General features: G+C 32.7%; 1 protein-coding gene and 1 long non-coding RNA gene across 2 annotated transcripts; one reads left to right on the top strand and one right to left on the bottom strand.

Moving 5' to 3' along the window:
• Window positions 1-45,720: 45,720 nt before the first annotated feature.
• Window positions 45,721-68,827, bottom strand: LOC145270683 (uncharacterized). The gene is made up of 2 exons (XR_013865511.1): window positions 68,579-68,827; window positions 45,721-47,697 (listed from the first exon to the last, which is right to left on the bottom strand). It is a non-coding gene; the product is annotated as an uncharacterized LOC145270683 (long non-coding RNA).
• LOC145270988 (uncharacterized) lies at window positions 51,833-52,726 on the top strand. Its single transcript, XM_080126524.1, has 2 exons — window positions 51,833-52,164; window positions 52,301-52,726. The coding sequence occupies exons 1-2, from the start codon at window positions 51,848-51,850 to the stop codon at window positions 52,668-52,670; spliced, it is 687 nt and encodes a 228-aa protein (XP_079982650.1). The 5' UTR covers window positions 51,833-51,847; the 3' UTR covers window positions 52,671-52,726.
• Window positions 68,828-72,089: the final 3,262 nt, after the last annotated feature.

Below are 72,089 nucleotides of genomic sequence, written 5' to 3'. Positions count from 1 at the left end.
ATGAGATTTATTTACCTTAATCTTAATGAGATTTATTTACCTTAATCTTAATGAGATTTATTTACCTTAATCTTAATGCGATTTATTTAACTTAATCTTAATGAGACTTATTTACCTTAATCTTAATGAGATTTATTTACCTTAATCGTAATGAGGTCTATTTACCTTAATCTTAATATTTATTTACCTTAATCTTAATGAGATTTATTAAACTTAATCTTAACGAGATTTATTTACCTTAATCTTAATGATATTTATTTACCTTAATCTTAATGAGGTTTATTTACCTTAATCTTAATGAGGTTTATTTACCTTAATCTTAATGAGGTTTATTTACCTTAATCTTAATGAGGTTTATTTACCTTAATCTTAATGAGGTTTATTTACCTTAATCTTTATGAGATTTATTTACCTTAATCTTAATGAGATTTATTTACCTTAATCGTAATGAGGTCTATTTACCTTAATCTTAATATTTATTTACCTTAATCTTAATGAGATTTATTAAACTTAATCTTAACGAGATTTATTTACCTTAATCTTAATGATATTTATTTACCTTAATCTTAATGAGGTTTATTTACCTTAATCTTAATGAGGTTTATTTACCTTAATCTTAATGAGGTTTATTTACCTTAATCTTAATGATATTTATTTACCTTAATCTTAATGAGGTTTATTTACCTTAATCTTTATGAGATTTATTTACCTTAATCTTAATGAGATTTATTTACCTTAATCTTAATGAGGTTTATTCACCTTAATCTTAATGAGATTTATTTACCTTAATCTTAATGAGATTTATTTACCTTTCTCTTAATGAGATTTATTTACCTTAATCTTAATGAGGTTTATTTACCTTAATCTTAATGAGATTTATTTACCTTAATCTTAATGAGATTTATTTAACTTAATCTTAATGAGATTTATCTACCTTAATCTTAATGAGGTTTATTTAACTTAATCTTTATGAGATTTATTTACCTTAATCTTAATAAGATTTATTTAACTTAATCTTTATGAGATTTATTTACCTTAATCTTAATGAGATTTATTTAACTTAATCTTAATGAGATTTATTTACCTTAATCTTAATGAGGTTTATTTACCTTAATCTTAATGAGGTTTATTTACCTTAATCTTTATGAGATTTATTTACCTTAATCTTAATGAGATTTATTTACCTTAATCTTTATGAGATTTATTTACCTTAATCTTAATGAGATTTATTTACCTTAACCCTGCTAGAAAATTAGTTTGATCTTGAACTAGGCAATTTGTATGAAGACTATTTCCTCTTCTTTAAATTTTAGAACAATAGACGTCTACATTTGCATATGCATTGAGTATGGTTGCAACATATTCGTCAAGTGTTTATATAGTAAGAAAACCGTATGAATTGCCTATTGTTTTGAGAAACGAATTGCTGGAAGATGATGCATTATAACGAGATAACTGAACAGTGAATTGAGGAATACTAAAATGCAAAACAAAAATCGGTTATATATATATATATTTAATTATATTTTACTATAATATATATATATATATATATATATATATATATATATATATATATGTGTATGTGTGTGTGTGTGTGTGTGTGCGTGTGTGCACATATATATACTAGCTAATAGCCTGGCATTGTCCGGTCATACAATACGCTTAAACATGATATTTTAATTTATGCAGATTGTGTATAAATTATTTTAGAATCAATTCTCGATTGATTATTATATATAACGAGGAACAATTTGCCCGGCCGAGTAATTCACAAAAAATAAATTAATTAATAAAAATAATACTTTGTGATCCCACATAGATTTAGTCCCTTAGGTCCGACTGGAAGATGATGATGCATTATAACAAGATAACTGAACAGTGAATTGAGGAATACAATTAGATCAACGATAACACTAATCAGACAGGAACAGTTTTGACAATTCGGTCTTTTGTGTCCCATCAATATTTTATCTATGAAGACGATTTCCTTTTCACATAATAAAAATACATTATGAAGTGTGCATTAGATTAGGAAATTTGCTGATGACACCATGCTCTATAACAGGCATGAGGGGAACAGAAATGAACACATATCTAGAGAAATGGCAAAACACTAGAGGATGACCTCCAATCTGTAGCAGAATGGGGACAAAAATGGATGGTCACATTCAATGATGCCAAGACTAAGCTTGTTTCCTTCAATAACTACAAGAAACCTTTTCAACCACCAACAGCTATGACTAAAGATAAATTACCTGAAAGTACTTCCTTCAAACTCCTTGGACTAACGTTCACAGCGAAGATGAGTTGGAACAAATACATTGAGAGCATTGCCAAGACTGCTGTGAAGAAGGTGGGCTCTCTCTACTATGCTAGAAAGCTACTTATGCCTGAAAGTATCTTGTATTTCTACAAGGCCCCCATCCGCACATGTATGGAGTACTGTTGTCACATTTGGGCTGATGCATCTACTAGACTCTCGCTCATTGAAACGGTTCAAAAGAGAGTCGGCAATTTGAGAGCTCCTGTCATCAAAGTTTCAACCTCTGTCCCCTTGACATAATGTTGCATCCCTCTGCCTGTTCGACAAGTATTTTTATGGTGAATGATCTGACAAACTACAAGCCCTTGTACCCCCTCAACATAAACACTCCTGACAAACCTGACAAGCAGCAAAATCTCACCCCTACACAGTAGAGATCCCTAGATGTAAGAAAGCCTTCTACTCTAATAGAACTACTCCAGAACTGTCAGACTTTGGAATTCCCTTCCGAATTCCTGCTTTTCCAACTGTATTGACATGTAAAAGTTTAAGTTTAATGTGAACAGACATCTCGCTGCTCAACTCCTTACATTGTATCCCTGCAACTAATGTCTCTAATAGTAGCCCCCTACATTAAAGTGGCACTGTGCCTTTTTTGGGGGGTGAAAATGGAATAAAATAATAAAAAATAACCCAAAACATATGAGATATGAAAGGACTTTAAAAGAATACAATATTGAAGGATGTGAAATAATCGTGAAAAATACACCAAGTCAAAATGATTGTATATAAAACAAGATTGCTAGTTCTTGATATATGATAAAGATTGTACTGAGAACATGTTTGTGGAGAGGGAACACGGTGTGACAAAAGGTCATTCCAAGAAGTTATTCAAACATTAATCAAGACTCAACAAGAGGAAATACTCTTTCCTGTGCCGAGTGATTGACACGTGGAATGCGTTATCTGAATGAATTATAAAAAGTGTTTCAACCATAGCTTTTGGTGGTTGAGAAGGTTTTTTCTAAATATTAAACGAGAGGAGCTTAGTCTTAATTACAAGAAACTTTCTCAGCCACCAATAACTATGGCTAAAGATACATTACCTGAAAGTACTTCGTTCAAACTCCTCAGCGACGTTCACAGGGAACCTGAGTTGGAACAGAAACATTGAAAGCATTGATAATAGAAGACTAAACTCCTTATCAATATATATTCCTGCATGCTAAGCTTTTTATGATTTTATTATATTGTAACTTTCTAGCATGGTAGAGAGAGCCCACCTTCTCTGCAGCAGCTTTGGCAATGCTTTCAATGTTTCTGTTCCAACTCAGGTTCCTTGTGAACGTCCAGCTGAGAAGTTTGAACGAAGTACTTTCAGGTAATGTGTCTTTAGCCATAGTTATTGGTGGTTGAGAAAGTTTCTTGTAATTATTAAAGGAAATAAGTTTAATGATAAATGAGATGAATTGAAATACAGAATCAACATGAATGAAAGATAATTTACCACATTTAATTGCATTACAGGAAGTTAACCCAAAATATATGAGATATAAAAGAACTTTAAAAGAAGACAATACTCTTTCCTGTGTCGAGTTATCGACATGTGGAATACGCTACCTGAATCAGTTATAAAAAGCTAAACAATACTTGAGTTTTAAAAAAGGGTCGGATAAATTCTGAAAAAGCAATGATCAGAAATATAATTATAAGGAACACGTTCACCCACACCTCAACATCGTCAAGTGTCAAAGTAAAGATGACAGTGATGAAGGTGTTGAGCTGAAGTCACAAGCTAACGTCATCTGTAAGCATTTGATTCTTATGTTAGAATTAGAAAAAAATTGGCTGATATAAAACAGACATCTAGGAAATCCCGATAATCATTCAAAAATCGATAATTAAACAAACATACTGGTAGAAAACCAAATAAATATCACGCTGACAATTTTTGCAAAGTTTTTTATGAATGAATTATAAAAAGCTAAACAATACTTGAGTTTTAAAAAAAGGTAAAAAAAAAGATAAATTCTGAAAAAGCAATGATTAGAAATTCACCCACACATCAACATTGTCAAGTGCCAAAGTAAAGATGATGGTGATGGAGGTGTTGAGCCAGAGTCACAGGCTAAGCCTCTTCTGGGATGTCATTTGTAAGCATCGGTAATGAGTCTTAGGTTAGAATTAGAAAAAATTGGCTGTTATAAAACAATCATCTAGGAAATCCCGATAATCATTAAAAATTCGATAATTAAACAAAAATACTGGTAGAAAACTACTAAATAAATGTCACGATGACAATTTTTTGCAAAGCTTTTTATGCGCAACGATTTTTATGGTATCTTTGTTTTATTAAATTGTTAATTGAAGTACACAATAGTTAACAACACAAAGGTCGCACGTCAGCTCAACCCTTTCAACCCAGTCGACAATGGACGTGAACCCGTCAAACTCGGGTATGAGCTTTAAGTCGAATTTCGACTCGGTCATAGTCCTAGAGGCCAAATAGCCGAAATAGCTTGTAGAAAAAATGTGTAAGGAAAATCCTTTAAAATTACTGCGCCCTCTGTAGATGTATAAGGAAAATCCTTTAAAAGTACTGTGCCCTCTGTAGATGTATAATGTTGCAGCAACGTAAAGCAATTCAATAACCAGTAAACACCGGTTCTGCATGGAATCACACTAGCAAGGTACCTAGACGGACGCGAACGGTTACTCAGAACGGACCCAACAATCGGTTACTCAGAACGGTCCCACACGGCACTAGAAGCAACAGCAACACGATTCCCGACCAAGTCAATCATCGCTCTCCCAACGTCTTTCAATCACCCGCTTTTATGGCCGTTGCAGGCCGGCTAAATTTGCATATTGCGAGAATTCATGTGACTTTGCGAGATATCATCCTTTACAAAAGACAGCGGCCGCCATCTTGATCTTTCTTTCTCTATTTTCGGTCGGCGACGCCGTGCTGGCCCCGAGGTAAGTCTTTCCTTTTCATTCGTCTCTCTTACGCACGCACACAACACACAAACACGCGGGCGCTTGTCTCCTGAATGCACATTACAATCCCCATAAAAAACTAAGAAAGCAAAACCTGATATGATCCCCCCTCTCTTCTCCTTACAATTTACAGATATTACTGACTGCTAAATTTACAGATATTACTGACTGCTAAATTTACAGATATTATTGACTGCTAAATTTACAGATATTATTGACTGCTAAATTTACAGATATTATTGACTGCTAAATTTACAGATATTATTGACTGCTAACTGGTCATGAAGTGGGTGTTGATTTTATGTTAAATTTCCTCATCCTAAAAACTTTATTTTCAGTTTATTCTTTTTGTGGATATTTTAAAGCTGTTGAAATGTAGTAGCCAAAATAAAGTCAACTTAAAAAAATGAAGGGGTAAACTATATATATATAATTGCTGCATACTCCGAGGGAGAACCTGTTTTTTTTTCTAAAGAGCTACACGGTTGATCACTATTTATGACTCAAAAGTTCGTTTGCGTTTGAATGTTAAACTAATTATTATACAAGTAAAGTTATTTTGACTGTAACCAAAAAGGCAAGACGTGCATCTCTTGATATATTTCGCAAGATCTCTGGAAAACCCATCTTACTGGCATTGTTTTCGACATATGTCTGCTTTTTTGTCAATGCACCTAACCCAATGACCTTCTCATGAATGTCATATCATAGATAAACATGAGCTTAGATGTGTGTAATTTGTAGCAGATGTATTGCTCGACATTATCTAAAAAGTCTGGCAGTAAATATAGCAGATGATACGAAAATGCTTTTCTTCATAAGTTCTGTAAATCATATCTTGACATGCTTCATTAAGTTGAGTTAACATCAGGGAATACCGCAAGTCACTTTCTAAAGCGTCCTAGAAAGTTTGGTTCCTTTCAGATATGCGCCTTTTAATACAATTAAAAAGAGTTCTTTTTTTTTTTTTAGTTAAATCTTTCAGCATCTCTGCTGTTGATAAAAAATTATTTTACTAATGAGTTACCGTTTATCAAGTCCCGAGGTCCTGGATATGATCTTAAACTATATATATATAAAAAACTACGCTGGGTTAGATTGCAACGTTTTACAACTATTATTTCTATATTAAGCTTCTTCTAATTGGTGATGGCTATTATATATGTTCATTTTACGTAAATTTTTAAAGGAAAGTGATCCCCATTCGAAAATTTAAAATATTGCAGAAAACATAAAAAAAACAAAAAGATTCTCCAACGACAAAATAGGTAATATGGACAGAAAAAAGATCTGGCCAAAAATCGAAATGTCAGATTAAATAATTTCATTTTAGGAAATTTTTGGTGTTTGTTTAAGACAGAATCGATAGCAGTGTCAGAAATTTCGTGAAAATAGTGAATAATTCCACCCCATCTTTCCAAGCTTATAACTCCTCGAAAAATGTAATTCAAGCCCTAATTTTTTTTCAATTAAAGGAGCAAGGACCAAGGTTTTATTTAAAAAAACAAAAAACAATGCGTTTTTTTTTTTTAAGGTTTTAAACTTCGGACTTTACAGGTAAACTTCTAAAAAAGCGATGTTTTTTTTTGTTTTAAATTTGAATATATTATTTATTGACCTTTTCTCTTCAATTTGTGATATATAAAACTCCACGACATAAATTAATTATTTACTTTTTAATAGACATTTCAAAATGAGAGGCGTGAATTATTCGACCCCCTGTCTTTCCAAGCTTATAACTCCTCGAAAAATGTAATTCAAGCCCTAATTTTTTTTTCAATTAAAGGAGCAAGGACCAAGGTTTTTTTAAAAAAAAAAAAGACGGCAAAAATGAAACAATGTGTTCTTATAAAATAAGGTTTTAAACTTCGGACTTTACAGGTAAATTTCTAAAAAAGAGATTTTTTTTTTGTTTTAAATTTGAATATATTATTTATTGACCTTTTCTCTTCAATTTGTGACATATAAAACTCCACGACATAAATTAATTATTTACTTTTTAAGAGAAAGTTGAAAATGGGTGACACTTAGGGGGGGCGTGAATTTAAAAAAAAAACGTTTGTCTAAAATATTATATTCGGTTTATTGGAAAGAACATAAAATTTCACATTGACCCTGAAAATATCGTAAAAATAGAATCAATAGAAAAATTTTGATAGATTTTTAAAATTTAAAAATTGAAAAATATTGAGTTTAAAAATTGAAAAATATTGAGTTCGGAAAATTCATTACTGTTTTTTAAAAAAAAAATATTTCTATTACTTTTAAAACAACTGTAATAGTTTATTTTGGAAGTATAATCCATAAAGAAAATAAATAACCCACTTTTAACAGAGAAATTACGAGATTTTTATATTGTATTCGCAGTTTCGTGTTAGGGGTGTCAAAAATTCCTACAAAAATTCTGATACTGCTACAGAATCGATAGATTCATTTTAAAAAATATGTCGTTTTAAGCAAAAACATTATTACATTGTAATCTCGAAAATAGTAATATGTTTAAAAATTATGAAAATTCATCTAGTGGAAAGTTATTTATAGGTAAAAGAACCTTTTTCGGAAAATTGGGTAAAATTGCTTTTTTCTTAGATGTCAAAGAGTAGACAGTGAAGATTTAACACACTCGGAACGCAAAGTTTAGATTATACCAACATTTGTAGTCTATACAATAACAGTTGTTCAACTCAATGAGTTTTCGTAGTTTTTGAATAAATTTTTAGTGGATTGAAATAAAAATAAATGTTTTTAATGTTTAAAATTATTTTTTAAAAGTTATTGAATTAGAAAAAAAACAACTTACCTTTTATTCCAGGAATTCAATAGAAAAAAAAATGTGGATGAATTCGTTTTTTTTTTTTTTTTGTATTCAAAATATAAAATTTGTTTTGTTTGTTATGATTTCTTTAGTAAATTGATACAACTTTTGTTTTGTGTGTTCAATTCATTAAGAAATAAAATATATGAAAATATAAAAGAATCAAAATTAAAAGATGAAAAACACGATTTAAACGTGAAATTATTTCAAAAAAAAATCAACTGCCAAAGAACAATGAATTTAGGTTATCGTAAGACGGTGTAATTATTATTTTGTTCCTCGTGTAAAAATGTCCGTTCATTAGTAAAATGTGACGAATTTTATTTTTTATTTGTTTTTTATCAAGTTTAAATAATTTTTTTGTTAATAATTAATGCTTGTTTGAGTTTCTTTAGTAAATTTCGGCGTAACGGAAAAAGAACCGTCCTGGTGCAAATAAAAGCCGGTGTAAAGTAAAAATCTCAGAGCTGCCAAAAAATGTTCCGACATTTGACCACGACGAGTCCGGTTTGCATATTTTAGTTAAAAAAGAAAAAAATAAGAGAAAAGTTTTGGGTTTGTATTACTCTACACATAGATTCGAAAAAGTTGTCAAAAAAACAAATATATAACAAATAAATGTTATCAAAAGCAAGATAAGTTACTTTTCTACCAAACTGGATATATTTTTCGTGTTTTTATTCAATGTAACATGTTTATTCAGCTCGAAAAACATACAGTGTTTACCGATGTATTGGAAACTTCAAGATGGCGTCTGATTCTCTCTTTAACACGGTAAGTTTGGGAAAAAGTGTTATAAATAAAAAACCGGATAAAATACTGTTAAAAACTCGCTTAATATATGTTACCGTGACATAGGTTGACATATATTCGGCGGGGTTTTAATAGTATTGTGTATAGTTTTTTTTTTTTTATAGGATTATAATATAAAAACTCGTAATTTCTCTTTTAAAGGTGGGTTGTTTATTTTCTTTATTGATTATACTTCCAAAATAAACTATTAAAATTTTTTAAAAAAATAAAATTGTATAAAAAGTAACAGAAATATTTTTTTAAAAATAGTAATTAAATTAATTTAATTTTACGAGTTAAGTATTTTTCAATTTTAAAAATCTATCGAAAATTTTCTATTGATTCTATTTTTACGATATTTTCAGGGTCAGTGTGAAATTTTATGCTCTTTCCAATAAACTGAATATAATATTTTAGACAAACGTTTTTTTTTTAATTTACACCCCCCCCCCATTTTCAAATGTCTATTAAAAAGTAAATAATTAATTTATGTACCAAAGTTTTATATATCACAAATTGAAGATAAAAGATCAATAAATAGTATATTCAAATTTAAAACAAAAAAAGTAGTGTTTTTTAGAAATTTACCTGTAAAGCCCGAAGTTTAAAACCTTTTATATAAAAAAAGCACATTGTTTTTTTTTGTTTTGTTTTTTTAATGGACCCTTGTGTGGTAATTTTTACTTACCGGAACTCGATGTGGAGGGGTGAAGCAATGGAATTCTGTGTGGTAGTCGTTCAAGCAAAAGGTTTGGAAGTTCTTGGTCGACTGCTTTTATAATAGTGTTTGTTTTTTGTTTTTGTCCACTCACGTGGATCGGACTTAACATTTGCATAGAATCGACTAGTGGGTATAAAAACACTATCGGTGATATTGTTGGTTGGTCTTTTTGTTGTAGTCTAGCAGCCCGTTTCAAAGTTACAAAGACGACCTTTAGAGAGTTGAGTTCATGCTTTTTGGACACGCCCTAATAAAATAAATATTTCAACACAAGCTACTCAATAAACGAACAAACAACTTCGTAAAACTTCACAAGGAAAAGGTTTATTGAAGCAAGGGTAAGATGCCAAAACGATATATCTAGGATATAACTCGTCTGCCTTATGCCCGGTACTTATTCCCCAGTGGGAATCGTCAATACCGGTATAGGCACAGAGAGCGAGAGAGAGAGAGAGAGGGAGAGAGAGAGGGGGAGAGAGAGAGAGCGAGAGAGAGAGAGAGGGGAGAGAGAGAGAGAGCGAGAGAGAGAGGGGGGAGAGAGAGAGCGAGAGAGAGAGGGGAGAGGGAGAGAGAGAGAGCGAGAGAGAGAGAGGGAGAGGGGGAGAGAGAGCGAGAGAGAGAGGGGGGGAGAGAGAGCGAGAGAGAGAGAGGGAGAGGGAGAGAGAGAGCGAGAGAGAGAGAGGGAGAGGGAGAGAGAGAGCGAGAGAGAGAGAGGGAGAGAGAGAGAGAGAGAGAGGAAACAGGTCCGCTCTCTTTGACGTCTCGCTGGAAAAGGACTGAGTTTCTCTCGTCCGGGACGGAAGCAGTTATAGTTCCTTAAAGGGGTAAGGAAGATCCCTGCGCTATGCCTCTGAATGGTCAGTATGTGCCATATCGCACAGTCAGGGGAGGCACTGACGCACTAGAAAAGAGTTCTATTTGTTTCTGCTACATAACCCCCTGCTTAGGCTGAATACCAACAGAGAAAATGGTAGCAGACAATTAGCAAAAAGAATTAAATAAAAATGTCAATTTATTCACGTTATTTTTGTTTTTACGAAGAAAAACATGTTCTTTGTTTTCTGTAAAAAGTTTGGGAATATTTGTGTTATTTTTTCTTTTTTTTATAAAACGTTTTTTGTAGAAAGGAGACAAAGAAAAGTTTCTTTTTTAACAGAAATATACAGTTTTGCATAGTTTCTTTGGCCAATGTACCCGTCGGCCACTACGTGTAGTGGTCACATAACTGTTCTCACGTGGAGCATTTACCTCATGTGTATGATGATGCTGTATGTATGTTGGAGGAATGTGTCGTTCATGTATTAAAGCTTTCATTGAAGTGAAAACAAAACTAGCGACAACATCTTTACTTGCACATCCTGTACCCGATACTCAGTTTTCACTGGTCGTTGATGCATCAGGCACAACTGTCGGTGCAGTGTTGCAACAGCAGCACCAACAACATTTACAACCTCTTGCATACTTTTCACGACAACTGAAACCGGCAGAACAACATTACAGCACATTTGACCGGGAACTGCTGGCAATGTACCTCACAGTGATATCACGCCTCATATTTGACCAGAAAAATCTAGCTGTAATCAGCTTCACTGTGGCTTTGCATCCAGGGTGTGCACGGTTGTGTAACATGTCGAAAACAACTCTATGATGAGTCTTTGGAACAAATGGTCGAGGTGAATCTGTTGAGGTGTCGCAGATGATCTGTGTGTCCGAGGTAGGTACGCGCAGGTATGCAAAGTTGCAAGTCGCAAATTCAGGTGACGAGGGATCCAACGTGCCCAGACTAGGCTGGTTTAAGGCCATCTGTTGTAAATCGATATCCGATGGTGAGGACAGAGAATTAATCGGAAGGCAAGGCAAGGCGTCTGCCACTGCGTTCTGCTCACCCGAGATATGTCAGATATCGCTGGTAAATTGCGAAATAAAATCCAAGTGGTGTGTTTCGCAGGGAGAATATTTGTCCGGCTTAGAACGAAGTGCATATGTAAGCAGATGGTGATCAGTGTAGATAACAAATTGACAACCCTCGAGTGAATGTTGGAAGTGTTTTGAAGATATACCGTCTGGGCTGATAATGTGACCCAGGAAAACTAGTGACGAAACACGGAAAACGCATTTACCAGGGTTAATCCTCACCTGGTATTGCTCGAACAGTAGGCAGAGGTGAGTGACGTGTTCCTAAGTTTGCGCACTTGCCACAAGGATGTCGTCTATATAGTTATAGACGAAGTCCAAATCATGCACTACTTCGTCCATGAAGCGCTGAAAAGTACTAGCGACATTACGTAAATTGAAAGGCATAGGTACATATTCAAACGCTCCGAATGGAGTTGTTACTGCCGTCTTTGGTATGTCGGCCGGATTTGCTGGGATTTGATGGTAAGCCTTGACCAAATCTAGTTTGGAAAAGGTCTTACAACCATGGAACGAGGAAGCAAAATCCTGTATATGTGGGATTGGGTAATGATCAGGTACTGTCATGGCATTGAGTTGTCGGTAGTCCTCAATCTGACGTCAATCTCCGTCACATTTTGGAACCATATGCAAAGGGGAAGCCCATGAACTGGACGAGGGGCGTATTATTCCCAACTGTAGCATATGATTGAATTCAGCCTTCGCTGCTTAAAGTTTATCAGCAGGCAGGCTACGAGGGCATGAGAACACAGAAGCACCTGTGGTCTCGATGTGGTGTTTTGTGGTGTGCATGAGTTTGCTCACCACAAAATTTAATTTTGCTACACTCCAAATAGGAGTGTAGCAACTGGTGGTAAAGGATCATTTGAAACGGCAATGAAAAATACTGGGCTGATAGATGGAACATTTCGCATTATGCCAGGGATGGAAAGTTCCGTACTAGCATCTATCAGCCAGCGTCTGCACATGTCTACCATTAAATTAAAAAACCATGTAAAGTCTCTCCATCATTCCAAGTCCAGAGAATGTGAAATTTGATCATACGTGGGGATGGGGAGTGATTTATTGCTTGCAGTGTAATGGGTGAAACTGGCAGCTTCTCTGTGAGGAGTTTCAGGGGCCAAATGCTGCAAGCTGCTCCTGTATCAACCAAGCAACGCACTTGGGATAAGGAGTCAATGATAAAATAGGCACGGTTGTGGGTGGTCTGTGGAGAATGTGCTGTGCTCAGTTCTCCCGACAATCGTTTCCCTGGTTCAAATACGAACAGGGCATTTTACAGCGCCGACTATGATAAAAGCATAGTCCTGGTTTGCTAGAGTGACGGCGGTGATGTGGGGATGGCGAACGGCTCTTGTAGTGGCGTCGGGTTAGGGTGTGGCATGCTCATGTTCAGCTTACTCACCTCTCTGGTGGGGCGCTCGATAGCTGTAAGTATAGCCACCGATGTTGCCTCTTGTGTTCCCTTTCTATCCGCCGCAGGGCCCGCAGGTACTTCAGCCTGTTGCTGAGGGATCGCCGCGGCGGTAGGCCCTCTCACAAAATCCATTACTTTATCTGCCGACGCTGCTACTACATCGACGGAATGCTTCTCTACCATAAGCGCTAGTATTTCCTTTACTTGCACCGGCAGCCTTGAAAAGAAAAGCTGCTTAATTAGGGTACTGTCAGGGGAGGCACTGACGCACAAGAAAAGAGTTTCTTCTAATTAAGCCGATGATGAAGGTTTTCATATTGGATTTCTCTTTTTACTATTAGGTTCCATTTGACTAGGGACTTCTCTTTAGACTACTGCACTGTCCGGAAAAAAAAACAATTTTCATTATTTACGCATTTTTTGAAAACTTTCCAATCGGATTATATGCATTGTCACTCAAGCTGAAATATTATGCTTTGTTGAGTCATATGAAAACACATACGGGAGAGAAACCACATTCTTATGAAGTATGTGGTTCTTCTTTTGCATGGAAGTCAACTTTGTTGACTCATATGAAAACACATACGGGAGAAATTAAAAGACGTTTCAATTATACCAGTCATCATAGAAGCAACTGGGCTTATGAAAAAGAATGTTAAAAAGTACATAGCAAGCATACCCGGTGAACCAAGTGCAAGTGAAATACAAACGATTGCACTGAAAGGGACGGCTAGAATCCTGAAAAGATCTCTTGGTTGGACTCACTAAAATAGGAGTAAATGTCAGACATCTGGTTGGATGTCCCATCCCCTAGAAGAAAAAGTTTAAGAAAAATGAAAAAAAAAGGGGAGAAACCACATTCTTATGAAGTATGTGGTTCTTCTTTTGTCATGGAAGTCAACTTTGTTGACTCATATGAAAACACACGCGGGTTTGTTTTACGTCATATATTTTGTTTCCTTATAAAATTAATTCAAGGGGTCATATAACACACAAAACTAATAATACTATAGAAAGATCCATTGAAATTATCGAGTAGCAGCGCCTCAGTTCTTGACTATTAGCTACTTCACTCTGAAAGGAGGAGTTAATGCCTGGGATGATGAAACTCATAATATTTGAGCTGAAGTTATCTCATTTCCACAAGAGTTGCCTCTCTAACTCGCCAGAATGATGATAGCGCAAAGGTATGAAGAAACAGAAACAGAAACAGCTACTACACTTTAATCGTTTAATTTATGTCTTTGTTCGAATGTAATTTTGTGATTTAACTGAATTTGTCGTTTGTGCAATTCGTTGAGTTGTTTATGTGAAATATTAAATTTTGCATTTCTTTTTGTGACGATTATTTGAATTACTTTGGATGTTAACATTAGTTCGAAATAACAATGAAATGTTCAGTCTTAAACATAAACCCTGATTTTTATATCTTCATATAATTTAGTTTTGAATGATAATAAGTTTACCAAAGAAATCCAAACAAGCCTTAAACATTGGCAAAATAATCAAAACTTGATAGGAAAACAATTCGACACATTTAACAAATGAACGGACATTTTTACACGGGGAACAAAATAATGATTACACCGTTTTATGATGACACTTTAATTCATTGTTCTTTAAGAGTTGCTTTTCTTTTTAAATAATTTTCACGTTTAAATCGTGTTTTTCATCTTTTAATTTTGATTCTTTAATATTTTCATATATTTTATTTCTTAATGAATTGAACACACAAAACAAAAGTTGTTTCAATTTACTAAAGAAATCATAAAAAACAAAACTGATTTTCCGTTTTGAACACAAAAGAAGAAAAAAAACGAATTCACCCGATTTTTTAAATTTATTGAATTCCTGGTAAGTTTTTCTTTTACTTTTTAACAATTTAAAAATTCAATAACTTTAAAAATAATTTTAAACATTAAAACATTTATTTTTATTGAAATCTATTAAGATTTCTATTTCTATTAAGAAACTATGAAAAAATTACGAAAATAATCGAGTTACTGTAGTTTTCGTAAAAACAAAAACAAACAAAACGGGTTTGTATTACTGTACACATAGATTCGAAATAGTTGTCAAAAAAAAACAAAAAAACAAATATATAACAAATAAATGTTATCAAAGGCAAGATAAGTTACTTTTCTACCAAACTGGATATTATTTTCGTGTTTTTATTCAATGTAACATGTTTATTCAGCTCGAAAACCATACAGTGTTTGCCGATGTATTGGAACATTCAAGATGGCGTCTGATTCTCTCTTTAACACGGTAAGTTTGGGAAAAGGTGTTATAAATAAAAAAAAAAACGGATAAAATACTGTTAAAAACTCGCTCAATATATGTTACCGTGATATAGGTTGACATATATTCGGCGGGATTTTAATAGTATTTTGTATAGTTTTTTATTTATAACACCTTTACCCAAACTTACCGTGTTAAAGAGGATGTGAGACGCCATCTTGAATTTTCCAATACATCGGTAAACACTGTATGTTTTTCGAGCTGAATAAATATGTTACATTGAATAAAAACACAAAAAATATATCCAGTTTGGTAGAAAAGTAACTTATCTTGCCTTTGATAACATTTATTTGTTATATATTTGTTTTTTGACAATTTTTTCGAATCTATGTGTACAGTAATACAAACCCAACAAAACAATAAATAACTTTCCACTCTGTGAATTTTCGTAATTTAAAAAATATTACTATTTCGTATGTTTTTGCTTAAAACGACATATTTTTTTAAAAAATCGATCTATCGACTCTATCTTAAACAAACACCAAACATCTCCTAAAATTATATTATTTAATCTGACATTTAATTTTTCTCAATTTTATTACCTATTATTTCGTATTAATGTTTTCTCCAATATTTTAAATTTTAGCATGGGAATCACGTATACAAATTTACATAAAATAAACACATTCATTGGCCATCACCAAGTTACACAAACTTAATATAGTAAAAAAAAATGTTGTAAAACTTTACAATCTAACCCAGGATAGTTTTCTCCTTAAAAAAAATGTTACTTTTTTTTTGCGACTACGTTTCAACAGCTTTAAAATATCCGCAAAAAGAGTAAAATATTTAAGTTTTTAAGGTGAGTAATCACTTTCCTATATAAATTAACGTAAAATGAGCACCCACTTCATGACCTTTTAGCAATCAATCTGTTATTGTTTTGTTGGAGGGAAAGAGAGTTGAGCTCATATTAGTTTTTTCTTACGTTTTTTTTTTCTTTCGATGGGTATTATATCTGTGATAATTAAATTGATTGACTTACCGAGGGTGGCTCGGTGGGAAGAGAAAGACACTCATGGCTGTGAACGGCCCGGCCTGGTATTTGTTAATGAAGAAAATAGGATGTCTATTCCCTATAGCTTTAATAGACATTCCAGTCTCGTTCCAATCTCGCTGAACGAGAGATTGAGACTATAAAAAGAGTCACCTTTGTAGGCTTGTTGTTGTAATTTGTTCTTGTCATTGTTAGAGATCTATCAGACCGGTACAACAACTGTTAACAGCGCGTTATATTTACAAGAATACGTTTGCTTGTAAGCAACGAGGTAATTTTTCGTTGCAAGCTAAACGTCTTTTCTTCCCCCCGCCCACTCATCGGTAGGAAATATCGACATATCCGATATGTTGTTAACTATTCTGTACTTCCACTAAACAATTTAATCAACCAAAGATACCATAAAAAAATTGTCAATATGACATTTTTTTTTAGTTTCCTACTAGTATTTTGTTTTATTATTGATTTTTAAATGATTATTTTATTTCATTTATAGCTGTTTTATATCCGCCAATTTGTCTAATTCAAATGTGAGATTCAGCACGAATTTTTTTCAAGTAAATAAACGCTTCCAAATAAGTTAAAACATAAAACAAACCTATTCAAATAAGTAGAAGAATTACTTATGTTGCCTTTGGTAACAATCATTGGTGATGTATTTGATTTTTACTTCTTTACTGATTTTGTCTTAAATGCTTATTTAATTTTTTTCAATTGTCAGGTGAAATTACAAATTAGTAAGCAAAGACCCCCTTTCTCATGTTAAGAATAGATTTCTAAATAATACCATTATTATTAATAAGTGGAGCTGTCCTTTTGCAAAAAAATATAATGTATGAGTAAATGTCCCTCGATTTCAAAATTTTTAATTAAACTTCCTTCATTTTTATAGAATGTGAATAAAAAAATAAATGGATAATAGATGGCACTTTTTCAAATATCAAATATAAATTTGAAAATTAACATTTAAAAAACCCAACAACAATATTTTTACAGTATCTTTTGTTGATTAAATTACTGGTGAAAATATCCTTTTCATTTAATACAGAACAAAAAGAAGAATGCATAAAAATGTCCCCGAATTTAAAAGTGGAATTTAACCCCATTTATTTTTATAGAATGTAAAACAAAAAATAAAAAGGCGCCTTTTTAAAAGGTATCATATAGGTATCAAATATTTTTTTTAAATATCAAATATTATTTTGAATATTAACATTTAAGAAAGCCAACAACAATATTGTTACTGTACATTCCTTGGCTTTTTAGATAGGAGCAAAGTGTAGTATATGTTCTGATACTGTACTTTACCTTTTCTGACTTCAATCAGTGGAGGAGACATCTTTCTAGATTGAGGCAATTTTTATTTTTGTTCCAATCCAGAGTGCCCCCTTTAAGGGAGATGTATTTCCTTACATTAAAAACTGACCTTCTGTCTAACTCTGCCCTCGTGGGGAGGCAAGTAAACAGGAACAACATTTTTACAGTATCTTTCGTTTAATAAATTAGTTGGTGAAATTGTCGAATAGTTAACAACACGTGAAAGAAAACGTAAGAAAGCTAAAACATATATTAGCTCCACCCCCTTCACTAACTGCTGCAAAAATTAGAAATTGCAACTAATTACATGCTTGACTGGCCATGAAGTAAGTGCTCATTTATGTTTACTTTATAAAGGAAAATGGTCTCCTACTCTAATATATATATATATATATATATATATATATATATATAAGTGTGTGTGTGTGTCTGTGTACATTTCCCTACACAATAACTCTGTCAATTTTTAGTCTAAAGACTCGAAATTTGATATACAGGGTACTGAGATTTGGGTAAATCGATGTGATCGGGTTTTGGCCAGAAATTTGGCGATAAAGGGGTCAAAGTTCAACGATTTGACCTTTGAGAACTCCTCCGACAATTTTGGGTCTAAACACTTGAAATTTTAGGTATAGGTTCCTTGGACATGGATCTAACTTAATAACTTGATTTGAGCCCCCCCCCAAAAAAAATTAAGGGGTCATAATAGGGGTCAAAGTTAAAAAAAAAAATTGACCTCTTCGGTCTCTTCCAAATTACTCAGACAATTTCTGGTCTAAATATTTGAAATTTCACATAAAGGGTATTCAGAGATAGGGCAAGCTTTTTCATCAGTTTGGGTCGAAAACTTTTAGTTACCAATATATAAATGTATGTATCTATGTCTGTTTGCATGTCTGCCTTAAACTTTCAATAGAGGCGACAGATTTTACCAAGATCAGTATCGTTTTAAAGTTTGACCTTTCATACGACAAATATCGAAAAATTGGCTAAAAACATTAATATCTTCCACTTCAACTAGGCACTTTTCTACAGGAGGGGTCACTTTTTTCGCCGATATTTTTTAAAGTTATTCTCTCTTTTAGATTGTTTAGCCTTAAATTTAAAAAAAATGTCGCTTCTGGTTTGGCGGTGGTCATAACAGCATAAAAGTTGGCTTTTACCTCGTTCTTTTCCTCCTTTGCAGTACGGGGTCGAGCCTGCCTTCCTACTACCACTTTTTTTTTTTGCTCAACATACACATACAAACACCCAGGCAACGCCGGGCTAAAATCCTAGTCTAAAATATTATTTTTTAATTACTTCAGTGCGTATATTTTAAGGCTGTTGAAATATAAAAGCCTCCAAATTTTCGGTGCCAAGAGGTCAAAGTTAAAAAAATTTGACCTTTGCTGTCTCTAGCAAACTATTCAGCCAATTTTTAGTCTAAACATTTGAAATTTACATAATGGGTATTCAGACATGTGAAAAGCATTTTACTCAGTTTTAAGGCAAAAATCTCGCTGCCAAAAGGTCAAAGTTGAAAGAGTTGACCTTTACAGATTCTAACAAACTCCTCCGCCAATTTTCAGTCTGCACACTTGAAATTTTAGATGTAGGTAACTTGGAGATTGGTCAAAATTAATAGATGATTTTCCCCTGCTGATGTCCCTAGATGAACTCTATGATTTCCAGCTAATCTTATCCATGCGTCGCACACATATTTCCTGTCCGATATTTTTAGATCTTCCGCTAAACTTGTCTATGATATTGCTTTATTATATTTTGACAGTTTTTATGAAAACATTTTTCATATCCAGCTCTTGTTTATCTCTTCAGTTAGACAGACAGATAGATAAATAAATAGCTGTCCACTTACTCCATAACACATGGTTGTAGTTCCTAAACCAGATGGGAAGGTCAGAATATATTTCCACATCACTAAACTGAAAAAGAAGTGAGAAACGTGAGCTGCACATCTTAGCCATGCTTGACCACATCTTGGCTCAACTAGACGAATCAAAATTGGATACTAACAATGAGTAACAGCAAATTTCATTTTCAAAAAACTCTCACACACTCTCTTCATCAGCTCGTTTGAGAAATACCAATTCAATCGCCTCCTCTTCAGTATCTCATCAATTAGTGACGTCTACAAAAACAACAGATACTTACTTACATAGGCGCCGTTATATGCATATGGGATGATGTACTTGTGCACAGCAGGAACCAATGCACTTACACTCTCCCACACAATGTGAGATATCAAAAACAACACAGAAATTTCTGCTGATGGTCTACGACCATATCACAGAAGAGTTTCTATAGTTGCAAGCGTCCCAAAACGTCAAGCCTGTCTTAAAAACACCGATTTCTGGTTTTCAGTAGTAAAAAAATTCATTTATTTTTGCTTTTTTATGAAAATAAAGCATCGTAAATTATAACATTTTGTAATATTTAATCATAACAGGAACAAAAACGCCTGTAAACTCTGTATTAATGAATTCCATATAACTCAAAGAAAAATTAATTTCTCGAACTACCGATAATATCATTTAATTAAGCATTGCTTATTTAATATTCTCACACAAAAAAAATTATAATAGCAAAAAAATATTTCTTTTTTTTAGATTACAGGTTTCACATAATTTTTATATGTAAGATTTTAATATTTTCCTTGCTTGTATGAACGTGAAACTTTCGACGTAACATAATCTTTATATAATCTTGAAAGATAAAAATAAAAATAATTTAAAAACAGGAACATAGAAAATAATTAAATTAAGAAATGGTAAAAATGATACAAAAGTTCAGAATAGGAATGTATGCATGCACGTCTGGGGATTAAAAGAAATCCAGCACCGCTACCACCCTTTTAATTACATAACGTCATTTACAGACAGCCTTTTGACTGTCTTAGATTTGGGGCTTCCATTATATCCATGTTTACAAAACTGCCATTTGTTGACATTTTGTGAAGAGAAGAAGCCCTCGATCTCTGAGGTTACTTCAGCTATTTTTTGTACAAACAAGATGTTTTTTTTTAAATTTAATTCAATATCTTAGGACTTTCTTTTACTAATTATCTTTAAAATAGACCCAGAAAAGTAATATTTATTTTTTAAAGGATTTTTACAATGAATTTATTCAACTTTAAAATTTAGCCGAGTTCGTTAGTTAGCTTACCGTGAAAACATTTTTTATATTTTTTTTTTTTGCGTGTACAAATAGTTTTTTTCGTTGTAGTCGGAAACCTTCAGAAGTCAAAACGATGTCCCCTTATTTTTATTCATCCATTTTTGCCCGTACCTACAGAGTGAGAACTCACCTCCAAAAAAGGGACCATCCCATCAGCAACCCCTTATGAACAAGAGAACAGAAAGCTATTGACAATTAAAGTAATACATTTTACAATATGAGAAATGCCTGGTATGATTGCTTCTTTAAACTGAATAAATACCACAAATACCAGATATTTGACCGAAATTGAAAAAATATCTAGTTGTCATCTACTTTAACTTAATATCAATTTTATGAAGATGAAACCTGTAATCGTTTTTTCTCAAAATAAAGTAAGTATTACTGCATGAATTCTGTTTTATCGAATTTGCAGAACACGTTAAAAATGTAAGGGAGATAATTACATTTATTAAACTAATAATCATAATGAAAATGTTACAACTTTTATTTTTATGATAATTTTAAGAGTCGATTGCGTTTTTCCCTACTGAATCCAACATTGTACTATAGCAAATATACCTAAAAATTTTCTAATGTATTACAATACTTCCAAATATATTTATTTTTTCAACAATAATGAATGTATTGGCTTTTAAATAAATATTACAAAAAGTACTAATTATATTTTATTTTTCAAAATTGACGAATTTGTTGACTTAAATAAGAATACATTTAAAAGTTAAATATTATCACATGAAATCTATTTTATATTTCAGAGTTTGCAGCAATAAACAGAAATCAATTATTTGAATAGAATGGATCTTCATTTTTCGATGATGATATAAGAACCTCATACGATATTTGGAAATGTTCACATAAATTTCGTGAAAATATCAGAAAGCAAAGAAATCATAGATGTGTGAAACACGTGACATCAAATTTGATGCAAAGAAGTTCAACACATTGTTCTTGTTACGTGTATGCATTCTTTTACATTACCAAATGCATAGAAAATGAAAAAATGAAAAAAATTTCTACATCTATAATGTTTAAGAAAAATACAAATTTTATTTAGTATCTTAACAGAACATCCACTAAAACAAATCAGTACCAATTTAAAGTTGATAAAATGAAAACATATTTTACTAACCAGGGTGAAAAAAATGTGAATGTTTAAGAGTTTGTTTGGTTTTTGAAAAATAAACTAAAAATCGAAAAATGCATGAAAAATAATTATGCAAAAAATCATAAGAAAACTTGAAGTCAAAGGCGAGATAGGAAACGAATTTCTGTAAGAATCTGGTGTATCAAAGAACAATGCTTCAGTAAAATAGAAACAAATGGAAAAGAAAACAATTATCATTTATTAGGGAAAAGTCATTTTTATTGTGGAACATTGGAACACGTACTAAAGACTAATAATTTTATTTAATTGTGTTTTTTCTCATTGAAAATCACCAAATGCAAAAGAAATCCTACATCTATACTGTTTAACAAGAATACAACTTTTATTTAGTTTCTAACAGAATAAACATCTGCTAAAACTAAAATCAATACAAATTAAAGTTCATAAAATGTAAACGAAAAATGCATGAAAACTAATCATGCCAAAAATCATACGTTTATAATGAAAGAAAACTTGAAGTGTAAAGCGAAACAGGAACAATATTTTGGCAAAAACCGCAACGGCCAAGTAAAATAGAAACAAGTGGAAAGGAAAAACAAAAATTCTATAATAAATGTAAGTAGGCTTTAGTGATAAATCATTTTTATTGTGGAACATTCGAACACAAACTATAGACTAATAATTTTATTTAGTTGTGATTTTCTCATTGAAATTAAGTTTGTTTTTCTATATGCAAAGTAATATGGAAAACAAACTATATTCTTGTAAAGTATGTAGTTCTTGTTTTACAAAGAAGTCACATTTATTGCAACATATGCGAAGACACATGGGAGACAAACCAGATGCTTGTGAAGTATGTGGTTCTTCTTTTACACGGAAGTCAAATTTGGTGCAACATATGTTAACACATACAGGAGAGAAACCACATTCTTGTGAAGTATGTGATTCTTCTTTTAGACAGAAGTCATCTTTGTTGCGACCAATGTTCACACACACAGGAGAGAAACCCCATTCTTGTGAAGTATGTGGTTCTTCTTTTGCACGGAAGTCACATTTGTTGCAACATATATTAACACATACAGGAGAAAAACCACATTCTTGTGAAGTATGTGGTTCTTCATTTACACAGAAGTCAGATTTGTTGCGACATAGACGAACACATACAGGAGAGAAACCATATTCTTGTGAAATTTGTGGTTATTCTTTTACAGATAAGTCAAATATGTTGCAACACACGTTAACACATACAGGAGACAAACCACATTCTTGTGAAGTATGTGGTTCTTCTTTTACACAGAAGTCAAATTTGTTACAACATATGTTTATACATACAGGAGAAAAACCACATTCCTGTGAAGTATGTGGTTCATCTTTTACGCAGAAGTCGCATTTGATGGGACATATGTCAACACATACAGGAGATAAACCACATTCTTGTGAAATATGTGGTTCTTCTTTTACACAGAAGTCGTATTTATTGGGACATATGCGAACACATACAGGAGAGAAACCATATTCTTGTGAAATATGTTGTTCTTCTTTTACATGGAAGCAAAATTTGTTGCGACATATGCGAACACATATAAAATAGAAATCATATTCTTGTGAAGAGTGTTGTTTTTTTCATGGAAGGCAAACACATACAGGACACAAATCACATTCATACAAACAGTTTACTTTAATTTATATCCATATAAAAGACAAATATGTTGACTTATAATAACGATTTTTTGGCCCAGATTAGACTCATAATAGAATTTATATATTTTGGATACAATACTTTCAATATTAATTTTCATAATCCAGAGATATAAATATTTTATTACTGTAACGTATCATTTACTGATTAAACGTTATTATTTTAGAACGGTACTTTCTCTGCATAAGTACCTTGTTTGTTTTTATTAAATTGTTAGCTGAAAGTATGGTACTCATGCAGAGAGTGATCCGTGCTGAAATAATAACGTTATTATTTAAAAAGCCATTCTTAACATGGAGAGGGGAGGGTGTTTTGTACCTAATCTGTATTTTAACCTTACAATTGAAAAAAAAACATGTAATAAAACTTTAATTAAACCTGGAAATACGATTTAAAAAATAGCGCAGACCACTCTCTGATTTAGCACCAAATATTATTTAGACAAGTTACCAATCTGTAAAATTCATTCAAAAAAATACTGTACTTTTACCAAACAATAATAAAAAAGTTCATATTTTCTTATATCAAAAAATAAAAACAAAAACAAAAAAACGACGTCGACTCAAATGCAAGCGATAAACTTTTTTTGCCTGATATAATAAAGAAAAAATGTTTAAATTAAAAAATTTGGAAGATAAACAAATGAATTATGTTTTTTTTTACTTCTCGAGTAAATAGAAAATTAAATCTTCTAGTTCATTTCGTCAATTTGTGGGTGTGAAATGAATCGAACCGGAAGTTCAGTTCTATCAATAAAACAGGTTTGCACTAATGGCTTACGAAAATATATATTTTTTTATTTAATATTTTAATAATTGGCGATGTAAATGTATTTTAATAACATATAAACATCCCTCGACTCTAAAGATGGGTTGTCTGAAAATTTCAAATAAATTGGTAATGTAGAAATATGGTTGTATAAACTTTGAACGAACCAAGAATTACATATATATATATATATATATATATATATATATATATATATGTATATATATAGTGTTAGGATGATAAATTTGAAATCGCAAAAATTGTAACTTTTGGAAGTAACGATTTTTCCGCCTAGATCATACTCATAATAGATTTTAGATTTTCTTGAATACAGTACTTTTAATATTAACTTTCATAATCCAGAGATATAAATATTTAATTACTGTAACGTATCATTTACTGGTTAAACGATGATGTTCAATAAAGTATAATATATTATGTTTTGGCAACCAATTTACTTCTGATTTAATATATTTGCACTACAAGCTAATCAACGAATATAAAGTAATCAAGTAATTAATCAGTATGTATGTGTCTACCATTTTTAAAAACGAGCAATACTTTGTGTCCGCCATTTTTTTAAATACTTTTTCTCTGGTGTTCTCGTGTAATTATTTGTCTTTATCAGGTTTCCAGTTTTTTTCTTCTACTCAACTAATGCCCCAGAGTGAGGTCCAGAATATATCTCTAGTTTTTGAAGTTGCATATAGATGTACGAGCAAATTATTTAAATATTATGTTCGAGTAACTCATTTGTGAAATAAGTGGACGCGGCAGAAATATGCGACTATGGATTTCCGTTTTACAATCAATCCCAATATGAATATAAAATAAATATTGCAATTTCCCTTTGTGCCCTTCTACTGTTGTGTTACAAGTCATGTCTCTTCATCAATAAACAGATGTATTTAAGCAATATACTTAATATCTACAATTACCATATGCTCGCTTGTATTAATAAATGACCTCAAACCACTGAATATAGATTATATTTAACTTTCACTATATTTGTAACAGAAATATACAGTTATATTAGCTGTGTCACTAGGGCTATTTTCTAAGTAGATACAATGCTTTATGCCTGACCTTGATGACTGCCTATAAATAGAAAATACGAATTTCGAATCACCATGTACTAATTATTTCTCTTATAACTGAAAAAACACATGACAGATAGCTACTGTAATTCCAATATATACTTTACCTCCAAGGCGACTGCCTTTATCTAACTTGCATGCCAAAAATATTCCCAAACCAAACTTTACTTGAAACTGTAAATCCTAATGAAAATCTACTGTAATTTGTTAATAACCTCCGTCTCTTGAAAGCTAACAACCTGCTCTACCCCCCCAAAGCTGCCACTAAAACTCCTACATTGCACACGCCTTTGTAGTGGAATCTCTAACTCCCAGCCCTTAACCTTCACATGCTGACCGCTTAATAGTCATCACTAAACATCTATACATTTCTACCTATAAGACATGCATTAGCGTTCATTCCTATCCAGTTAGGTACTTAACAGCCAAAATATGTACTCAGAAGCAAAGCGATCTGCATTACATAACAATGTCTCATCTTAATTGAAAGCTAAAATTATCTTCCTTCAATAGTAGAAACACACTTAATACCTACAACTTCTACTTATTCGCATCTTAAAATTTTCCCATATATCTATTTACTTAATTACACATGACTCAAAACTTACCTCCAGTTTTACCTGTACTGTAGTGCACTGACATTTTAACCCTCCTGTCATCTATAATATACAGAGATTGGGCACAATTCTTTGTTTAATTCTTTATACCTACTCATACCGTAACGTTATCCTATACCGAAGTTAACACATAAATAAAATAAAAATATAAAGGAAAAGCCTTAAAACACATTAACTCCTTTCAAACATGGCTTTCCGTTTTACAATCTAAATATGAAGATAAAATAAATATTGAAATTTCCCTTTCAAACAAGCCTGCTTACAAACATAGTTGCTTACACAGCATGAGCTTTACTTACCCCCGATATCCAGTAACAATGAAATAGCAATGCCCCTAAATCACTTTGAGGAGTGTAACTATTCAGCAGATATATAACCTCTACAAACTAACCCAGTAACACTAACCACACGAGGTCGAAGAAATACCTGGATTAGGACCCAGGCGCGGAGCAATCCCTCTCATTCCGACGGACCAAGTAGCCCTTCCCAGAGCATCTGTCTAGGAGAAGGAAAACTGAAACTAAAACAAAGAGGAGGGAGACTAAAAAAAAAATACCGATTTGCAAACGTAAACTATTTAAGGAGTAGATAGGCTCTGTCTATCGCCCGGCTTCAATGCTCCTTCTTTGGCTATTATTCAGACACAGAGACGCTATCACAGTGATTCGACAGAAACACTCAGTGGTAGATTTTGTTTCTTGTCTAGGGCAATGAACGCAGTTTTCTCTATTCCCGACACATCCCACTCCTCAAAACTGTGAACTGGGGAGTGCTTGAGTACCACATACCTGTGCAATTAGATTCGGTTAACCGTCTTCCGGTGGGTTGAGGGTAGAGGATTGAAAGTTCCTGACTGCTGTTTCCGACTGGTAGTACAGGTGCGCTATCTCTTTGGTAGCACTTAGAGCGGCTGCTCCATCAACAGTTGTATAATATTGGGATGTTTGTAGTGCCATGTCGCGCATGGAAAGGGACCCCGCACTCATCCTCGGTTGGCTTTCCTGATGCCACAATCCTAGTTGATGAAAGGGCAGCTAACCCTAACCCTGACACTCTTTAAAACATATGATGACAGTACAATAAAAAATAAGCTTAAACCAGGTTTAGTGTAAAACAAATCCAACTTGATTCTTCCATTGAGTCTTGCATTCACGAACATCCGTGGGCTTATAAATAATTTATCTGATGTTGAAGCATTTCCCCTAACAAATACTCCCGATATCTTAGAACTAGGTGAGACTAACCTACACTCCTCCATCACCTCCAACTACTTTAACATGCCTGGATATCTCCCACTCTACCCTAAGAACTATTACAGACATATGCACGGACTTGAAGTCTACATTCTTAATACTCTCCCCTTGACTAGAGAAACAAACCTAGAAACGGATGATCAAGACTTTATGGGCTTTAGACTAAATATGCAACATAACATTAGGTACTTTTATTTTCTCTATCACTCTCTCCATAATAAACAATCTCTGACAACATAGACACAGCACTCTCCCTCGACACTAGCGCAGAAGTACATGTATTTGGTGACTTTAATGTCCACCACAGAAACTGGCTTGGATTCTCTACTTACACAGACGCAGCAGGCAACACAACACATAGCGTCTCTATGTCTCACTCCCTATCACAAATGGTTACGTTTCCAACGATTTTCCCTGACGAGAAAGAACACAACATTTCTAGATCTGTTTCTGACCACAGTTCCTGATGATTGTATAACGAATGCTGACAGCCCACTTGCGGACGCTGATCATGCGGTGATAATGGTTGAAATCGCCCTAAAATCTAGAACCAAAACTGTGGAGAAAGAAGTGGTTTACCGTAAAAGCGGCTGCGCGTTTGCGCCTGCAGAGCACAAATTGAGAATCAAGATGGTGCCCGCATGTATTTATGTGGAAAAAAGTCTCGTGGAATCTCGGGGAATCTCGTACCCTGATTCCATAAAACGAGGAAAGGAAAGCGGGAGGACAGACGATTTTTAGTCACTAAAGCAAACGGACGTGTGGAAAAGAAGAGGTAGAAGAAAAGAGTGTGGTGAACGAAACAAACAACGACTCGGTTGAAAGTAGAGTTGTAACGAACATAAGCTATTCCGGCATGACGTCAGGATTTGACCCTAAGCTAATTCCCCTGTTTGAAAGTAGAGTTGTAACGAACACAAAAACTGAAGAGCCAATGCTCAAAACAACGAGATATTATAAAACGGCTGACTGGGAAGCCATCAGAAATATTATCAGAGATGCTCTATGGGGAAATATTTGTTCTCTTCCTGCTGAACAGTGCGCAAATGAGACGACTGAATGGTTCAAAACGGCAATTGAAGCACATGTTCCCATGCGGAAATTTTATAGCAAGCTCCACTCTTCCCAATAGTTTATTTCTACTTGCTCAACTGTCATTGCTCAAAGACAGCATGCATACCACAGATTTAACTGACATAAGTTCAGTTCAAACAGACTGAAATATATAGAAGCTAGAAGTAACGTTAAGAAAGAAATAGCAACAACTAAGAGAATTTACTGGAACCATCAAAAAACGCATCGAAGCACAAAAAATTAGGAACTCGTGACTTCTGGAAAATCTACAACAGTGTAGCAAATAATGGGCAATCAACAATTCCCCCACAAACAAACAATCACGAGGTTGTTTGCTCAGCAACCGAGAAGGCCAACATGCTTGCCAGTCGGTTTGCCTCAAACTCCACACTGGACCCTTGCAACCACTCCCTACCTGACTTTTTTTTGCGGACAGACGTCACGATAGACGTTCTGAAAAGCACCCCTGCTAAGGTGAATGCCATCATAAAAAACCTTGACACTTCAAACGTATGTAGATCTGATCTCATCTCAGCTGTCCTATTAAAAAAGTGCTCAGCTGAAGTAGTTCCCGTTCTCTCCAAACTCTACAACAAATGCCTTAACGAATCTTGCTTTCCGGGCTGTTGGAAAACTGCTTCTGTGCTTCAAGAATTCTGGCGAAAGAACTGACCCATTAAATTATCGCCCCATTAGCCTCCTCCCACTTTTTGCCAAAATATTTGAGACCATAATTAATCATGCTCTAGCCCATCACCTTACAGATGTTAAACGTTTGACTGACCAACAATATGGATTTAGACAAGCCCGTTCCACAGTAGACATCCTAACTGTAATCTCTGAACGTATATACAATTCACTGGAAAAACGGGGGAGGGTAGCGCGGTAGCTCTAGATATATCTAAGGCTTTTGACAGGGTATGGCATGAGTGTCTCCTCAGAAAAACTAGATCATGATGTATCACTGGTAGAATACTTAACATCATTAAATCCTTCTTAGATAAGAGAAAAATCCAGGTTGTCCTTGACGGTCGTACATCTAAACAATATGATATAAATGCGGGAGTGCCCCAGGGGTCTATCCTTGGACCTCTATTGTTCCTAATATTCATAAATGACCTCCCCGACAAAATTGCCTCTGAGATGGGTATATATGCTGATGACATCACACTCTATAACAGGCACGACAGGAAAACAAATAAACATATAACTAAAGAAATGGCAGAACCACTAGAGGACGATCTCCAATCTGTAGTGGAATGGGGACAAAAATGGATAGTCACATTCAATGCCGCCAAGACTAAACTTGTTTCCTTCAATAATTGCAATAAAGCTTCTCTACCACCTATAGTAATGGCCAACGACTCTTTATCTGAGAGTACATCTTTCAAACCCCTTGCCTTACCGTTCACAGGAGTTGGAACGATTTCAAAGAAAGCATTGCCAGAGCCGCTGCGAAGAAGGTAGGCTCTCTCTACGTATGAAAATTGTTAAATGGGAGAGGAAATTTTTTTCTAAATTTCTTTACTAACTCAGTGCTTGAGAGATAAAGAAGTTTCATATAACATTCGAATTCCTATGGATCTCGTATAGCGTTCAAGTGTTAGCCCCAGGTTGTGCGCCTCTGGATTTCTGAGAACTTCTTGGTCTCAAAAATTTAGTTAGAACATATGAATACTGCTCGGCAGAAAGATCGACACAAAAAAGTATGTAAGATGGCCTTTAGACTGATCGGCATAAAAAAGTATGTAAGTACCCCCATTGGAAGATCTGTGGAGAGATGCAACTTGACAGATCACAGAACATCTGGGAACATGAACCACCACCGATAACATCAAACGGAAAAGTGACCATGTTCTACGACAAAGACATACAAGCAGGCAGATACATAAAAGACAAGGCCATCGAAACAGATATTGTAATATGGAACAAGCCCGAACAACTGCGCTTATTGCCGATGTAATAGTCCCAAATGTTTTTATGCCTTAACAGAGTATAAAGGGGAAAAATTAAAAAAATATCAGGACCTAAAAAATGATCTAAAAACGACATGGTCTCTGAATGAAATAAGCTATATACCGGTTGTGATAGCAGCAACTGGCTTAATAAAAAAGAATCTTCATAAATACTTACTGAAGGAAAATAAATAAAAAAAGGAAAGAGCAACATTCTTGTGAAAAATCAAATTTAATGAGGCATATCAGAACTCACGAATATTTGTGAAGTGTGGATATTCTTATATTAAAAAATCAAGTTTATTAAAACATATGAGAACTCATACTGGAGAGAACTTGAATGCCTACGAGAGAGAACCTGAATGCCTACTAGACACTGTCCTCCAGTGTTTAAGGTCTTTCTTTTTACCTTTTTTGTTTTGTTTGTTGTGATTTCTACAATAAATTGAAACAACTTTTGTTTTGTGTGTTCAATTCATTAAGAAATAAAACATATGAAAATATAAAAGAATCAAAATTAAAAGATGAAAAACACGATGTAAACGTGGAATTATTTAAAAAGAAAATCAACTCTTAAAAGGAGCACTGAATTTCGGTCATCATAAAACGGTGTAATCATTATTTCGTTCCTCGTGTAAAAATATCCGTTCATTAGTTAAATGTGCCGAATTGTTTTTCTATCAAGTTTAGATTATTTTTTGTCAATGCTTAAGGTTATTTTGGATTTCTTTTGTAAATTTCTTTTGCAAAACTAAAATATATGAAGATAAAAAAATCAAGTTTAATTTTTAAGACTCAACATTTCATTATTATTTGAATTAGTCGACCTAATATTTTTTTTTTTACACAGTGATCACCACTTATAAAGGCCTGGAAGACACTCAGGGATAAGGGTTATTGCAAGTACATTACGTTAGTGTGGAGATTTGATGAAGTGTTTACTTAAGGGAGCGGTTCATTAGGAATTTGTTAACATTGTTATACATCCAAGTTGTAGTCCGGTGGGAAGCAGGCAGACGGAACAGAGTTCCACAAGCGTGCAGTTCTAAGAAAGAAGCTTGTTCATGGAATCCGCGTGTCCAAGTCCAAAGTCCGAATAATCCAAATAATTGTCACAAAAAAAAATGCAGAACTGAATATTTCACATACGACGAAGGAAAACGGCAAAATACAAAATTAAGGTGCAATTTAAGGAAGTAGGTCCAGCAGACGAGCCTCATTCTGAATTTCGGAAATTTAGATAAAAAACCGGTGAAGCTACCGAAAAGTAATCCTTTTGAATGAACATGGATATAAACAGTATTTTTTAATTATTTGTTAATTTTACCTCAAAACAAAATGTAAACATATATGAACAGTATATTTTAGACAATAATTTAATTTTAATCAAAAATAGATTGTAAACAAAGAAAATATTTTTGTAAATAATTATTGAAAAATATTGCAAAGTGTTCTACCTGGTTCTTTGGGATAATAGAGGTGCCTCCCCCCCCTCCTCCACAAAAAAGACATCAAACTAAAAAAAGGCTTTAGTGTTTTTACTATTTTAAAACGCTTTTACTTTTAAAGTTTAAAACACAAGTAGTAGCTAGTTTTTTTTAACTTAGAACCACAAGGGCGCATTACGAAAATTCATCTGGGGTTAAACGTTTTTCAGCTGCCATATTACTTCCTTCTAGCTAAGCTGAACAACAACACGAGCATTTATAAAAAACAATAAAACAAAAAAACGAAATGGTGAAATATACAATATAAAAGCAAGTTAAGATCATTAGCGTGGTGGCATTAGCAGGTTTCTGGGGGGGCGCCAAAATGGGGTTTTAGGGGGCGCACCCTTTGTAGGAGACCCAAGAAAATTTAAAATAAAGACCTTAATAAACACAACTTTATTCCATTTCTGAGGCTGTTTGGAGGGCAAATTTAGCATTTCTATGCATTTGGAGTGTATGTGTATCATCATTTGGAGTGTATGTGTATCAACATTTGGAGTGTATGTGTATCATCATTTGGAGTGTATGTATTTTTTTTTTTACAAAGGCATCACCACATTATCAAGGCCCAGAGGCCACTCAAGGATAAGGGTTAAAGAGTGTACAGTAGAAGTTGGTCAATATAGTAATCATTAGTAATGAAAATTTGGTAAATTTAATAACTTATATGGAACGGCTCATCAAGAACTTATTTACTTTAGACTTGAACACAACGATATTGTAGTCAGCCGGAAAGCAGGAAAACGGAAGACAATTCCACAGGCGTGCAGTTCTAAGAAAGAAGCTTTGTTCATGGAATCTACGTTTAGGTTTAGGCACAGATAAAGAGTGGGGGAAATTATTGATAGTGTTTACAGCTAGATGAGTGTTTCTTGTGAAAGTTTGGCGAGGGGGGGACCATAGATTGAAGCTCAGTTGAACACTTTCCATGAAAATAACGATACATCAGAGACAAACTCGCAACATCTCTTCTATGAGATAGAGGTTGCAAGGAGGAGAAAAGGGCATCTCCTACGAGGCTACGAAGTCTATTTTGAACTCTATCAAGTCAGGACAAGTCCTTTCTACCAGCTCCTGCCCAGATGTGGCAACAGTATTCCATCCTTGGACGTACCTGGCTCTTATATAGATAGAGAATAGCATCAGCAGTGAGATATCTACTGGATCGATAGAAAAATCCCACCATTTTTCCAGCGGCCTTGGCAACAGATTTGATATACGTGTTCCATTTAAGATCAGGAGTAATGGTCAAGCCCAGAAGCTTGTCAAAACTTGAGGCCTCCTGAAGACGAGAGTCATTCATTTCAATTGATGACAAATGTGGATTAGAATGTTTATGATGTAAAGAGAGAAGCTTGGTTTTAGATGCATTAAAAGTAACCAGCCACTCCTTTCCCCATTGTACTACGTGCTCAAGATCAGAGGAGAGAGAATTGGAGAGAACTTGGTCGTTTACTGTCTTAGATGTGGTACCATAAATGGTAGTGTCGTCAGCATAAATGTCTACAAATGATGTAATGATATGATTTGGAAGATCATTAATGTAGATCAGGAAAAGAGTTGGGCCCAGGATGGATCCCTGAGAGACACCGGCATTAATACTGTGAGCTTCTGATTTTTGCCCCTCAACTACTACTCTTATGAACCTATCAGAAAGAAATGATTTAATAATTGAAAAGACTTTTTCCAGCTATACCATAGCTAGCGATCTTATGAAGTAAACCTTTATGCCATACCCTATCAAAGGCTTTAGATATGTCAAGAGCAATTGCCCTAGAAAGATTACCACCGTCGAGAGATTTGCTAATCCTATGCGATATAACTGTAAGGACATCTGCTGTAGATTTAGCAGAACGGAAACCATATTGAGTGTCACTAAGAAGGTTATTTTTGTTGAGATGTTTGATTACTTCTGTATTTAACACAGATTCTAGCAACTTACTCATGACGCACAGGAGACTTATTGGCCTGTACTGAGAGGGGGATGAGCGATCACCTGAATTCTTAAATACAGGGCATACTGATGAGATTTTCCAGGGAGATGGGAAACTATTCTCCTTAAGACAACATTTAAACAGTTTTGTAAGTATGGGCGCTAGTTCAGGTTGAAGTTTTTTGAGTACTATAATTGGAATACCATCAGGGCTAGTTGCTTTACTGGAATCAAGGTTTTTGATTAGCTTCGCAACATCACGTACAGATATACGTATATCACATAGCGTGTTTTCTGATACAGGAGGAAATATTGGGGGTTGGCGGTCTTGGTCGCAAAGGGTAGAATTAGCTGCAAAGTTCTTGACAAAGAGTTTGGCTTTGTCTGATGCTGACGAGATTACCTCAGGTCCATTGATAATAGTTGGGATGGAGCACACGCTTCTGTTCAGGATTCTGTTTGCTATTTGCCAAAACTGGTGGGAACCAAGCCGCTGCTCAGCTACTTTGGACTTAACAGATTGAGCATACAACTCTCTTGCGTTCCTTATTACTTTCTTACAATGGTTGCTGGCAGTCCTGAAAACGGCTTTAGTTTCCATACATCTATTACGTTTGAAGCAGTGGAAAAAGTGATTTCTGTGCGCAATGGCAGCAGTACATTCTGGAGAGAACCATGGCTGGCTGTTAGGTTTTTGCTGAAACTTTTTCGAGGGTATGAAATGGTCAATACCTACAATTAACCATTCAGTTAGGTCTAATACTATAGAGGACACATCCTTTTTAAACATGGAATGCAGAGGTAGATCAGATATAAATGTACGGAAGCTATCCCAGTCAGCCTTAGTGTATCGATATACTGTACGATGAAGAGGTACGTCTGGGCACTTATTACATTTCATTTTTATCTTAATTGATACAACAGAGTGGTCGGAAGATCCAAGAGGCGACAGAACAGAAACTGAACATAGTTCAGGGCAAGTTGTGAGAAAAAGGTCTAGTAGGCTCGCATACTGGCCGTCATTATCGGGCACACGGGTAGGTTCCTGAACAATCTGAGTGAGGTCATAGGCAATGGAGAAATCATGACAGAACCTCCCCTCATCATCGGTATTGTTTGAGTGGATCAACCATTCGACGTTGTGAACATTGAAGTCTCCACATACGTGAATGTTAGCTGAAGGATAAGTAGAAAGGACTTGGTCAATTTTCTCAGATATGCTTTGAAAGATAGTAACTCCGCTGTTGTGGGGGCGATAGAGAGTAAATATAAATGCAGTAGTGTGAGCTAAAGCAACCCGGAAGCACATATAGGGTAAGTTAGGATCTTCCCTGGCGATGTCCCTCCCACATGGAAAGCTATCTTTAATATAGGCACATATTCCATGCCCATGGCGATCTTGGGGGTCAGATTTAGAAGTTAAGTTAGAGTATCCTGTAATTTCAAACTCATCTAGGGAAATAGCCTGTCCAATGCCAGTTTCACTTAAAAATAAAAGGTCTGGTTTAGTCTCCTGTAATTGGGTTTCAACCTCTGGAAGGTTAGAACGTAGACCCCTGATGTTGGAGAAGGAGACATGGTAGTAGGGGTCTACGTTGGAAGTTGGAGAACCGGGTTTAATCGTGTATTTTTTCTTGAAACTTGTCATAATGAAATTTTGGAATTTGTGGACTAGGTCGACAGATTTACTTAGAGCAGGACAGAGAGGGGAAACTAAGAGAGAAAAAGAAACGAAGAATTTTTTTTTGTACCACATGATAAGGTAAAGCCGTAACAATTACCCACTAGTATGGCATCGAGAGGCCCCACCAGAAGCTACTGCATGGTCCAGATTCCATTCACCAAATGGCAATACAGCAGCCCCAGTACTTTGCACCTGCTGATAGGACAGCCTCTTTAGTGATTAATCCAAGGTTCGGGTCCCTGACTATCAGGCGGATAACGTCAGCCCAGACAAAACGTTTACCTCCAGCACCCTTACTAGTGACATGGCTACAAGGATAGACATAGAAACAAACAATTTCCACCAACTCTGCCAACTGTTCACGCAAAAATACTGCCAACCTATGTGTATCATCATTTGGAGTGTATGTGTATCATCATTTGGAGTGTATGTGTATCAATCTTTCCCTCAATACTGGAGTTTTTCCTGATATGCTTAAGCTGGCCAAAGCCATCCCCATATATAAGAAGGGCTCAAAACTAGAGGTAGGTAACTACAGGCCTATTTCTCTATTATAAATATTAATAAACTTCTTGAAAAAGTTGTACACTCGCTCATATCGCTTCGTCGCTCATATCCGGCTTCGCTCGGCCGTTGGGGGAGGGGCGCCAAATCAGTGATTGGCCCCTGCAGCCATCGATCTCCCACCACGCGTTTGGTTAAGATAAGAGTTTTTTTAAAAAAACAAGAATTAAAGAAATAAATTTCGAACATTTATTACTATAAACATAACGAACAAGTGAAAATAAATAATTGCAACCAAAGGCAAGATAAGTTAACATAAAAAGAAAAACAAATAATTTTTATAACAGCAAAGATTTCTATATCCATCATTCAAAGGTTCAATAATGCCACATCTTTAGAGAAGAGAGAAAGAATTTAAAAAATAATCATTGTGCCAACGGCCCGACGATATAATGTCATTTGCTAGTCACAGCAAAGGTCACAAAAGGGGGGGCGCGAGATGTGCCACAATGACGTAGCCCCTTTTTAAGGGAGCTAAGGGCTTCTATATTAATGAACCTTGTGTCTAACTTGGCCTGCACTTATGTGGAGGCAAACACACATAGGGGAACCTGGGGCAAAATGTGTTGAAATTTTTGATAGAGAAATAATTTTTATTTATTTTTTTAATTATACACATTCAACATCTCGGCATTTGGGTCAAGGAACGCATTCCTTGACCGGCAGGTCACTTCCATCATCATCATCATCATCATCATCATCATCATCATCGTTATAGTTCCCTTTCTAGCAGTCGCCTTGGCCTTCGGGACAAGATCAAAGTGTAGTATCTGTTCTTCAGATGCTGCACTTCTATTTCTTGTTCTCTTTCGGTGGAGGAGAAATCCTTCACGACTGAGACAATTTTTATTTTTGTACCTTTTCTCCACGTTAAAAAAACGACCCTGGTGTCTAACTCTGTCCCGTGGGGAGGCATAGTAAATAGGTACACTCCTACCCTCTGGAGGGGGAAGAGGAGGAGGGGGAAGGGCTTCTGCCCGTTTTCGTCAGTTCAAACGTAGCCGGTCAAGAAGAAGAAGAAGGCTATTTTCGTTCTCCGTCAAAAGGTCTTGACGTTAAAATTAATTTTCTTAATTTTTCTCCTTTGGAGAAAGACGTTTGTTTAGAACTCCAATGGGAAGCACTAAACTGTTGACGTTATTTAATTCTCAGTCATTATAAGACAGCAAGGTCTTATTACTGGAAGATTAATACCTGTTATTAAAAGACAAACAAGAATCTTACTACTGGTAAATCATTATTCTCAAAGGATTAACGAAGGACACAGTCGCATGTTGAGGAGTTCTTTTCTGTAAAGAACAAAAATTAATTTCGCCGACGAGACGAGCAGAATGTCAGCGCTAGAAAGAAAATTCTCTCTTTGTTCTAGGAACTTGAAAGATTTTTCAACCGAAGTTTCCTTCAGAAAGGAAATCTTCCATAATACAAGAATTTACCCCGTATTTGTACACATAAAGCCTACCAAAGCGGCGTTGTGGTCTTCTGTTTCTCCCCTTTGAATTAAAACGCACCAAAGGGAAAATATTTTACTTCTTTCTCCCATTTAAGGTCCAAGAAACTTTTTGTTTGGGATTCCTTTCGGAAAAGAAAAAAAGAACATTTTGTCAAAGAAAGACTGTTTTCTGTTTTTTTGTATGTTCTTTTCTTTCAGCCTTTTTTGCAAGTAAAGATTGACGCCGTTTTTGTATTTTTTGTATGTATTTTAAATGTTTCTTAAGATTTTTTTTTAAACCCCAGCCTTGAGAAATAAAGGCAATCGATAATTTTTTTGTTTTAATAAACTTGGATCATTTTAAACTTATTCGGGTCTGTATTTCTTTTGCTCATTTCCTCTAGTTACTCTTTTCCGAGAAATTTTCTTTTTCCCCATTTTCTTCTTTCCTTTTTGTTGCCATGAAAAACGGATTTTGGTGATGTGGCAACAGCTGTGAAAATGAGGGCTTACCGTTCAAACGACTTAGGTGTGCGTGTGTGCTTTGTCATCGCTGCGAAGCTAGGATAAGAAAAGAATTACAAGATGGCGCCGACGGCGTTTTGTAATGGTATGATCTCAGAAACCCTTGCAAAATCTCGTGCAGGATCGGCTGGTGGAGTATCCCCCTCCCGCACATCTTAGGGGGCAGTACGAGGCAGAGCTCCAGGTTTGGAAGGACAATGGCTGGCTGGTCCCGTACCCAGAAGACGAACTTGGGCCTCCAAAGAGTTTGATTTCCCTGGTGGCTATCAGGCAGGAGAACAAACAAAAAGTCCGACCCGTCATGGACTACCAGGAACTCAACGAGCACGTTGACCCACACACAGCGGGTGCAGACGTCTGTGCACAAAAACTAAGAGAGTGGCGGCACCAAAGGGCAGACGCAGCAATATTGGATTTGCGATGGGCTTACTTGCAGATACGCGTTGAAAAATCACTGTGGCCGTACCAAACGGTCAAGATTAAAGGGACACGTTATTGCTTGACGAGGCTAGGGTTCGGCCTGAACGTGGCCCCAAACATCATGACGGCAATCATGCAGGCGATCCGCTGTCAGGACAAGGCCGTGCAACAAGCGACATCGTCATATATCGATGACATCTACGTAAACGAGAGCCTCATGCTTGCACAGAGGGTTAAAGAATACTTCGAAAGCTTCGGGCTAACATGCAAGGAGCCAGAGCGACTGCGAGATGGAACGAAGGTGCTTGGCCTGCGCGTGAGCGGCAGCGCAGAAGGACTCTGCTGGGGAAGAGGTGGTGATGTCCGGGAAGTCCCAACTAGTGTCAAGCGTCGGTGCGTCTTCTCCATCTGTGGGAAACTGGTGGGCCACTTCCCCGTGTGTGGGTGGCTCCAAGTGGTGGTGGTGGCCATAAAGCGACGAGCAACTTCCATGTCAACCAGTGCTACAGTGGCAGGCCAGAGTCCTGCACATCGTTACAGACCCCAGATCGGAGGCGGTTTGCTACCCTTACCAAAACCATCGAGAAATACAACCTGGTTGTGGATGTGACCCTAGTACAGTCCTGTCAGAATCGCGCGGATCGGCTGACCAGAGTGCCGCGTTGGCTGGACCTGCCTAAAGAAATGGAAAAACCGGCACCTGTGAACTGCACCGTGGTGGGGCGTCGATTCAAACCAGACCATGTTGCTGACGTCCATTGCAGGAGTGAGCACCCCAGTGTAAACCGAACTCTCTACTTCGCTAGACTGGTCGACCCCTGTATATCAAGGAAGGAGGTAGAATCAGTGGTAAGGAGTTGTGAAACCTGCAAGTCGATTGATCTGGTGCCTGCCGAGTGGAAGAAAGGAAAACTGAGCGTAAAGAACAATTGAGACAGGCTTGTGGTGGACGTGACCCACCACAACGGCGGTGATTTTTTGACGATGATTGACTTTGGACCGTCTAGGTTTGCGTTGTGGCAGCCACTTCGCCGACAGGACGCGGCCGCCGTTGTCCGGGAACTGAAAAGTGTCTTCCTTGAGCGTGTCCCTCCTTCCGAAATACTGACCGACAACGGCACTGCTTTTGCTAGCGGGCAGTTCAAGCAGTTCACAGACAGCTGGGGTGTACGACTATGATTTCGGTGCGCCCATGTGCCTAGCGGGAACGGGATCGTGGAATGGAACCACCGGGCCATCAGGACCATTGCAGCTAGGAAGGTGTGTACAGTGCCTGAAACGCTATACTGGTACAACATCACCCCTAACGATGATGTCTCGCCCTCTACCACGCCGGCTGAGGCACTGCACCAGTACCATGTCAGAGGCGACACGAGATAGTATCAAAGTGGGAGACGTCGCTGGGGTTAAAAACCCCTGTGGCAAATGCACCACGCACTATGGAACCGGGCATGTTAGCGAGGTGATAAGCCCACAAGCCGTGCAGATTGATGGGGTGCCCCGACACGTCAGCAACTTGCAATCGGCATCACAGGCGCAGCCGCCGCTTGATGATGAAAGTGAAACGAGTTCCACGACCAGTGGACCATCATTCTGGTATACGCCGGCTTCATTGGACGACGACAGCACTGAAATTAGCAGCCTCCGGTTCACTGATCCCCAGATCGTGGACAGGAGCTCAACTGAAGACGAGGCTCCCTGTCTGCCCTTCCGTAGAAGCACCCAAAGAAGGAGGTCACCGCCACCCTGCCCCCTCTGTGATAATGATATCAGGGTGGAGTGTGGCAAAAGCTGTGAAAATGAGGGCTTACCGTTCAAACGACTCAGGTGTGCGTGTGTGTTTTGTCATCGCTGCGAAGCTAGGATAAGAAAAGAATTCCAAGATGGTGCTGACGGCGTTTTGTAATGGTATGATCTCGGAAACTCTTGCAAAATCTCATGCATATATGCAAATCATTTGATCTTCGACAACTATAAATTCAGGTCGTTTTGGAAGGCAAGGCGTCAGGAAAGAACAGCCAGTTGGTAATTGTGTTACGCTGGTTCGTGTTGGTGTCACCGTGCCTGTGTGTGTACTGATCGAACCGCTTTCCTGTCCTTTGCACATTGGACTTTGAATTTGTTTAGATTGGACTTCAATCCAAAATTTCCCTAATTTGCCTTTATCTTTCCATTCCTTATGCGTTTACAAACAGCATAAGACATTTTCTTTTAACCCCCGGTAATTTGCCTTTATAGTTCCGGGTCTTATGCGTTTACAAACAGCATAAGACATTTTCTTTTAACCCCCGGTAATTTGCCTTTATAGTTCCGGGTCTTATGCGTTTACAAACAGCATAAGACATTTTCTTTTAACCCCCGGTAATTTGCCTTTATAGTTCCGGGTCTTATGCGTTTACAAACAGCATAAGACATTTTCTTTTAACCCCCGGTAATTTGCCTTTATAGTTCCGGGTCTTATGCGTTTACAAACAGCATAAGACATTTTCTTTTAACCCCCGGTAATTTGCCTTTATAGTTCCTTGTCTTATGCGTTTACAAACAGCATAAGACATTTTCTTTTAACCCCCGGTAATTTGCCTTTATAGTTCCGGGTCTTATGCGTTTACAAACAGCATAAGACATTTTCTTTTAACCCCCGATAATTTGCCTTTATAGTTCCGGGTCTTATGCGTTTACAAACAGCATAAGACATTTTCTTTTAACCCCCGGTAATTTGCCTTTATAGTTCCGGGTCTTATGCGTTTACAAACAGCATAAGACATTTTCTTTTAACCCCCGGTAATTTGCCTTTATAGTTCCGGGTCTTATGCGTTTACAAACAGTATAAGACATTTTCTTTTAACCCCCGGTAATTTGCCTTTATAGTTCCGGGTCTTATGCGTTTACAAACAGCATAAGACATTTTCTTTTAACCCCCGGTAATTTGCCTTTATAGTTCCGGGTCTTATGCGTTTACAAACAGCATAAGACATTTTCTTTTAACCCCCGATAATTTGCCTTTATAGTTCCGGGTCTTATGCGTTTACAAACAGCATAAGACATTTTCTTTTAACCCCCGATAATTTGCCTTTATAGTTCCGGGTCTTATGCGTTTACAAACAGCATAAGACATTTTCTTTTAACCCCCGGTAATTTGCCTTTATAGTTCCGGGTCTTATGCGTTTACAAACAGCATAAGACATTTTCTTTTAACCCCCGATAATTTGCCTTTATAGTTCCGGGTCTTATGCGTTTACAAACAGCATAAGACATTTTCTTTTAACCCCCGATAATTTGCCTTTATAGTTCCGGGTCTTATGCGTTTATAAACAGCATAAGACATTTTCTTTTAACCCCCGATAATTTGCCTTTATAGTTCCGGGTCTTATGCGTTTACAAACAGCATAAGACATTTTCTTTTAACCCCCGATAATTTGCCTTTATAGTTCCGGGTCTTATGCGTTTACAAACAGCATAAGACATTTTCTTTTAACCCCCGATAATTTGCCTTTATAGTTCCGGGTCTTATGCGTTTACAAACAGCATAAGACATTTTCTTTTAACCCCCGATAATTTGCCTTTATAGTTCCTGGTCTTATGCGTTTACAAACAGCATAAGACATTTTCTTTTAACCCCCGGTAATTTGCCTTTATAGTTCCGGGTCTTATGCGTTTACAAACAGCATAAGACATTTTCTTTTAAACCTCTACTTTGTCTTTAAGTTTTCAAAGTCTTATGTATTTACGAGATACATAAGACACTTCTCTAAAATTTTCTGAATTTTGCTTTCTTCTTTCAAGTCTGTCTCCAACCATGTGGGAGCTTTTAAATTCTCCCGCTATTTCAACTTGTCTGCATGACGTCAGCATATAGGTTGAGACTTTTGTTTTTTTGTTACTATTTTAGACTCTAAAAATTTTACATTTTGAGCAAGACCCATTTTAATTTGATCTGGTTATTGATTGCTTTATTTCCATTTTGTATATTTTTGTATGTAATTTTGTAAGCTGTTTCCCACCATTTTTGCTCTGCGCTACCTCCCACCTTTTACTCCCTTGATCATGTCGCCATTTTGAATTTTTCAGGGAATTGAAATTTAAACATTTTTGCTTCGGAGTTTTTTTCCCCTAAAAATTTGCATTTTCCTTTTATTTGTTACTTTAGTAGAACAATTACCTGGCACTTTTGCTAGGAGCAAAGTGTAGTATCTGTTCCGGCAGATGTTGCACTTTGTGACCATTGCTCTTGTGGCAATTGGTTATTGGTACATGTAGGGGCAACCCTATATGTACCATCCCCTTCCCCTCCCTCCCCCTTCACCTCACATAAAAACCGACCTTGTGTCATATTTTGCTTACGTGGGGAAGCAAATAAATACCAACTTTAGTAGAACACACATAACATTTATTGATACAAATTTGAAAATTTATTGATAATTTGAAAATTGAATGCATTATTTGTCTTTATTTTTGGTATGTAGAAATTACCTTTTACCTCGTGAGTTAAGCAAGAATTTAATAAGATATTTACCTCATAATTTAGTCATAACCAGAAGGTTCTTAAGAGAGATATTTGCTCTCCTATAATTTTTTAATTTACGATTAATTTATTTATCACAATTAAATTATTTTCCCATAGTCATAGTGGGTTTATTATTTAAAAAAAAAGTTTTAAAAAATAGGTTTCCTGTGAGATATTTTTATTCCAGTTAATTGTATACGTTTATTTCAACAAAGAATTTATTTCTCCTTTGGTAATTCGTTTATCCTCAAACCTTAGCGCCTCAGGTTTTAAGAAGAAAGTTTTAAAAGAAATATTTCCTTTCTTTGTTTTCGCCAATAGTTGGCAGTTGGGTGCATTTAATTATTGTAAGTCTAAAATGTGGGAATTTGCCCCGGGACTTAGCGTTAATAATTAAATTTAAGTTCTGACTTTAGTTTCACCTAACATTGGTTCTGTCCGTAGTTAAAAAAAGAAAAAAATATTTATGCTGCATTTTTTTTCTTGTGTGTAAAAAAAAAAAATTCCTTCTGTCCTCAGTCAGAGAAGGAAAAATTGATAGTTTTTATTTTAGGAGAAAAAAAAGAAAAATTCTGCTGCACTTTTGCAGTTAATAAAAGAAATTTATTTTTGTCCTCAGTCTTGAAGGATAAAATGCCTTCGGAGGTTATTCAATTTGTCTCAATCCAAAGTGCATCCTTGGAATTGGATTTTCTCCTTTGTTAAGCCCGACTTCGTATCCACTTAGGGTGAATAATTGATCATTTTATTTATACAATTTTAGCGTTTAAAGCTATTACTAACGCAAACCTCAGTTTAATGCATATTTGTTTTAACTTTCTATGAGAGAAAATTTACTTTAAAATTTAGGTAGAATTCTGTGTGATATTTATTCGGCTTTAGTTTTTATTTATTTCATATTTTTAAAAGCCTCAACATGTCTGCAAATTCTTCTTACCGTAAATTTGTAGAGGAAAGCTTATTTGCTATGGATGCTATTGTTCTCAACTTCAGCTTTATGAGGTCAGACAAAAATTGTCCTAAAGTTATCTTCGACAAAATATGACTGAGATTAGAGAGGGCTTAGACACGTTTCTTGACTTGACTGAGCAAGTCTATGCTTGTTTTTCTCCTGAGACTGTGGATTTAGAATTTCTGGACGTGGATGATTCTCGGGTAGATGCATTCCAGAATGCTGTTAGAGAAGCCATGCGTAGTTTAGTTAGTGGTAAGCTAGGTGATTCTATTAGTATCCCGGCGCTCTTTGATATACCGACGATAATGCTGGCCAAGGTTTCCGATCCTGAACCTAAATGTCCGATTGCTGAGATCAACTCTCTAAGTACTGGCAAATTTGGTTTAGTGAGGGTCAGGCCACAGTTAGAAAATTGTGTGGCAATTAAATTTAATCTGCCTAGATTGCAGCTTGCCATAAATATAGCTAGAAATGGTTTAAATTATTTGGAATTTTCAATATCCAGGAGGTGACTTTATTAATACAATCGAGCATATGGTAATTGTAGATATTAAGTATATTACTAAAATAAAGTTCGTTTGACTTCTAGAGTAGAAAAAAAATCCTCGCTTCTGTTAAGTTCAGAAATCTCTCTTGCCTAAGCTTTCCAATTTCTGAGTCGAATTTTAAGAACACAAGAAGGCTCGCGAAGAAACACAAACAGATAAAGACAATATATAAGGATATAATTAAAATACATTTATAATTAAAAAATAAAATTTAAAAGAAAGGAAGTAAAAACACTTAGTATTTTGTTAGGATTAGGATGGATTAATTACACTTAACTTGCTTTGGACATCTTGACTTCTTCACTCGCAGTGTTATCCGGTGTTTGTATCTATTTATAGGGGCGCACAAAGGAATAACGTTTTATTCATTTTATAAGAGTCATAAAACTTATTTAGAAAATAGTTAAGTTTACATGTAATTTATTACCTTTTTTTCTAATATATCTCATTCGTAATAATTATGTTATCTTCAAATTATCTTTACATGTAATTTATTATCTTTTTATTCGTTTTGTTTTTCTAATATATCTCATTCGTAATAATTATGTTATCTTCAAATTATCTTTACATGTAATTTATTATCTTTTTATTTGTTTTGTTTTTCTACGATATCTCATTCGTAATAATTATGTTATCTTCAAATTATCCTTACATGTAATTCATTATCTTTTTATTTGTTTTGTTTTTCTACGATATCTCATTCGTAATAATTATGTTATCTTCAAATTATCTTTACATGTAATTTATTATCTTTTTATTCGTTTTGTTTTTGGGATTGATTGTAAAACGGTCAGTCATGGTCACATATTACTGTCGTGGCCAAATTTGTTATTCCAACATAATTAGCATTGTATCTACTTAGAAAATAGCCCTAGTGACACAGCTAATATAACTGTATATTTCTGTTACAAATATAGTGGAAGTTAAATATAAGCTATATTCAGTGGTTTGGTATAGATATCAAGGAGGCAACTTTATTAATACAAGCGAGCATATTATAATTGTAGATATTAAGTATATTGCTTAAATAAAGCTGTTTATTGATGAAGAGACATGACTTGTAACACAACAGTAGAAGGGCACGAAGGGAAATTGCAATATTTATTTTATCTTCATATTGGGATTGTAAAACGGAAAGCCATGGTCACATATTACTGCCGCGTCCACGTATTTGACAAATGAGTTACTCCAACACAATATTTAAATAATTTACTCGATACATTTATAAGCAACTTCAACAACTAGAGATATATTCTGGACCTCACTCTGGGGCATTCGTCGAGTACAAAAAATGGAAACCCGATAAAGCAAACAATAACCCAAAAACACCAAAGAAAAAGTATTGCTCGTTTTCAAAAATGGTAGACATATACATACTGATTAGTTGATTCCTTTATATTCGTTTATTAGCTTGTAGTGCAAATATATGAAAGCAAAAATAAATTGATTGAAAAGACGTTATACTTTATCGTTTAACAAGTAAATGATATGTTACAATAATTAAATATTCATATCTCTGGATTACAAAAGCTCATATTGAAAGTATTGTATCAAAGGAAGTGTAAATTCCATTCTAAGTCTAATCTGGGCGGAAAAATCGTTATTATAAGTCCAACATATTTGTCTTCTGCACTTCAAACATGTTTGTCTTCCGTATGTATATTGATATGATTAAAGCAAACTTTTGTATAATTATGGTTTCTCTTTTGTATGTGTTCGCATATGTTGCAACAAAGTTGACTTCTGTGCAAAACAAGAACTACATATTTCACAAGAATGTGGTTTTTCCCCTGTATGTGTTTGCATATGTCGAAACAAACTTGACTTATATGTAAAAGAAGAACCACATATTTCACAAGAATGTGGTTTTTCTCCTGTATGTGTTAACATATGTCGCAACAAATGTGACTTCTGTGTAAAAGACGAACCACATACTTCACAAGAATGTGTTTTTTCTCCTGTATGTGTAAACATATGTCGCAACAAATGTGACTTTCGGGCAAAAGAAGAACCACATACTTCACAAGAATGTGGTTTTTCTCCTGTATGTGTTTGCATATGTTGAAACAAATGTGACGTTTGTGTAAAAGAAGAACCACATATTTCACAAGAATGTGGTTTTTTTCCTGTATGTGTTCGCATATGTTGCAACAAATTGAACTTCTGTGTAAAGGAAGAACCACATACTTCACAAGAATGCGGTTTTTCTCCTGTATGTGTTGACTTATGTCGCAACAAATGTGACGTTTGTGTAAAAGAAGAACCACATATTTCACAAGAATGTGGTTTGTCTCCTGTATGTGTTAACATATGTCGCAACAAATGTGACTTACGTATAAAAGAAGAACCACATACTTCACAAGAATGCGGTTTATCTCCTTTATGTGTAAACATATGTTGCAACAAAGTAAACTTCCGTGTAAAAGAAGAACCACATACTTCACAAGAATGTGGTTTGTCTCCTGTTTGTGTTGACATATGTCGCAACAAATGTGACTTTTGTGTAAAAGAAGAACTACATACTTCACAAGAATGTGGTTTGTCTTCCGTGTGTGTTCCCATATGTTGCAATAAATGTGATTTTCTTGTAAAACAGGAACTACATACTTTACAAGAATGTAGTTTGTTTTCCATATTTGCATATAGTAAAACCAACTTTATTTCAATGAGAAAAAATTATTAGTCTATAGTACGTGTTCGAATGTTCCACAATAAAAAATGACATTTCACTAATAAAAACCTACCTACATTTATTAAAAAAAAATTATTTTCTATTTGTTTCTATTTTACTTAACCGTTGGTCTTTGATTCATCAAATTTTTACAGAAGTATTTTTCTTTTTTCGCTTTAGACTTAAAGTTTTTTTTTAATTATAAACGAATGATTTTTTGCGTTTTTCACATTTTAGTTTATGCATTTTTCGATGTTTAGTTTATTTTGCAAAAACCAAACAAACTCTTAAACATTTTCCCACCTTTGTTAGTAAAATATGTGTTCATTTCATCAACTCTAATTTGTGTTTATTCTGTTTAGATACTAAATAAAATTTTTCTTCTTTCTTAACATTATAGATGTATGACTGTTTTTGCAGTTTTAAGTTTTCATGCATTTTTACATTGATGGTAAGGCTATATGTAAAAGAATTAATACACATAACAAGAACAATGTTTTGAACTAATTTGCATCAAATTTTATGTCACGTGTTTCACTAGTGTACAATTTCTTTTCTTTCTGATATTTTCATGAATGTTATATGTGGACATTTCCAAATATGTGATGAGTTTCTTACATCATCAACGGAAAATGAAGATCCATTCTTATCAAATAATTGATTTCTGTTGATTCCTGCAAACTCTGAAAATATAAAATGAATATATAAACTAGATTTCATGTGATATTTAAATTTTTACATATTCTTATAAAAAGTAAACAAATTAGTGATTATTAATAGGTATACCAAACTGGCCTAGTTTAGGTGCGAAAACTAATAAATAAAGTAAAATTTCCCTTAACTTCAACTTGCGATATCTCGTTTGTTTTTCGGGTTATTTTGATATGGTTTTGATTTAAATAAAATTTCATCTTTTGTCTTTATAGATATATAATTCTTTTTCTTGTGTCTTTAATAGTTTTTTTTTCAGGATTTTTCAAGTTATGCTTCTAATTTTGGTAAATGTCGCTTTATTTTTTACACAAAAAAATGCTGATGTTTTTCAAATTTGTTGCGCTTCATATTGTGAGTCTCTAAGTATATAAAAATGGTATCATTTTAAAGAAAAAAGGTCACTTAATACCATGGCGAGGTTATGAAAAGGTTATAAGTTGTTTTTCTAAAAAGAAATCCAACTTGAAAACTTCAGTGAAAGAAACATGAAAGAAATTTTATAGTAAGAATTCCGAAAAAGGCATCGTTTTGTAGAGGAATATCTCCTCTTTAATAATCTGTTGGTGTCATGTTTATGGCCCCATAAATCAAGGAGCGCACACTAATAAAAGTTGGGGTACCTACAGAGATTTTCAACTTAATGCCAGAGAGACCAATTATCAACTGTCAGCTAGCCAGTAGCCACACAGCAGCACAACGTACTGACTGACTGAACGGGAAAACATAAACAAACAACTCGTTTCACTATGGACTTACCAAAGTTCTTAGGTGAGTTTGTTTTTTTCTTTAATATTTAAAAGTTATAGAAAGATATTTTTTTAATTAATATTTTTAGAACGTCGTTAAAAAAATGAAAATTTACAATTTAAAAAATAATGCCAGTTTATTTTCTATAGCTTTTTTCAAACTTTCATATGTTCTTTCGTCGCTTTCTCCTTCGGTTACAGTTGGATAAACTTCAGCATTGTTAAATTATTTTAATTAAATTAATTAATAAAACCGTGTACAAAACATTTTTAGTTGTGTGGGACTGACGGAAACTTTTATTTTTTTCGGTTGGATAAACTTTAGCATTGTTAAATTATTTTAATTAAATTCCATAAACAAAACGTTCGGCTAGTGGCTTATGATGATAAAGTATGTGTTTTTGTTATTGTTCAGAAACATAAGTTTTTTTAATTATGAAAAAAAAAGAGAATTAAAAAAATATATTTAAAATAAATTACTTAAAATAAGCATTATTTATTTACTATTTTTTTGTTTTGGATTCGCCCAACATGTCTAAATTTACGCTTTGTAGAAAAAAACTGACTAAACTCAGTTCGAAGGTTATATATTAGCAAATATATTAAATTATTTTGTTCTAAAATTTTAAAATAATTACATAAAACCTTTTTATGTCAGCATTAACAGAAATTGTGACAGAACGCATATTAATTTTTTTTTGTCGTCACCTGGACGTTAGGGTAGGTCGATTTTGAAACCACGGCAAGACTGAGGTAGAGAAAGTTGCTAAATAACATTTATAACACTGCAAAATATTTTTTCCCAAAACCTCGTAATTTTTTGAGCAAATGAATTTAAAGATTGAAAATTTTCAATATCCTGGCTGTACATCGCTGAATGCCGGTGTTAAATGAAAGAATAAGCATGTCATATTAATACCGCTTCTTTTTAAGAAAAAATATGAAGAAAGTATAAGCAATATTTTTTAAATTTGTTTGTTATGTATGTTATCTTCAGATAACTTAATGAGTGCCGGAAAAAAAAAACTCTGCTAAAGATTTCATTTAAAATAAATTTTAAAAATTTATAACAAGGGCTTTATTTTACCCGGTTCATCTTTCCTTCAACACCGTCTACTAATTTGTTTCATTTTCTCGCTCGCTCGCTCACGTGTGTTGTGTTTACTCTTTAGTAACAGGCTGATTTCAAATACAAAAACTACATTTTGCATTTTATATCTAAGCACATTTTAATTAATAAGAGAAAGAAATATATATTTTATATCTTTGTGCTATTTGACAGGTTTTTTTTATTAAAAATAACATTTTTCTACGCAAGGCTATTTGTGTGTGAATTAATCGACTTGTGTTTTTAAACTGTTTTCGCTGAGTAAAACCATTATTATTTTTTTATATATATTTATCTATTTTTCCTAATTTAAATTAATAATTTTCTATTTTCTATTTCTTACAATATCATTTAATATATTTTTGCAGATATTTTTCTAACAATGAGTCGAAAACGAAGTATTTCTACACGCAGTACTGATTCTACAAAATTTGCAGGCCCACCTTCTCCATTAAAAACTACAGAACCCTCTACTTTCCGTCAAGTTATTAAATATAGTTACTTTATGGAAAAATCTCAGCCAACTCTAAATGCATTTTCTCTTTCGAAATTAATGGCAAATAAAATTGTGGATATTTGGAAGGCAGTAAATCCCCGTTTGCCCCTATTGACTGAAAAATGGATTATATATAAAGTGCAAGATACTTGCTTTAGAAAAGTTAAGCAAATAAACAGAAAATCCTTATCAAAAGTCGCTAAAAATATTCTGGTCGAAAAACTTGACAAATTATTTAACATTTCATCGTGTTCATGTGATTTACCACTTGCAAGATGTAGTGACAAAAATGTTAAATGCAGAAAAGAAAATTGTCAAGCAAAGCACATAGTGTGTACCTGTTCTATCACAAAGAAGGTAAGTTTACTTTCATTTATTTTAATTTTCAATTATTTGTTTTTATTTTTAAAAAGGTTAATGTCTATATCATACATATCTTAAATTAAATGAATTTCGATACTTGTAATCATATTAATTACAAGTATCGAAATTCATTTAATTTAAGATATGTATGATATAGACATTAACCAAATGAGAAAAATTCTTACAATTTTTTATATGTAAAATAGCATTATTTCTAAGATAAGAGTAGAATAGAATTAACATTTGTCAAATTGTATATTTCAGGTTCCTCTGGAAGATCGGGAATATTTGAAGGACCAAAGAAATAAAATTGGACCCAAAGGCAATTTTCAACTGGGACCTGTTGATAAAGCAGCAGTATCAAAATCTAAAAAGTTATTTGTGTCAAGAGAAAAGCAAGTTGATTCATCCCCTCCTGTTGCTTCAACATCCCAAGGCCAAAATATTCTTCCTTCAGAAAATAGTGATGAAACAGATGAAAGTTTTGAACCAGAGGGAGAATGTAAGAGTATTTACAGCCTTATAAAAATTCCGCGTTATGCAATTGAACTCATCAGGGGTGATGTCTCGTCCAATTTAGGAGCAAGTCTCGCAAATGCTTTTCTTTTATATCTGCAGGCTGTGGGCCTTCTGAAACCAAACATTGATTTAAAAAATATTTTTTTGGACAAATCCAAAATTGATAGGGAAAAAGAAAGAACAAAAAATAGTGCCTATCAAAAGCATAATGAAAAAATTAGCAATCTTATCTGCATTGGTGTCGATGGGAAACACGACAAAGATACATTATTTTACCAAGAAACTGTTGATGATAAAGGGAACAAAATACAAAGAAAATCTAAAAGACAAGAACATCATTTGACTTTTACAAAAGAGATGGGATGCGAAAGTAATGGGAAATACCTTACTCATAGAGTGATCCCCACTGTTGGAGCCACAGGTGCTGTTCTGGCAAATGAGGTGTTCCAAGTGTTAAAACAATATGAAAGTGTTCAAACACTAAAGGCTGTCCTTTTGGACAACACTAGCACCAACACAGGATGCAAATCAGGACTAGTCTCTTCCTTAGAAGATAAAATCAAAAGGAAACTACACACAATTGGATGTTCCCTCCATCAGAATGAGCTCCCTTTTAGGGCAAAAGCCCAACATCTTTTACAGGCCCACTTGGAAAATTATGTGCCAGCAATCAACATCATTTGCCCCAAGTTAACTTTTTACAAGTGAGTAGTCCTTTAGAGACTATTTACTCTAAATTAACAGAAAATAAGGATCTATCTGGTGATCAGAGATTACTGTTAGAATATTCAGTAGGAATTTCGAGGGGCAAAGTAAATCCTAAGTATGCAGCCTGGAGGATCGGACCATTGAATCAATCAAGATGGCTTACTCTGGCAATCAGATTAATGTGCATATGGACACGAAAAAGTTATGCAACAGAATTAACCACAAAAATGCATAATCTGATTAAATTCATTGTCCAAGTCTATGCAGTTTGCTGGTTTGAAATTAAATTAGATAACAAATTTCATAACCAGCAACTGTATATTTTTAAAATGATTGGGCAAATAAAAAAGCAGCCATCAGAAATTCAAGAAATAGCATTGAAAAACCTTAAATTCAACGCTTTTGCCCTTTTGCCTGAAAATATTATTTTCTCAATGATAAAATCTAATGAATTGGAAGTGAGAGAAGAAGCTATTAAAAGAATTTTAACCATAAGGTAAGTAAACATTTGTTCATATAAAACTGATCAAATTGTTTACACTGATTTATACATTCATTTTAACAAAAAATTTAATTAAAATAAAAATTGTGTTTATTTGTTGAATTCAATATAATAATTTCTTTTTTTTCAGGAATGGGGAACCATCGAAAAAGCGTCTGAAAAAAATTTCAGATATAAATTTTAATGCTTCACATTGGTCGGATTTGATAGACCTTTCTCAAAATGGAGTGTCAGAGCCAGCTTTGACTGAAGACTTATCAGACAATGAACTTCGCGAATTCTTGATGAGTGGTAGAAAGCCAGATTTGCCTGATTTGCCTGCTCATTCACAAAGTGTTGAAAGGGCTGTGAAGTTGACATCAGAAGCCTGCCATTCAGTCTATGGACTTGAAGCAAGACATAGACATATTATTGCTAAAATTTTATGCCATGAAATGAGGCCATTTTTTGCTTCAAAAGGGGCTTATAGAGAGACCTTTGACATTATGTTACAAAAATAGTTTGATTTTTGTACTTTTTTCCCTAGAAGTAAGAAATGTTTTGGATTTGTTTAAATTTTTTTCCCCAAACAATTAAAGCTTTTCTTCTTTTTATTGACAACAAAAAATTCAATTCTTTTTACAATTTTTTATAATTATAACACACAGTAAGGTAAAATATGTCATTTCCAAAAAAAATGGGGGGGGGGGAGTTATAATTTTTTTAATATTTACCATTCCAGTTATTATATAGTTTATTTAAATAAATAAACCCACTCCTTGCTATGATCAAAACTGCAAAATACCAAATAATTTCACATGTAAATCTTTCACAGATAAGGATTTTTCCGTTTCAAAACAGACAATCTTTAAAATCAAATGCTCATCTAACGGCTGATGTTAGAAACCTAGTTTTTATATATTTGTACTTCCCTCATGTGGGTGCAACTTTCTCCACCTAGGTCTTTTACATTTTCCAAAAAAAGTTAAAAATCAACCTACCCTACTGTACATACACTCATAAACAAAATATTCAGTAACTGACTTATGGCGATAAAATATACATTGCTGTTATTTATTCAGAGGCATAAATGTTTTAATTATGGAAAGGAAAAAATATGACCGGCCCCCTATTTATAATAAATATTTTAATATTAAAAACCCGCCGAACATATGTCAACTTATGTCACAGTAACATGTATTGAGCGAGTTTTTAACAGTATTTTATCTGTTTTTTTATTTATAACATCTTTTTCCAAACTTACCGTGTTAAAGAGAGAACCAGACTCCATCTTGAATGTTCCAATACATCGTTAAACACTGTATGGTTTTCGAGCTGAATAAACATGTTACATCGAAGAAAAACTCGAAAAATATATCCGGTTAGGTAGAAAAGTAACCTATCTTGCTTTTGATAACATTTATTTGTTATATATTTGTTTTTTGACAACTTTTTCGAATCTATGTGTACAGTAATAAAAACCCATGTAACCATGTGATTGAACTTTAATTTAAATTAACCACACGTGGTCGCAAAATGAATGCCGACGCTCAAAGTGTATACACATTTTGACTCCTCCCTTTACTTAAAAATTCACCAAAAATCAGGAAATTAACGAATTTTAATGAAAATTGCAGTATTTTTCAAATAATGACCGCAGAATATAATGAACTAATTATTTTTACTTAACTTTTAGTGAAAATGTTTTATTTTGTTTAAACAAAAAATACCTTTACTAAAGTTATGGTTTTCAGTAGTAAATAAAAAACGCAAGAATTTATTTTTGCTTCTTTTAAAGCATCGTAATTTGTAACAATAAAAAATAATTTTTACAATAACATTACGAAAAAAAACCCTAAAGTCCGTAATTCTTGCATACTATTCAGGAAATTAAAGATTCAATTAGATTCCTATTTCAGTCACCTAACTTATTTAGGGTGAAATGAGTTTAGGAATTTATAGCCAAACCTAAATATTTGTTTTGGTAAATATCCAGATACGCTACTACAGAACACCGACCACTCTAATTTGTTTGGGTGGGAGGATGTGATGTGGGGGGGCGCGCGCCACAACATTACATCCGCCCCACCTTCTGCTCGCACCCCCAATGTACAAAGTAAAATCTTCGGAAAATGTTAAATGGTGTTCTAATTGGTAAATGTCGGTGCATTATTTACGGAAAATTTGAAAATTCGATGTTCCAGGTAAAAAAGAAAAAAAACCCAGATAAATTACCCCCCTACTCCAACTTGGTGTGCTTTCCTTTTCTTATTTTATTTCTTTTTCAGCTAATTTTAAATTTTCCACCAAAAAAGCGCTATAATGTATTTTTGAAAATTAGAAAATTCTATGTCCTGGGAAAAAAAATCCCCTCCCCCCAACGTAGTTTGCTTGGTGAAGCCATCGTTTATGCTACAGCGTGCATGCGCGTAGCATAAACGGAAGCTGCAAAATGGTGGTAAGAAGTTCGTGGGTTCAGGGGTAAATACCATGCAAACGGTAAATTTGCCCCAAGTTTGACTATCAGATTCGTTGTCAGCGACCTCAATTACCTATAAAAAAAAAACAAAGAGTGGTCGGTGTTCTGTAGTAGCATATCTGGATATTTACCTTTTTTCTTGCTTAAAAAAATAGCATTAATACAGTAAGTTAGGTAAACTGACTTTTTCGTTTAAAAATGGAATTATTTCCCTCTCGTTATTAACTTTTTTTTAATAAATATTTTGTGCTTTATATACATGAAGTACAATTGTTGAATGTTACTGTTTTGATTATATTCGTTTGGGGAGGAACAATTAAAAAATTAAGAAAGATTAAAACGAAGCGAAATTTAAGTTTCCGTTCCATTTTTACGACAACCATAAAACAGTGCATACTCAGCAAGTTTTATCGTAATTTATAAGCATATTGAAACACTAAATCAACATTTTATTTATTTTTTTGCATAATTAATAGTGGAAGTATTGAGCAAAATATGTGCAGTTCTTCCAGTGCTTTTGGAAGGGATTCTCCCATCCAATTTAAAAATTGGACTTCATCAGAATCAGCTACATACAGGACCCCGTGGAGACGATAAAAGTGGTTGCAGGACAGAATGGCTGGCATTCTGCAGCAAAGAAGGGTACCAATCGCAAATCACAAGTTATCGGGCAAATAGGTTTAATTCTCTATTTGAAAATGCCCTGGCAATATATCAGCATAAAGAGCACATAAAATTATTTCTATCTGTGTTTGCAACATCTTGCAATATAAAATTACAGAGTGTTTTGGCTGACATTTCTGATGAGAGACTACATTCCCTACTTGCTGCGGTTGGTTTGCTGAACATTAATTTGACCAAACCTTTTTTTTTTTACACAGTGATCACCACTTATCAAGGCCCGGAAGCCACTCAGGGATAAGGGTTATTGCAAGTACATTACGTTAGTGTGGGGATTTGGTGAAGTGTTTAATTAGGGGGCGGTTCATTAGGAATTTGTTAACATTGGACTTGAAGACATCCAAGTTGTAGTCCGGAGGGAAGCAGGCAGACGGAACAGAGTTGTTAACAACACTGTTCAGTATGTTGACTTCCATCACTATATCAAGAAAATGGCTCTAAGTTTAGAATGCTGGATCAACAATCCCCAGTTGTTATTAAAATCTGACTGTAAAGGTGTATTTAATGGGGAATTCTTTGAGGAAGGTAATGTGTCTCTCTGTATTAGTCTCACAGCCCCTGAACTTGTTTTAGAATGTTTGCATGACTTTTTAGAAGCAGGTGCTTTTGGAAAAGATGTAGATCAGGAGATGAGAGATGCCTTGAATTTTGGAGATGAGTTGTGAATGCTTGTGTTATTTTGATTAATCAGACTATTACTTTTATCTTTGTGTTATTAGCACAACCTTTCGGTCGCTTTTTACCCTGTCGCCTGATACATTTTCTCTACTACGAAAAAATGGGTTGGCTCTGCATTACAGGAATTCGAATTAGTATTTCTTCATGTAATATTTGTATGTAAACAAAATATAATTAGTATTTCTTTATGTGATATTTGTTTGTAAACAAAATATAATTAGTATTTCTTCATGTAATATTTGAAAACAAAATATAATTAGTATTTCTTCATGTAATATTTGTTTGTAAACAAAATATAATTAGTATTTCTTCATGAAATATTTGTTTGTAAACAAAATATAATTAGTATTTCTTCATGTAATATTTGTTTGTAAACAAAATATAATTAGTATTTCTTCATGAAATATTTGTTTGTACACAAAATATAATTAATATTTCTTCATGAAATATTTGTTTGTACACAAAATATAATTAATATTTCTTCATGAAATATTTGTTTGTACACAAAATATAATTAATATTTCTTCATGTAATATTTGAAAACAAAATATAATTAGTATTTCTTCATGAAATATTTGTTTGTACACAAAATATAATTAGTATTTCTTCATGAAATATTTGTTTGTACACAAAATATAATTAATATTTCTTCATGAAATATTTGTTTGTACACAAAATATAATTAGTATTTCTTCATGAAATATTTGTTTGTACACAAAATATAATTAATATTTCTTCATGAAATATTTGTTTGTAAACAAAATATAATTAATATTTCTTCATGAAATATTTGTTTGTACACAAAATATAATTAATATTTCTGTCATTGTCTGTTGTCAATCTTCAGTATAAACTTCAACTTTTCATGCATCCAGACATTAGCTAATTTCCACTAAATGGACCGATCTCAGGAGCTTCATCCTTACAATTAGAACAAAACCACTCCCCTAAAGTATCTTGATGATCAACTCCTACGCAACTAAAATAGTATCAGCTGTCACAAGAATCGCAGCACACCATTGGTGATGTTCCATCATTCGGAACAGAACAGGTTGGACAGAAAAAGGGACCTCCTTCTTCTATAAACTCAGTTGATGAAATATCATCATTACCCTTAATTTCCAAGAGCACAAATTTTTTAAGGAATGGACCTGTTTAAACCCATCCTTAAGAACTACCGTGGAACGAACATTATTGTCATTTCCAGTAATTAATTTGATTATTTTACCAGGACTCAAGAATTGTCTGGTTGGGAATCTTAATAAGTACTAGCTCTCCAACAGATAACTTGGGACCACAATTGCTCCCAATTTTGGTTTTCAAAGGGCACTCGCCCAGTTTAAACCATTATGAAAATGTCTTTTTCATTCTGTTTTTAATAATAAAAAAAATGTTCCATGAAAAACTTTCCCGTTTTCATTAATTAAATCGAAACATTTCCAATTAAACAATTACAGATATATGTTATCTTTCATTTTCTTTATTTACTTTTTTTCATAGTTCTTTCCGGAAGTTTAATTCTTTTGCTATTTATTTCATGTTTCGGCCATAGTTTTATATAATGATTTCTCCCTGAAATTTGGATGGCAGGTGCGTGAAATAAAATGGGCTCCCCAATTTAAGCAATAAAGTGTAGAAGAACCTCAATCGCTGATAGACCACTCAAATAATTGAACAAAAGACGAAATTAAAAAGAATGGTACTCATGCAGAATTTGACCCCCCCCCCGATTCCAATTATGGTAAGGGCTCGCCCAGCAATCACCAGATTCAAACGAGCGTTGTTCAAATGTTGAAACACTAAATCAACATTTTGTTGCAAAATTAATTAATTAATGATGGGAATAATTTTTGTGTTTATTTTCGTAACATCTGTTGACACAAAAATAATTTGAACATTCTCTTGAAAAAAAAAATCAAACTTTTCTCTACTTTCACCTAACTATTTACAATGTTCATATAAAGCATTCATCTTTTTTTATAATAAAAATTCCGTTTTCAAAAAGAAATGTTTACTGCCAAATTTCTTTTTAAAAAGGTGCAAGTTTTCCTGAACCCCACCCCACCCTTTCCCCTAACAATTTCTGGTAAAAAATGAATCTTTTTTTAGGAAAAAAAACAACTTTTACTGATAAATAAAATTTGCAGAAAATATTAAATGTAAATAAACAATACAAAATGCAATTGTTTTTAGGAATGTGTTCCATTTTCGCAAACTGAGCATCGCGTGGCCAGGTACAGCTATTAATAATAATAATAATGATATTAATAATAATAATAATAATAATAATAATAATATTAATAATAATAATAATAATGATAATATTAATAATAATATTAATAATAATGATAATAATAATAATAATAATGATAATAATAATGATAATAATAATAATATTAATAATAATAATGATAATAATAAAAATAAAAATAATAATGATAATAATAATAATACTAATAATAATGATAATATTAATAATAATAACAATAATAAGAATAATAATATTAATAATAATAGATATAATAATAATAATAATAATAATAATAATATTAATAATAACAATAATAATAATAATAATAGATATAATAATAATAATAACGATGATGATGATAGCGACGATGATTAATAATAATAAGAAGAATAATATAAATAATAATAACAATAATAATAATAATAAACATAAAAATAATAATGATGATAATAATAATAATAATAAGAATAATAATAATAATAATATTAATAATAATATTAATAATAATAATGATAATAATAACAATAATAATAATAATATTAATAATAATAATAATAATAATGATAATAATAATAATAATAATATCAATAAAAATAATATTATTAATAATAATAATAATATTAATAATAATAATAATAATATTAATAATAATAAGAAGAATAACAATAATAATAATAATAATAATATTAATAATAATAATATTAATAATAAAAATATTAATAATAATAATATTAATAATAATAATGATAATAATAATAATATTATTAATAATAATAATAATAATAATAATATTAATAATAATAATAATAAAAATAATAATAATAATAATATTCATAATAATAATAATAAAAATAATAATAATAATAATATTAATAATAATAATACTAATAATAATATTAATAATGATAAAGATTATAATAATAATAATAATAATATTAATAAGAATAATAAGAAAAGAATAATAATATTAATAATATTAATAATAATAATAATAATAATAATAATAATTAGTGTTGGGATGATTCCTAATTTTTATACGATTCCGATTCCGATTCCAGGAAAATATTGATTAACGATTCTGATACCAAGTACGATTCCGATTCCGATTCCTAGGGAATTTATTGTTTTGAAATATTCCAGGTAGTTTTATACTTATGGTCGGTAGTTCCCAAATATGTTCCCTAACTTTGGAAGAGATATTTTATGTCTACACCATCGTGTTTTAGTTTAAATAAAATTATTATATAATAAACTAAACGGAAAAATTAGCAAAATTTATTTTGGAGAAAATTTATTTTACTTAATTGGAATACAGAAAAAAAACTCAAAGAAAATAGAATTTATCCTTCAGAGAAAAAACAAATAAAATAGAATTTATATAACAGAACAAAAACAAGAAAATTAGAGAATAAATACACACGATTCATTATTTTGGTCCTCATAATTAACAGATTTAATGAATTAAATAAAAAAAATATAGCGGAATAGAAAGAAAATATATACTGATTAAATATAAAAAGATAAATATTTAATTTAATAATTTATAAATGAACGGGCGTAATGAAAAAAAAACAATATACCACGTGACATGGCGCCATAGATACAAAATAACCTTTCCAAAGTTAACGACCATATATGAGAAATACCATTAATCGAAAGTTTTTGTGTTTTATACCAAAAGGTAGGTATAGCGAAAAGTTACAATTAAAGGAATTTCAAAAACGATTTTTTGTTTAGCTATTGATAGTTGTATTTGTGACGGCAGTTCTTCAGACCTCCATAATTCACAAGGAGTAGTTAACACCTATTATTTTTTCTTACTTTTTCATTGCTTTTACATGTTGTTTCTAACGTGAAGAATAAGTTTAGCCAAACTAATTTTGAAATAGGGTATATCAAAGGAACACATATAAAAATGATACCACTATAAAAACAAATGAAATACTAGATAAAATTGAGCAAACATAATTACCAAAATTACAGAAAAAGATTTTTAAAAAAAACAAAAAAAAAATGGTGAAGTTTGTTGAGTGAAATGAATTATTGAAAGAAAATTAATTGAACTAATAGAAATGTTAAATAAAAAAATGTCACATTTCAATATTTTTTAATAATTAAATTCTCAGTGTTGTCGAAATTAAAAATTAAGTGATTTTTTTTTATTAGACTTCTTTCGAAGCTTGTTACCTTGAAAAATACATTTAAAACCCTGTTTTTTTTAAATAAATTGAAAAATAAACGCAATTAAAAAAATTTAATTGATAATTGAAACTTTAAAAACATATTAAACATTGAAAAATTACTTATCTCACAAATTAACGTCCAATAAAGTAGATCCAGTCTTCATACAGTAATTCGGTTATAATAAATATATCTTTCCCAAACTTAAAATTAAATCTTTTTTTTTTTTTTGGAGAGAGAGTGCTTTAAAATCGCCGGGGGGTGCCGCCTAAAATTTTAAAGAAGTAAATTTTAGGAGTTTAGTGCCTTTCAAAGACGGTTATCATAATTTATTATCATCATTTAATTTCCTTTTTTTTCCTCCCCCACACCTTTCCACGTGGTTCAGTAGTTAACAAGTGCTCCTGTTGCTGTCAGTCAGCTATCTTTACCTAAGTTTTAATTTCTAGTTAAAAGAATTTTTCATGAATGGAATCAGCATTTTTAAAAATTATTTTTTTAGTTGTATATATTGTATTTACTCTTTGAAGTTAAGGAGGGTAAAAAAAAAATTGGTGACACCTAGTTGGTGACGTAGGCAAAAAAAAAAAAGACACTGCGATTTCGACCCTCACTAATAAAACTGCTCTGAGTGACTAGTTGGTAATTTTTTGTTCCTTTTCTTTTTTATTTTGCCCCTCCAGTTTATTTGGATGCTTCATAGTAAAATGTTTTAACATGTTGGTTGTGGTTATGTTAGATGGTTTTATTCCTCGCGATATTTTAATTTGACAGACTTTGCAAATGGCTTTCAACTCATCATCTTCAACTTCAAAAAGACTTTTTTTGGACTTTGGGCCATATTAGAAAATTCAGTTTATCTTTAAACAAATAATTTACTATTAAATTTTGTTTTAAAGCTAGTCACTTATTTGGATAATTAATTGAAAATAATCCACTAAAAAAGACAAAAAGAAAAAATATAAAGGGATGGGGCGGTAAATTGTATCAACCGGTAGTAAACAAAAAAACTTATAGAATTTAATTTTTGAAACCAATGTATAAAAGTTTACATAATGAAATGCAAATATGCATTTTCGGGTTTGTATTACTGTCCACATAGATTCGAAAAAGTTGTAAAAAAACAAATATATAACAAACAAATATTATCAAAGGCAAGATAAGTTACTTTTCTACCAAACTGGATACAATTTTTTTTGTTTTTATTCAATGTAACATGTTTATTCAGCTCGAAAAGCATACAGTGTTTACCGATGTATTGGAAAATTCAAAATGGCGCCCAACACTCTCTTTAACATGGTAAGTTTGGGAAAAGATGTTATAAATAATAAACTAGACAAAATACTATTAAAAAAACACCGAATGTATGTAAAAATATGTCACGGTAACATATATTGAGCGAGTTTCTAGCAGTATTTTGTATAGTTTATTATTAACTAGCGGGGGTACCCGGCGTTGCCTGAGTGTTTGTTTCCGGGACGGGGGGGGGAGTTTTAAAAAATGTTATGGTAGGTAAGTAGGAAGGATCAAACCCGGAGTCATGAGTAAAAGTAGGAAAATAAAGTGTGAAAAAAAACAAAAAAAAAACATCTGCAACGTACACAGTTCGGCCACCAAGAAAAGTCCATTCCAGTTGTTTAGGAAAAAAAAAAAAAAAAGACTACGGTAGGTCGGCGTGAACGTGAAAATATAATGTGAATTGTCCAGCACGCTAACCACTACGCCACAGAGCACTGCAGCTTAGTTTAGTGATTTTAAATAACTTCACATGAAAGAACTACGAAGCCAAACCGGTGTTCTCTTCTCAACTGTTCCTTGTGAACGATCCCCAAACGGTGTTAAGTGGTGGCAAGGGGAGGAGGAATTTATTAGAGAGAAAATATTTTACCACTTCCATTGATCTTAACCGATTTTGGCCGTGACTTCTCAGCAGAAAAAGTATAGAAATCTAAGATTATCGAGGAATTTGAGAAATAATAAGCCTATAACACACCTCAGATATTGTTCTGCCGTTTGTGCATATTATATTTGCATGAAATATCTTGCTTTTTAATCCTATTAAGGTCAAAATCAGCCGAGAAAAATGAGTTCATTTTATTTATATAGAGATAACATCTTTTCCTGAACTTACCGTGTTAAAGAGAGTGTCGGGCGCCATTTTGAATTTTCCAATACATCGGTAAACACTGTATGCTTTTCGAGCTTAATAAACATGTTACATTGAATAAAAACCCGAAAAATATATCCAGTTAGGTAAAAAAATAACTTATCTGGCCTTTGATAACATTTATTTGTTATATATTTGTTTTTTGACAACTTTTTCGAATCTATGTGTACAGTAATACAAACCCGCATTTTCTTTTGAATTTTTTTTTTTGGTTGACTGTGTTCAATTCACACATGGTTGATGCGGTTCAATATTGCTAAACTATAAGTCCTTAGTAAAATTCTATTTATAAATACTTTTTAAAATGAAATTATTTAATTAATCGTAAATATTATTTAGACATAAAAATTAATTGATTACAAAACCTTTTAAAAATATATATATTAATTTCTTTTTCGTTCAGCAAAAAACTGCGCAAAACTTTTAATTTTCAATTTAAAATTCTAGAAAAAAGATTATTATTCTGCTTTTAATATAATCAAATTCAGTGTTTTATCTTTCTGGAGAAAAAAAAATAATGGATTTTATTTCAATGAAATTAAAAAAAAAACTTGACTGAATTGAATTAATTACCCTTAAATTAACGAAGGGGTTATTTAATAACTTTAGGTTTGGAAGAGATAGGTATGGGGTCGATTTTTTTGAAACTTCAAAAGAAACCGACTACTGTCAAAACTTTGCAAAATAATACAACATGATCAATTTCATTTAAGAGATATTTCTTTCAAAAGCCTTCTTTTAAAAAAAGAAAAAAAGTATATTGTTCTATTAAACCTTTTACTGTTTAAATAATTTGACTTTGCTCGTTTTATTTTAAGAAAATATAAGTTGAAAAAGCATTTTCATTCACTATTAGAAGATTTGTCAGTAAAAAAAAAAAAAATCGCCAAAAAGATAAGCGTTTTTTTAAATTTTTACTCGCAATGTAGAGCCCTGCATACTTCTTTTCAAGTAAACTCTTTTGTAGTTTTGATTACAATAGATCTGAATGAATGAACCTTGTAAGGGAGGGGCACTAAGCATTGCCCTGTTAATAATGAATTTCTTTGGTTTCTTTTTATAACATGCTATATTTCTCTCTTGCGGTTAGAAATATCAGGAAATTTTTTTTCTTTTTTTCAACATCAGACTAAAAGAATCATAATGAAGGAATCGGAAAATTAAGGTATTTTTTAACGATGCGATTCTGATTCCGATACCGCCCAAAATACACGATTCTTACGATTAACGATTCCGATTCCAATTAATCGTCCCACCACTAATAATAATAATAATAATAATAATAATATTAATGATAATAATAATAATAATAAGAAGAAGAAGAAGAAGAATAATAATATTAATAATATTAATAAAAATAATATTAATAATAATAATAATAATAATATTAATAATAATAATATTAATAATAATAATGATAATAATAATATTATTAATAATAATAATGATAATAATAATATTAATTATAATAGTAATAATAATAATAATAATGATAATAATAATAACAATAATAATAATATTAATAATAATAATAATGATAATAATAATAATATTAATAATAATAATACTAATAATAATAATAATAATAATAATGATAATGATAATAATAATGATAATAATAATGATAATAATAATAATAATAATGATAATAATAATAATGATAATAATAATAATGATAATAATAATAATAATATTAATAAGAATAATAATATTAATAATAATATTAATAATAATAATAATAATAATAATAATAGTAATAATAATAGTAATAATAATAATGATAATAATAATGATAATAATGATAATAATAATAATAATAATAATGAGGTCGGATTTAATGTGGGGAAATCCATCTCCCTAAAAAGGGCACTCTTGATAGAAACAAAAATAAAAATTGCCTCAATCTAGAATTGTCAGAACATATACTACACTTTGCTCCTAGCTAAAAAACCAAGGAATGTACAGTACCAATATTGTTGTTGGCTACCTTAAATGTTAATATTCCAAATAATATTCGATACTTTTAAAAGGTGCCTTTGTATTGTTTTTGTTTTACATTCTATAAAAATAAAAGGAGGTTAAATTTCACTTTTAAATCCGGGGACATTTTTTATGCATTCTTTTTTTGTTCTGTATTAAATAAAAAGGATATTTTCACCAGTAATTTAATAAACAAAAGATACCGTAAAAATATTGTTGTTGGCTTTTTTAAATGTTAAAATTCAAATTCATATTTGATATTTAAAAAGTTCCATCTCATCCATTTATTTTTTATTTACATTGTATAAAAAAAATTTTTAATCCAGGGATATTTACTCATACATTTATTTTTTAATTTATATTTTATAAAAATAAAGGAAATTTTAAATCCAGGGAGGGGACATTAACTCATGAATTATATATTTTTAAAAAGGACACCTCCACTTACTAATAATAATGATATTATTTAGAAAGCTATTCTTAACATGAGAAATTGGTCCTTGCTAAGTAATTTGTACTTTCACCTAACAATTGAAAAAAAAAGGCATTTTAGACAAAAAACAAAAAATGAGGTCAAAATCAAATACATCACCAACGATTGTTACCAAACGCAACATAAGTAACTCTTCTACCTACTTAGATCCATTTATTTTTTATTTACATTCTATAAAAATGAAGGAAGTTTAATTAAAAAATTTTAATCCGGGGAGGGAATATTTACTCATACATTATATATTTTTTAAAAGGATACCTCCACTTACTAATAATAATGGTATTATTTAGAAAGCTATTCTTAACATGAGAAAGGGGGCCCTTGCTAACTAATTTGTAATTTCACTTAACAATTGAAAAAAATTAAATATTTCAGACAAAAACAGAAAAAGTGGTCAAAATAAAATAAATCATCAATGATTGTTACCAAAGGCAACATAAGTAACTGTTCTACCTATTTGAATAATTTTTGTTTATGTTTTAACTCATTTTGAAGCGTTTATTTACTTGAAAAAAATTGTGCTGACTCTCACATTAGAATTAGAAAAATTGACTGATATAAAACAGCTATACTGGAAGTCCCGATAACCATTTAAAAATCAATAACTAAATAAAATACTGGAAGAAACCACAAAATAAATGTCACAATGACACCTTTTTAATGGTATTTTTGGTTGATTAAATCGTCATTAAAAATTTGTGGTAAACACTGGAATATTTAGACTTCCTATGCATAACGATTTTTGTATCTGTGGCTTATTAAATTGTTGAAGTACAGAATAGTTAACAACACTTAGGATCTAATCCCCATCGAAAAAAAAACGTAAGAAAGCAAAAACTGATATGAGTACAGGCCAATAAGTCTCCTGTGCGTCATCAGTAAGTTGCTGGAATCTGTGTTAAATACAGAAGTAATCAACCATTTCAACAAAAATAGCCCTCTTAGGGACACTCAATATGGTTTCCGTTCTGCTAGATCTACAGCAGATGTGCTTACGGTTATATCTCATAGGATTAGCAAATCTCTCGATGGAGGCAACCTTTCTAGGGCAATTGCTCTTGACATATCTAAGGCCTTTGATAGGGTATGGGATAAAGGTTTACTTCACAAGATCTCTAGCTCTGGTATAGCTTGAAATGTCTTCTCAATTATTAAATCATTTCTTTCTGATACGTTCATAAGAGTAGTAGTTGAGGGGCAAAAATCAGAAGATCACAGTATTAATGCCGGTGTCCCTCAGGGGCCCATCCTTGGCCCCATTCTTTTCCTGATCTACATTAATGATCTTCCAAATCACATCCTTACATCATTTGTAGACATTTATGCTGATTACACTACCATAAATGGTAGCACATCTAAGACAGTAAACGACCAAGTTCTCCCTGATTCTCTCTCCTCTGATCTTGAGCACATGGTACAATGGGGAAAGGAGTGGCTGGTTACTTTTAATGCATCTAAAACCAAGCTTCTCTCTTTACATCATCAACATTCTGATCCACATCTGGCATCAATTGAAATGAATGGGTCTCGTCTTCAGGAGGCCTCAAGTTTTGACAAGCTTCTGGGCTTGACCATTACTCCTGATCTTAAATGGAACACGTACATCAAATCTGTAGCCAGGGCCGCTGGAAAAATGGTGGGGTCTTTCTATCGATCCGGTAGATATCTCACTGCTGATGCAATTCTCTATCTATATAAGAGCCAGGTACGTCCAAGGAAGGAATACTGTTGCCACATCTGGGCAGGAGCTGCTAGAAAGAACTTGTCCTGCCTTGATAGAGTCCAAAATAGAGTCCGTAGCCTCGTAGGAGATGTCGTTTTCTCCTCCTTGCAACCTCTATCTCACAGAAGAGATGTTGCGAGTTTGTCTCTGATGTATCGTTATTTTCATGGAAAGTGTTCGACTGAGCTTCAGTCTATGGTTCCCCCTCGCCAAACTTTCACAAGAAACACTCGTCTAGCTGAAAACACTATCAATAATTCCCCCCACTCTTTATCTGTGCCTAAACCTAAACGTAGATTCCATGAACAAAACTTCTTTCTTAGAACTGCACGCCTGTGGAATTGTCTTCCGTTTACCTGCTTTCCGGCTGACTACAATATGTTTTTCTTCATTGTCTTCAAGTCTAACGTAAATAAGTTCTTGATGAGCCGTTTCATATGAGTTAACAAATTTGCCGAATTTTCATTACTGATGATTACTATATTTTCCAATTTCTACTATACACTCTTTAACCCTTATCCTTGAGTGGCCTCTTGGCCTTGATAATGTGTTGATGCCTGTGTAAAAAAAAAGCTCCACTCTCTTCTCCTCCAACAAAAGAATTACATATATTATTGAGTGCTAACTGGTCATGAAGTGGGTTCTCATTTTATATTAAATTTATATAAGAAAGTGATTACCCCCCTCCAAAAACTTCGATATTTATGATTTCTAAATTCTTTTTGCGGATATTTTAAAGCTGTTAAAACGTAGTTGCCAAAATAAAGTCAATTTTTTTTAAAGGAGTAAATTACGCTACAACAACAAAAAATATTACCAACTGGTCATGAAGTGGGTGCTCATTTTACGTTAAATTTATATAGGAAAGTGATTACCCATCTTAAAAACTTAAATATTTATTAGTTTTGTATTTGTTTTGCAGATATTTTAAAGCTTTTTTATAAAAAAATATTATGTACTTAACTGTAATTTCGAAAATAGTACTATTTTTAAAATTACGAAAATTCACCGAGTGCAGACAGTTATTTATAGGTAAAAGTAACTTTTTCGAAAAGTTAGGTAAAATTGCATACATATGTAGACAATGAAGATTTAACACACTCGGAAGTTTACATTTCTAGTCTATAGTGATACTTCTTTTTTTTTATTATAGTGATAGACTTTTTTTTTTACTAAATGAGTTTTCATATTTTTTTCATATTTTAAATTGGTTTGCAATAAAAAATAAATGTTTTTAATGTTTAAAATTATTTTAACAGTTATTGAATTTTTAAAAGAAAAAAAAAACTTACCTTTTATTCCAGGAATTAAAAAAAAAAAATCGGGATGAATTCGTTTTTTTTTTCTTTGTGTTCAAAACAAAAAAAAAACAAAATCAGGATGAACTAGTTTTTTTTTTCTTTTGTGTTCAAAACAGAAAATTTGTTTTGTTTGTTAGGATTTCAGAGTCGATAGATCGATTTTTTTTTACTCATGTCGTTTTAAGCAAAAACATTATTACATAAGTAACTAAAATTTCGAAAATAGTAATATTTTTAAAATTACAAAAAATCACCAAGTGTAGATAGTTATTTATAGGTAAAAGTGACTTTTTCGATAAGTTAGGTAAAATTGCATTTTTCTTATTGACAGACTTTTTTTTTACTAAAAAATACAATAGCAGTTGTACTCAATGAGTTTTCGTATTTTTTCATATTTTTGATTGGATTGCAATAAAAATGTTTTTAATGTTTAAAATTATTTTTAAAGTTATTGAATTTTTAAATTGTTAAAAAGTAAAAGAAAAAAAATCTTACCTTTCATTCAAGGAATTCAATAAAAAAATCGGGATGAATTCGTTTTTTTTTTTTTGTGTTCAAAACAGAAAATTTGTTTTGTTTTTTATGATTTCTTTAGTAAATTGATACAACTTTTGTTTTGTGTGTTCAATTCATTAAGAAATAAAATATATGAAAATATAAAAGAATCAAAATTAAAAGATGAAAAACACGATTTAAACGTGAAATTATTTAAAAAGAAAATCAACTGCTTAGGAACAATGGATTCAGGTCATCATAAAACGGTGTAATCATTATTTTGTTCCTCGTGTAAAAATGTCCATTTATTAGTTAAGTGTGCCGAATTGTTTTTCTATCAAGTTGAGATTATTTTTGTGAATACTTAAGGTTTGTTGCAATTCATTTTTTTAATACAATGTATTTAAAAAAAAATAAAAAATATGAAGACTTATTTTGTAAATTTATTTTTTTAAATACAATTTATTTGTCAATACTTAACTTTTATTTTGATTTGTTTTGTAAAATTATTTTTTATTATTTTATTGTTTTGTAAAATAATTTTTTTATTATTTTATTGTTTTGTAAAATTATTTTTTTATTATTTTATTGTTTTGTAAAATTATTTTTTATTGTACAATTTATTAAAAATATATGAAGATATTTATTTTGTAAATTAATTTTATATACAATTTATTTATTTTAATTTTAAAAATTCATTTTTTTTAAATACAATTTATTTAAAACTGTTAACTTCTGAAATACCGATATTATTGTTCACGTATTGTTTGCATAGTAACATATCGGTGATTAGGAGGACGTTTATTCCTTTTATGCGATTTAAGAATTGAGAGTATTTTTCACTCAATCTAATCTCCAATCTTGCCACAGGATCTTGAAGATTTATTTTGTAAAATTCATTTTTTAATGCAATTTATTTGTCAATACTTAAGGTTTATTTCGATTTATTTTGAAAAAATATTTTTATTATACAATTTATTAAAAGATAAACAAAGATATTTATTTTGTAAAATTCATTTTTATAAAATAAAAAAAAAGATTTTAAAATAAAAAAAAATGAAGATACGAAAAATAGGTTTATTTTATAAGATTGAACATTTCATTATTTTTTTTAATTAATCGAATGAGAACAGTAGTGGAGTGCGAAGTATATTGTTTAAAATGAAAAAAAAAAAAAACTTTATTCATTATTTTTTAAAAGTTTTGTTTGTAATGTTTACTTTTGAAAGAAAGCCCTGCTTACTTAAAACAGTTAACTTCTGAAATACCGACATTATTGTTCACGTATTGTTTGCGTAGTAACATATCGGTGATTAGGACGAATTTTATTCCTTTTATGCGATATAAGAATTGAAAGTATTTTTTCACTCAATCTCCAATCTTGCCACAGGAACTTCGGTCTGGGAAGCGAAACAATTTTACATTAGTAAACGATTTTCAATTGACACCGGTTTTGGTCGCCTATTGTTCCGTTAAACCAGTCTTATTTATTTTGATTATGTGAAATAGTTTCGCTATTTTTTTTTTTTTTTAAATGAAGATTATTTGGATTATTCGGAGGAAATGTCCTAAATTAGCGTCGCTAAGAATTTTTCAATTTTAAGAAGGATAGAAAACTCTGTCCTAAATTGGTTCAAATTCAAGTTATTTTAAACCAAGTACTGTAATATATAATTTTATTGCTTTCCCTTTTCTTTTCGTTCAAAACTTGTAGAGTTTAATGTAATAATCACAGAAGAAAGCGCCCGCATGTGTGTGTATTGTGTGGTTATACAACTTACCTTCGCATGGGATCTGAGAGAGAAATTAAAGATGGCAGCCATGGATTTATATTGTGTAGTTTCATGGAATCTCATCTGGAATGGGTATTATGATGAAGTATACTTATGAGATGAGAGAACCGGTAGTTGCTGCTGCATAGCCCGCATCAAGTGATGACAGACCTGTATGGTGAAGTCGTGTGTTATAGGTCCAATGGCCAGGGCAGGCAGGGCCACATTGCAAGGAATTACTGGTGGCGGCTGACAGCTGTTTGCTAGGTGTATCAGAATTTTTGACACCCCTAACACGAAACTGCGAATAAAATATTAAAAAAAAAACTCGTAATTTCTCTTTTAAAAGTGGGTTGTTTATTTTCTTTATGGATTATTCTTCCAAAATAAACTATTAAGGTTGTTTTAAAAGTAATAGAAATATTCTTTTTTATTTTTTAAAAAACAGTAATGAATTTTACGAACTCAATATTTTTAAACTTTAAAAATCTATCAAAATTTTTTTTTTAATTCACCTCCCCCATTTTCAAGTGTCTATTAAAAAGTAAATAATTAATTTACTCACCAAAGTTTTATATATCACAAATTGAAGATAAAAGATCAATAAATAATATATTCAAATTTGAAACAAAAAAAGTAGTGTTTTTTTTTTTTTAGAAATTTACCTGTTTAAAAGTTTAAATTTTTAAAGTTCGAAGTTTAAAACTTTTTTTTAACCACGTTGTTTGTTTTTTCTTTTCTTTTTTTTAATGAAACCTTGGTCCTTGCTCTTTTAATTGAAAAAAAAAATTAAGGCTTGAATTACATTTTTCGAGTATTTATAAGCTTTGGAAAGACAGGGGGGGCGAATAATTCACGCCTCCCATTTTGAAATGTCTATTAAAAAGTAAATAATTAATTTACTCACAAATTGAAGAGAAAAGGTCAATAAATAATATATTCAAATTTAAAACAAAAAGGTAGTGTTTTTTTAGAAATTTACCTGTAAAGTCCGAAGTTTAAAACTTAAAAAAAAAACACGTTGTTTTTTTTTTGTTTTTGTTTTTTTATTAAGTGAAACCTTGGTCCTTGATCCTTTAATAGAAAAAGAATTAGGCCTTGGATTACATTTTTCGAGGAGTTATAAGCTTGGAAAGACGGAGTGGAATTATTCACTATTTTTCACGAAATTTCTGACACACCTAGCTGTTCGCTGTTACTTATGTAATGAGACTGGTTATATGTTCGGGAAACAGGGTTGGAGACAAGGTGCCAGTGTCGAGCTCTTCCCCAAACAGAAATTAGACGAGGCACTTCCGACCATCCAGGTCTATATCAATGACTATATGGTCTATATCAATATCGACTAGATGTGCTCTCGCACCATAGCGAGTGCAGACCTCTGCAGCACTTAGAATACTACTACTAGAGTAACTAACCTCAGTGGAGCAATGCGGAAATGTTGCGAAGTGGGCGCTGTGAACATTCGCACTAGGACTCGAAATTCAGCTAACGTTGAAGCGCTGGTAGTACTCGAGAAACCTCTGAGATTTGACCTGCTTCTATGATGCCATCAGAGCCATAGGTGGTGCTCACATAACGCAGACAAGGGCGATACAGTTTCAGGAGAAGTTTCCAGTGTGCGCCGCTTTGAATATTGACCAGCCAGACTTTACTGTCAAATTTGACAAGGACAAATTTTGACAGCCACGTGGAAGCTGGGAAACAAACTGGGAAACAAGGTAACAGAGTACCATGTG

Source organism: Euprymna scolopes, chromosome 46 (assembly GCF_053919585.1).
Source record: "Euprymna scolopes isolate OS-2025 chromosome 46, ASM5391958v1, whole genome shotgun sequence".
NCBI classification, from domain to species: domain Eukaryota; kingdom Metazoa; phylum Mollusca; class Cephalopoda; order Sepiida; family Sepiolidae; genus Euprymna; species Euprymna scolopes.
This window is presented reverse-complemented; position numbering and strand designations above follow the sequence as displayed.

Excerpts from the sequence above, each read along its gene's own strand:
- LOC145270988 (XM_080126524.1), top strand. The coding sequence starts at position 51,848 with ATGTGCATATGGACACGAAAAAGTTATGCAACAGAATTAACCACAAAA. Across the intron at positions 52,165-52,300 it reads AAAAGAATTTTAACCATAAG|GAATGGGGAACCATCGAAAA; the intron begins GTAAGTAAACAT and ends CTTTTTTTTCAG.